The sequence below is a fragment of the Clinocottus analis genome, unplaced genomic scaffold, assembly GCF_023055335.1.
Source record: "Clinocottus analis isolate CAN_PGR_092001 unplaced genomic scaffold, fCliAna1.0.p SCAF_13, whole genome shotgun sequence".
NCBI lineage: Eukaryota > Metazoa > Chordata > Actinopteri > Perciformes > Cottidae > Clinocottus > Clinocottus analis.
In genome coordinates, this window is record NW_027175854.1 from 1,039,356 (window position 1) to 1,100,303 (window position 60,948).

The 60,948-nt window shown below is 43.8% G+C and overlaps 3 protein-coding genes across 3 annotated transcripts in view; 1 reads left to right on the forward strand and 2 right to left on the reverse strand.

Annotated features, from left to right (window-relative positions):
• The window catches only part of tmem38b (transmembrane protein 38B), an 8,070-nt gene extending 6,987 nt beyond the window's left edge, over nt 1–1,083 (reverse strand). The window contains exon 1 of the mRNA XM_068574135.1: nt 622–1,083. Within this exon, the coding sequence (XP_068430236.1) occupies nt 622–745 (124 nt within the window). The 5' untranslated portion in view covers nt 746–1,083. The remainder of the gene's footprint in view (nt 1–621) is intronic.
• A 32,855-nt stretch (nt 1,084–33,938) lies between these two features.
• Nucleotides 33,939–52,162, forward strand: LOC137784189 (inactive tyrosine-protein kinase PRAG1-like). Its single transcript, XM_068574681.1, has 6 exons — nt 33,939–34,138; nt 37,525–37,869; nt 37,953–39,700; nt 45,830–45,972; nt 47,440–48,206; nt 49,514–52,162. The coding sequence occupies exons 2-6, from the start codon at nt 37,600–37,602 to the stop codon at nt 50,666–50,668; spliced, it is 4,083 nt and encodes a 1,360-aa protein (XP_068430782.1). The 5' UTR covers nt 33,939–34,138; nt 37,525–37,599; the 3' UTR covers nt 50,669–52,162.
• A 3,554-nt stretch (nt 52,163–55,716) lies between these two features.
• edf1 (endothelial differentiation-related factor 1) lies at nt 55,717–58,620 on the reverse strand. The gene is made up of 5 exons (XM_068574787.1): nt 58,379–58,620; nt 57,431–57,482; nt 57,130–57,290; nt 56,743–56,836; nt 55,717–56,004 (listed from the first exon to the last, which is right to left on the reverse strand). The coding sequence occupies exons 1-5, from the start codon at nt 58,454–58,456 to the stop codon at nt 55,943–55,945; spliced, it is 447 nt and encodes a 148-aa protein (XP_068430888.1). The 5' UTR covers nt 58,457–58,620; the 3' UTR covers nt 55,717–55,942.
• Between the last annotated feature and the right edge of the window lie 2,328 nt (nt 58,621–60,948).

Consider the following 60,948-nt stretch of genomic DNA (forward strand, 5'->3'; position numbering starts at 1 on the left):
GTGGAAAGTCGACTCGCTGTGCAGTTAAAGTCCACCTGTCCCTGCAGACTTTATCTCAGTGACACAACACGTGGCTCTGCCGCTGCCTTTTGGTCTGAGCTGATAGAATCAACTGTTGCTTTGAAGATCCATCCATTTGATATTTATTGATTAACTATCAATCTATCTAATGTTCAGTGTGTGTGACCTTGTATAAAAGGGGGGTCATTTAACTTTTAGAGAAGTAGATGGAGTTGTTGCTGTTGAACTTTATTTCATTATTTGGAGAAGTGGTATGTATTATTTAGTCTCCTTCCTAGGGTGGTGATATAAAAATAGAAACAACTAGGATGCGAATAAACAAACTAATTAGCATTTAAACAGCTTCTAATAACACAAGATTAATACTATAAATGTCCTTATGACAAGAAAGAAGGGGTCGAGATCATTTTGCAGGAATAAAAACAGATATAGATGTGTTCATTTTTAAATTAAGCCTCCACGACCCACGACATTAAAATGTGTCACAACCTCCCGAGTGGCTGAAACAGCACAACGTCATGAGAGACATATTGTGGAAGTTTCACCAGGACAAACTCGTGCAAAACTACGCACAACAACTTGCTCTGCGCGTGCACTTACCTGGCTGCTCCCTCAGAGCCAGGATTGACACGATGTAGTGCGCCATGTCAAAGAAAGGAAACATTGACAAGTTTGCCAGTCCGTGGGACAACTCGTCCAAATGCAGCAACCCGAACAAATCCATGTTTTTTGTGTGTCCCTCCTTGTTTTTTTTTGTACAACTCTCCAGCAACAGGAAGCGTTAGTCTCGAGGAGTTCCGAAGTGGAGAGGAATAAGGCACCGGTCCAACTCTGAGCATCAGGGCTTCATCCAACGTCCGCAAAGTCTGACACCAGCTGGTGGCTCCAAAAAAAACAGCTGTGCGTGCGTGCGCGCCCCCGCGGGGACACTGACGCCAAGTTGCTCGAGAGCCGGGTTAGTTGGTCGCCGCTCGTCGCCGCGCAACAGATCCGTATCGCCAGAGTGTGGCCATCATCGGCGACGCTGTCATCGGCGCGTAGCCGGGATTCCTGCTCGGTTGTTCCGCCATGGCAGCGATGTGGCGGGCGGAGCCAGCGCGGCCCCGCGATTGGAGGAGCGGGAGCACGCGCCAGCCAATCACGTGTCGCACTGCGGCGATGCTCGCGAACCACGTGACGGACCAACACACAACTTTGTCGTGTTTAATTGTGTACACACAAGAAGCTTAACTAGGCCTAGCTTTAAAGAGGTAGAGCCCGCAGGTAGACACGACACTGCTGTTATGCATTGATGATATTCAGGTGATGCTGTATGATTATATGTTAGTTGTTTTCTTTACATTTACTGCAGGACACAGTAAATAGTTATCTTGTCATGTTTGGTCGGTGTGTCATGTTTATTTGGCTCTGAGGAAAACGTCTCTTCCCTCATTACAACATTGTAATTGACCTGCATTTCTGTATGAGGAAAGGCAGAGACATAAAAGCTCAAAAAAGCTGCAAAAATAGTGTAGATTATCACTAAAAACTAAATATATAGTAATGAACATTTAGTTTGTTGTCTCGGATTAGGTCATATTTTATTTTTTAATTAGTTTGAAGGCACAAAGAAAGTTAAAGGGAGCGTTGACAGAGCTATTAGCTCACCATTATTCATGTTTTGGAAGAACATGAGAGCGAACAAACAGATTGAATATTGTGTCGAGGAGGGTGCAGCTGGCTGATCCTTTTGTAAATTTGTCAAGTCACTGCAACATCAGTGTGTTCATGGAAAATTAAAGACCCATGGGTTTCCATAAACAAAAATATAGTACATTGACATAATTTGTATTTGATTGTGTTTTGTTGTGTGCATGAAAACAGTCTTTACAGGTGCAAATTAGTCAGCGAGTCTTCTGTCTTCTGGCCAGCGTGAGCGTGACACCTGGTGGTGGCTCCTTTCTAGTTTTTGTCTTTGACTTTTTAGAATCAAATTGGAATAGAAACCGATCTAATAATAATTGTTCTGTCCGTGTGGTTCCCTGGCACAACAGTAGCTCTGCTGGCTAACACCATCCATCCTCATTTTTGATTTTTAAAATTATTTTTGTACCAAGTGGCTTGACGTAGCAACTGAAATATGCACTTTTTCTTTCTGTTGTTATTTGCATACAACAAAGTAATGAACCTGTACAGACATAACATGGGATGCCCTCATAGGAGCTGGTGAAAGTAGCCACAGTCAGAAAATTGTGGTTATGACAAAGATCCCTTTTATAGCATGTCAGAGCATCAAGAATCAGATATCAAACTTGCTGCACAAATTCTTGTATTATTTTGAAGAAGCATCCTCAATCATACAACATCTTTCTGGTCATTGAAATCAGTTTCTCTTATGCGTCAAAAAAAGGTGCTTTTAAAAAGCTGTAATTTGGCGGTATGGCCACTAGATGGCAGTAATCAGCCATTTACTGCACATCTCACGGAATCTTACTGAAACATAATCATCCAAAGCAACAGTCAAATAATCCTTATTATGCGACTCATTTTATCTTTTCTTATTAAAAAAAACGACAAAATCGGCAAGTGAACGTGTGCAGAAGATTGGGATGCAAAAACAGTTGGTTAAAAATAGGTTGATGAAGATAATCATCAGTGAAAAAAGGTGGCGTTCACCTTTTAATGCCCTTTACACAAGCCATTGTGTTACTTGTTGAAGTGTGGGGGAAACTCCTGGGAGAGGTGACTGGATTCCAAAGCCATGATGAACATAGACTGATAGCATGAAGGAGGCACAATGCCTACCCTGGCCTGGCGATGACGTAACCTCGTATATAAAACCAACATCCGAGTGGAACTCCACCCCAGACCGCTCCTGTGTTTGTGTTGGTATCTGGCAGAGGGCTGAGATGTGTATCAGCTTGTTGAAGCCTCTGACTTGTGCACGATGTCGTCATAGGAAGAGCGGATCATTATTACCAGAGCCTGCGTTTAAGATATCGCCCGTATGGTGTGGCACCTTCCATAAATATATTATAGGACTGTGGGTCCATCAGGGTCAAGGCTCAGGGCTTGTCAATGCTTTGAACACACACACACACACACACACACACACACACACACACACACACACACACACACACACACACACACACACACGCACACACCCTCTGAGCACTTCTCATCAGTATTCTCCCAGCAGTGCAGGATTAAACTGCGTCTGCAGTGCTGACAGCACATAGGTGGCCTCTCCTTCCTCACATTTCTGCCTTTAGAGGCTAAACCTCAAGGATTAGAGGACAACTGGAATCTTAATTTAATTACGTCTGTGGCCGCCGAGCCTGTCGCCAGTGTGTTAGGTCGTACCTTAACTGTCAATCGTTGACATGGCTGATATGAATCTGGTTGTTTGTTTGTGTTCTCGCCATCACTGCAGTGGTTGCCGGCCAGCTGCTCACGGCATGCTGGGAAAGGCTTACGGCACAAACATGAACAGCATAACGCAGTTGGAAAGAATCGAGGAAACGCCACCTGAGTCCATCCATCTCGTGTTTTACCTGGATTATTTTCTGGATTAAACAACAACAATTCAGGGTTGACGTTGCGTTGACTCCTTTACTTTCTTGAGACAAGGATTTCTTCCCACCTGGTTTCTTCTCTGCCACTTGAGGGCAGCTCCACACAACATTAACATATTGTCACTCCACAAAGTTTTAATAGCAAATGTGTTAGCAAACAGTTGCCTAAACACACACCTGACCAATGTGCCCTCGAATGTTTTTCAGCACTGAGCAATTTTTTTTGTTTTCTGAGCGCATAATTCAGCACTGTGAGCAATTCGCAACCACGCGACCTGCTGAATATGAACACAAGCCTGCGTTAACCACAGGGATTCACAGAGATGACAGCAAATGCATCAACATGTATACAAGGTTGATATTTATTCAATATCCTTTATAATAACTTAATCCATAACCCATAACTGTCTTTGTCTAAAACAACTGTGCTTATGCATCCGTGAAACAGTCATAATTTTATATTAAAATGTATCAGGGCCATTTTACAGTAGACCAAGTTACTTCAAGTACATTTTACTGATGGCATGTTTATTGAAGTATCATTTGAATACTTTCTAAGTTCTCATGTTGTGATACTTTTGTGATAAGTTGAACATCGTGGTGAATTCTTCCACGGCTGTGATACAGTTGAGACCTTGGCTCTCTGACAGCCAGACCAAGATACATTTTTAAAGAGATTTGTTTCTGGCTTCTATTCCAGACCCGGTGACTCAGGCGCTTTCAAACATTCGTCCCCAGCAACACCGCCTGAAACAGAAACTAACCCGAAATTGCTCCGGAATAACCAGGAAACATTTCTGTGGTCGGCTAAATAAGTCAAGCAATCGTGACATGAAGTCATATCGGGTTCCAGCTGTTTGAAGGTAATGGACCTTTATCCAGTTGTGTTTGTTTCCACTGAACTTTCTTTGCACAAACACACAAGTGAGTCCTGTTGGGATCAACGTCCCAGAAGATGAATTGCGTTGGCACCAACACAAAGAGCTGCAACACGCCGTGATGGTGCTCAGTATATTCCAGCAGTGTGATGAACTCCTGAGGTTCATGGAGCTGCCATAAGACTCATGATCAAGCTAACACAAAGAAGTTGGTTCCACAAAGACTCGCCTGTCTGTATCCTCAACAATGTGTTTGTATGAAAACAGATGTGCTGCCTTCATGATGACTAAAAGGGTCAAAAGTTGTTCTGGATCAGTTCCTTTAAGTAATCCCACCCTTCCCCCACTTTGCAGGAGACATCCCGCTGAATTAAACCTCTGCAACTAGTTTCAATCAGACAATCAATATTGGCATTGATCTGGGACGAACGTGTAAATGAGCAAACACCATTCCTGAAGGAGAGCTACAAGGATATGAATATAATCCCTTCAATCTCTCACTCACTAATCAGACACAAACTTAAATAGTGTTTGTAAATGGTTCAACAGCACTGTAGCATATCTAGGCTTCTTTCATCTTTTTTTTAATAAAATCTCCTACATATGTGTATTTTTTGAAACAAATAAATATAAAGAGAATCTCTGCATTGCTCATTTGTATTTCAGACTTCCTTCATAATTATTTTGATGAGCGTTCTAGATTATAATAATGTGAGAATACCATCACGCTGTGTTTCAATCTCATCAGACGTCAACTCGATGCTTCTCTCTTGCTGTGTTGACAAAAGAAAAAAGAACATCCACTGGAGGCTGACTGCACGAACAGAAGGGCTGACTATGCATTATGCATTATGTATTTGTGTGCAAGAAAAACCTCGAGTGTGTACCGTGGACAGGCCGTGTGAATAGCCCATGTAGCAAAAATGTCTGAGGACACAGCAAAAAGGAGGCCAGTCCTGAAGGAAGAGAAGCTAAACCAGAAGTATCTTGTCATCGGCAGCGACGATAAATGTAAAATCATTTGTATGAAAACCACATGACATGCATGCACAACAGTGCTGCGTCGCCAACCAGCTATCTGACTGCATCGGGCTGCATCGGGCTGTGTGCGAATAAACATCAGGTTCAAGCTTTTGCGACCACACAAATACCAACTTCTGTTCCTTGAGACTTTTCTGTATTTCGGGTTTGCTTCTGTAACTGATCTTTTGTTTCCGTACTTCTGGTTAAAGCTGAAGGAATCAATATGTGACATGAAGAAAGGATCAAATGATTCTGTAATGTGACACTACAATACAGTATCTTCGACTATTACTATTATTATTACACCTTCGCCACGCTCGTCTGCATTGCGGCGGTTTTCAGAGCCGATGTTCTGCATGACTCCATGAAACATGACTCCAAGTGGATGCTAATGTTGCTCCATGGTGGGTAAAAAGACTTGTATGCTAACATCATTTTATGAAAATGAGAAAACTCCCGCACACTTCCTGTTGGAATATTAATTCATCCACGACATTGCTGACTTTGCTAAAATGATATCGTCATTTTTATTCAAATTGGGCTTTCACATTTAAGTTAAGTGACCAAAATAATGAATTAATTCTGCTTCAAAGCCACTTTGTGTAATTGTTTTGTAATTATAGCATCTTTTATATTGCTCGGATGCCTGAAGACAAACTGGATGTTAAGCGGCTAAGTCATCTAATTCAACAAAAAACTATATTTATGACCGTAAAATATCGCCATTGATCTGCTATAAGCTGTATAGATATGATCAGTGTGAATCACACACTCGTTCCCAATGCTGCAAATCACCTCACTGACACAAGTTTTACTTAGAAAGTGACGTTCCTGTCCGTCCCCAGTGACACACAGGACGACGTGGGCGACAGCACATTAAATGTACATCGAGGGTTAGTCAGTGAGTCAGATTGTGTTTTTTTACGCCTCAGGAAGCTAAATGTATGTGGGACGTTGGCTGCCTCTGGGTCTGGCTGGAAAAACCTCTCACCCTCGAGACCTTTCCACAGAGCTCTTAGCTGCCAATGACACAAACACACACACACACACACACACACACACACACAAGAACAACCTAAATGCACTGAAATCTCGGCCTCCTCACCCCAGTGTGTGCTGGTGTGTGTCAGCGCGACCACACAGCGATGCAGGCTGGCGTCACTCTGTGGTAAATTAGTAGACGTGTTATAAACAGAATATTTCAGTCTCTGATTACGTGCGTACCAAATGATGGCTTACTTTAAACACCAGTGACTCTGCCCCAGTGTCCTCTCTTTGATTACACACAAGGAGGTCTGCAAGATAATTATTATACTAGAGATAGTCGCACCGAATGAATTCCAAAATGGATAAAACTACATTATCAGTAAAATTCCCTCCAGGGGATCGTATTTGAGTGCATTAAGCGTTACAGCGTTAGCCATACAATTAAATATATTAATATTCCAATGAGAACAATGTGATATATCTTAGTCAAAGGGGCCATTTGACATAAAAAGTATGTTTAAGTCTGATAGTATACAGTGTTGTATTGGTACTGTTCCTTCAGTCAAAGGGCCTGATTACTTTTCCAGGATGAAAGTGATTTATAATTTATAGTTTATAGTCTTTCATAGTCTTAATCCGTCCTCTTTTAGACTCACATGTCTAAATGCTGAGGAGTTACAGTCATTTATTGATAGTTTAGTCCTTCATAGTCTTAATAGTTCCTAATTTATGTTGTCTATATGTTATATGTTGTTATTTTTAAACATTTTTAAACCGTTTTTTATAACGGCTTTCCGCTTGATGTCCTGAGTGCATCGTCAGGTTTTCTCAAGACTTCCCTTTCCATTTCCTTCTCCATCTTTCTCCGGATGCAGCCGCTGTTTCCGCATACAAGCAGGAAATGAGGAGCGCTGAAGCCTCCCGTGTAACACGCGTGTAACACCAGGGTGACGCTGAGCATCACGCAGGGGGCGGCTCAGTTTTTCTGTCGGTCATGCGCTGGGACACTGAGGGGGAAAAGGGTGGAGGGTGGAGGGTGGAACTACACCCTCTTTGCAAAACTCACCAACCTCGTCTCCCTCATAAACACACATGTGCACTTTGTCTTTGCCACCAGGCGACACCGTATCATTGTGGGGAGGCCAAATGTGGGTGTTGTCCGTTTCTGGTAAAAAAAAAAAACCAACCCCATGCGACAGAGCTGGTTAGAGAAACGGCTGTGGCAATACCTTGATAGGAAGACGGAGGGTTCAGTGGAAAGAGAAGCGGCGATTAGAAAAATTGGCACCAACCAAAATGACATGATTACATGCAGCTCCGCCGTCCTGCACTGGAGACATGGAGGACGTGTGGACCACAAGGTCACAAATAAAAGAGGAGGTTCAACCAGAGGACATGTGTCAGAGCGAAAGCTGACTTTAAACTCAGTCTGGCGTTATAAAGGTCAAGCCAGCCTTGACCTTTCACATTGGCCTTTAACTTGTTGACCACCAGTGACCCGCAGCATTGCACCCTGGGTATGTAGGCCACGTCATTCCCATCCATGACAGAACCAAGAAACGTCTGTTATATTTTTATCCTCACTAAGTTTTTCTCATCCTAAAATAGAGAGAATCTATGAAACTGAGTGTTTTCCTTAAGATGCAACAAACTCTTACTGACAACTCAGATGCAGGCGTTTGGTCTGTGGGCCTTTGTTTCTACCTACGACGCTCTCTGTGCCCCTCCAGCCTCAGTTTTGGACGTGGCAGAGACGCCGTCACAATTTACACTCGTCACATGCATATTAGTGTCTTTTCAAAACAAACTGCCTTCACAGGAAATTGTGTTTATGCAACAAAACCACTTAGTTGGGTTTAAGAAGAGCGCAATTGACAATGATGATGACGAATGACTGACGTGACAAAAGGTCAATGTTTACTCTCAGTTCTCAGCAGGATATGATTGGCGGTCTACTGGATGAAGGTCCTGTGTTTGTTTGACCCGTCCACCTCCCCTTCCTGCCCTATGGGCACTCTTTTCACTCTTTCTGTCTCCTTTAAAGTCAAATTAGGGACAGGTGTTGCTATTAACTTGTATTTAAGTTGACTAATCGGACAATATTGCAAAAAAAATAACTTTATTACTGCAGTGCGGCAACTTTATCTATGAGAAACAGTTAAATCCTCCTTCTGTCATCTAATAACAGATGCAGATGAACATGTAAATGAGAACTACTCGTATAAAATTGTCTATATTTAAACACAGTGGAAGAGATAGCGCTCAGGGTAACACTCGGTCGTCCCGCCTCTGATCAGACGCTGGTTGTGATGCAGTTTTGTTGAATGCAGCTGAAAAGAGAACGATGAAGACGAAAGAGAGCTGGAAGTCACTGAGTACATGCATTTAGTTTTCATGTGGACATTACCTTCTAAACATCACACGGCTTAGTGGAGATGCAGATTCATGCCGCCTCATTCTGTCTGCACTGGTTTTTTTTCCCACTTTGTGGCAAATCTTTGTGGTTAACTATTCAAACAGCTGCATGACAGTAAAAGCCAAGACCAATGTGTTCGACAATTTAATATAGTCACTGCAGTGAAATCTAATCAGATGCATATTAAACAATTAAACAAGTGGAAGGGTTGTACTGTGACGCATCTGCAGAAACTAAAGTATTTCGTCTGTTACTAGAACATAAGAACTTATATTTAACGTGTGGTTAGTTAGTTGGAGCAGTAGCTTTAGCGCTTGAGGAAAACAAAACTCTGCACACAAGATAGGCCATCTTCTGTTTAGCACTTCTTCAACTCTTCTCTCTCTCTCTCTGTCGCTCGCTCCCTCTCCTTCATTATCTGGCCTATTCATTTGGACTGCAGTGCAGTGATGAATCTCTCCTCTTTCTCCTTAAATCACCATTAACCAGGGTGTCAGACTGCAGGTCAATTAAACCCGCTAAACCCGCTGAGAGACTGCCAAAGGCTCGGCCTGCTCTCTGTTTGCTTCTCGCTGCTGAGGAAAAAGAAGTGTTTGTTTGCCAGCATGTGGAAGGATCCATGGTGGGAAAACTGGCAATGTTTTGCACTTAGTAAAAAGATATGGGCTTTGTGTATGAAACTCAAGGCCAAGTCCCAACATTGCATTGCAAAGCTAGCTGTCAAGCACACTGGATTAAGTATGGCTCCTTAATCCTGAGTGGCATACACGTGTTTATGATTGATTGCAAAATTAACAAATTGTTTTATTCTCTTCTTTTTTTTTTTTAAAGCTAATTTAAACAGGACCTCGTCTTCAACGTAATTTGAAGTTCAGCCTTTGAAAACAAACTTAATTCACTCTTTTTGCATCTCGAGTCCCACTGATTTCCCGTGCGGCTCCAGACAGACGTTAAGATTAATCAAGCCTGACTTGAGCGGTTGTCGTGCTGAGGAGGAATGCTCCTCTTGACTCTCTACGTGTTTGAGGATAATTGCCACTGATTACCGCCTCTTACTGTGTGTACTCACTGCTCACTGATGAGGAATGGCTCTAACACACAGATGCCCACACACACACACACACACACTTTTGTTGTCCCCAAAAGAACACACTCGCTGCATGCGCGCAGATACACACAGTTTCCCCCATTATCTGCTCCTGCACATACCTGTAGAGGAAGAGGCTTGTTTATTTGAGCCGCCGTGTCTCTTAAAGACATTCCAGTGTGGTTTTCCCACGCTGAGGGTGGTGCTGGTGGCTGGTGAGAGGGTGGAGGTGGTGGAGGTGGAGGAGGAGGGGCTTGGGGCGAATGGCTTCTTGGACTTTGTGTTGACAGTCAGTGCACGGACATCCAAAGAAGCCTTGTCTGTCCACCATAATACATAACGCACATTCCTCTGAGATGTGTCCAGACATGTTGGAAAAGACTATGCGAGGACACACACACACACTCTCTGTCTCTCTCTCTTTCTCTCTCTCTCTCTATTGCTGATGAGAGCTGTTTAGAAAAGGGAATGTGGGTATGTATGCATGCATGTACATGTGTGTAGGGGATTTCAGTGCTGCAGGATTACTGTTGTTTTTCCACTTTTGTGTCTCAAATCAACGCACTGCATCTCAACAAGAGTAAGCTTTGCAGTTTGAACAGAGGGCAGCAACTGTCCTGCTTTAAAAAATGTAAATAATAAAAAAAAAAAAGCCTGGATAATCCGGCTATCATTAGAGGCGCAGTTAAAGCGGAAAAGAAAAACACAAGTGGAGAGCGCCCCTGAACGTTGTGGCTCCAAAATAGATCTTATCAGCAAGGCTCCTGTTGCCAGACAACGCTGTTGAAAGAAAGCAGTTTACTGTCTGTTTATGCACATGCATGAGCACACACACACACACACACACACACAGACACACACAGTTCACAGTTACGGCCCGCTGCAGCATCCCCAAAGCGCCCATTGTCAATGTATATCAGCGGCGTTTTGGTGAAACCGGACTCCCCAGACATCACAGGGCCAGAGAAGAAGCCCCCCCTTCTTTCCTTCTCACCCCCAGCTGCCAGGGAGGGGCAGCGCTGTGCCCTGATTTATACCCTGCAGGTGTCTGTCATGTTCATGTGCATGCTCACTGAAGTCCATGCACGTGTAATGTCAGAACAAATTGGCCCCTTCAGTGTGTTTGACTATTTAGATAACCAGTAAAGTGAAACACTGAGATGCTGCACACTTTCAGCCCGCTCCATGAAGTCTGTCTGTGAACCTTTGCCTTTAAGAAGCTGTTTCTGCAACGGAGATGCAGACCTAGTACGTGCTTCTGGCCATCGCACAAAGCACTTTATAAATATTTTTGGCCAAATAGAAATAGACATCAACTGTTTTTTTTAATCAAAATTAAGAACAGCACTTCTTCATAATGTCTCTTGTAAAAAAGATAGTAGATAGTAGATAGTAAACATTAGAGCCATTGACGTTTTATTTGTGTAATCCATGACAATGGACAACTTTTTCCACTTTAAATGAAAAGTTACATATTTCTGACTTGCGTCTTGTCTGCTGTGAAGTACCTGTTTGCCTGCACGTCTGTGATGTTTACAGGAAGCACATATTTCATGCTCTGGGTCTGTTGACATATGCGAGCATGGTTGAACACACAGCAGGATTTTCATTTGTTGACAAGATTACGACTATCGGATTCAGAGAGAACACTTTCTACTTTCTATCAATGTAGGAAATAATTAATTGATTGCATTGTTCTTCATTTTTCAGCCATGCTTTGTTCCTCACAGCGGTTCTCTGCGTCTCAGTTACCGCTTAAACCAGCCCCTCCCTCCCTGAAACACAACCCGTCTCTTCTTTCACGTTCCCAGAGGGTTGGTCTTGATAAAGGGTATACTATTAGAAACGACGGAGGGAAAAGTGATGGGCTGATAAGGAAGAAAGGCAGTGGGGTGTTTGGAGGGATGGGGGGGGGGAGGTCAGGCCAGTGCAAAGTGCTGATTTAGCTCTTCCTAACAACCATCACAAGATCTATTCCAGAGTTTCCCCAGGGAGCAGTTACGTTCTCAGGGCTCCACGCTCTATATAACGGGAACATTCATTGGACTGACAGCATCTAGTGACAGAGATCACGTTACTGGGGCGAGGCGATACGTGGTCGAGAGGCTCCGTGTAACTTCTTGTGTGAGCAACAAAGAGTTGAAGCACGAGAGAAGACAAAGCCCGTGTGACTTTACATGTGAAGACGTGTGATAGCTGGTGAGTTTCCATGTGAGCGCCTGCGAGGTAGCTGCTGCTTTTAGCTGCGTCTCTCCCACGAGGACATGGTGAACTTAAGCCAGATCCTCCTGAATATAACGAAATGTCTTTCCAAGTCAAAACAGTACAGTTTAACCTCAGATTGAGCTCGCTCAGCGCCGCTCAGCTTTCAAACAGCAGATAAAATCCCTGGAGTGGGTCAAGGCCGCCGCAGACAGCTGAGCAGACCAAACCGCCGAGAAGCCGACGCTGCGCTACGTCGCAGACGGGGCCGCGCGTAATTGGCCGACAGGAAGGAAGCGAATGAATACCAGGAAGTGAGGTTCATTGAATCGAGCCATTGGCTGACGTGGCCTTGGTCGCTCGCGGCATGAAACGTACCGAATCTGCCTGCTGTTGCTCAGCAACCCTGATTAAGTTAAATCACTGAGAGACCTTTATCTGCTGGTGACTGCAGAGCATGGCCTGCCCTTTGGAGAGGTCACTCCGGATAGTGCGTGCACAGGCATGCAGATGTGTCTCTGCATCAGTGTATACTCTCATCTGATAGCATCCCATATTGATGAATCTGTTTATTGTCATATCCTCATGAAGTGTGTGGTGTAGTCTATGTTGTGGAAATCCCATTGGGAAGACAACTAATTTGAATTCTTCCATCTGATAGTTATAGGACAAGAATCCTGTGAAAGAGGTCTTAATTATCCACTTGATGAATATTGTGTCCGCGGTTTAAGCCGCGCGTCTCGAAAAGTCGAAAAGTCAATCGACTTCCTGTTGAAGAGGAGAGAAATTAATTGCAATGGGCTCAATCATCAGTCAGACCGGCTTCGGGGAACCTTTAAAAAGACTCAGACCTGGCACAAAGTTGTTCGACAAGCAAACATTAAGTATTCCTGCATGTTTAGTACCAGCGGCTACATGTTGGGTGTGCAGTAAAGCACAGAGCTCAGGACCTGGAGCGATGAGGAGCATGTGCCAAACCCTAACCAAGCATAATGCATCTGGGTTTTGTAGGTTGTGATACCAATATTTTGGCTTAGAATATCATATGAGCCAAAAATGAATGCAAAACTGAATGTTCACAAGCACTGAGAACACGTATTCCTACTCCCTCAGGCTGTGGTTTCATAATCCATTCATCAAAAAACACATTTATTAAGCCTGTCTACATCTCCACAATACATATCTCACGATCAACACTCCACCTCTTCCTCTCAGACTCTCCTTTATCTCTGTTCCCTCCTATCTCCTGTTCAATCTGCTGCCTCTTCCTCTGCCTCTCATGGTGTCTCGGCCTCACCTTTTTCCCTCAGTCTCATTCTCAGTCCTTTTATGGAAACGACAGGTTAAATATGTTCTCACAAAGTTGGCTGAACCGACAAAAGGAGAGAGAGAAAGAGAGAGAGAGAGAGCAGCCATGGTACTTATTGATGCCATACATGATTTAGTACAGGACTGAGATGTGTGCATTTCATATTTCTTTCCCACAGGGTATTACGTCATCTTGTACATTGCATGTAAAAGAACAAAGCAGATGCAGGGAAGGAAGGAGGGATTAAGAGTTTGTCTTAAACTTGTAAAGTAAAGTTACAATGCAGCCTTGTTCATGATGACCTCTGCCATGCACATGTACATAGCCTTGATATTTTACTGTACAGTTTTGGAGAAAAGTGACTTCAAAGTCAGCTTTAATGACATAATGATATTCATAATGTCACAAATTCGAATATTCAAAGGGCTATAAAAACAGATCCTTAAACTTGTAAAGTGAAATAACAGCGCATCCTTGTTCACGAACTCACAGACACATCCTGTGTAAAAAAAAAAAAGAATAAAAAAAAACTGAACAAGAAGAGACAGCGTCCAAAACCCCTGCGTTTATTAATCAAACCGCTGATACAAGGAGACAGATGGCCGGATGGCCGGATGCGCGTCTGCGATGAGACAGCTGTGGCTGTCACACCTCTTTGACGTAGAGCCGCCCAGGTGTTGCCTCCTGGCCTCGTGGGCATCGTGGGCACTGCATTCTTCTGTGTGTGCGTCTGCATGTGCGTCTGTCTGAGGGGGAAACCGACGCTTCCACCGGAGTGTTTCTCTGCAGTCAGGTTTCGGTGGCAGTCGGCAAGTGTACGTGTCATGTCATGCCTTTGTCAAAGTCAGTGTTTGCAGTCAATCTCACGCTGGGCCTCAAAGCAGTCGGCGGCGAGAGAGACAAAGGGAATTTCCTTGAAGCCGAAGCGGTTCTCACGTGTGCATTCCTCTCGTACCAAACGCCAGCCAACGCCAAGATAAAACAAAAGAAAGATATCTTTTACAGGTTGTATTTTTACTCAGGATGTCCCATTGTGACGGGAGCTCATGAGACAGCAGAGAAAAATCAAATCAATGATGCAATAAAAGAGACACTTTAAAGATGCTTTAGAAAATGTGTATATTCGCATAAACGCTCGCTCACTTACTGATGATAGAAATACTCAAACAGTGCAGCTCACTGCTTCTTTACGATGATGTTTCTCTGCTTGCGGTTGGTATGCAGATGTGTGCATTGAAAAAGTACCAATTTAGCAAAGCACTCAATCATCGTGTGACTAAGAACAGTTGAGCAAAAGAGGATCAAAATAGATGCAGCAGAACAAGAAATATTGGGTTTTTCGATTGACACATTCTTGTTAAAACCTGGCGCCTGCATGATAATGAAGTGACTTCACTTGATGCAGAGTTCCTCTTCATTTCCTGACAAACAGCATAACCACAATGCCCACAGTCAGAAGTCCTGCATACAGCTATTTACCCTCAACATGTGTTTGGAAACAAATTCAATCTAAAATGCAAACTCAACTGGTAGTCATCTGACTTTGACGAGTCATGCATGCAACCCATGAGCAAAAGTCTGCGCTCACGTGAGTCACTTCAGCTCATGAAACCAAAAGGTGTCTGAGTCTGCCATGCCATGTATTTGAATTTCTGTCATCATCACATTCTGGTAAATGGTTGATCACGAACAAACACTTCAACGATGAGGTACGTGTGTGTGTGTGTGTGTGTGTGTGTGTGTGTGTGTTTGACTCCAGACTTTAGGTTCCTGTGGGTTTGATCTGACCGGACCTCAAAGAGAAGTAGCTGTCACTCGCTGGCATCACAAGGACAGGAAGCAGATCACTGACTGATCTGGTTTCAGTTCCCCCGGCAGCTCAAAAGCAGGAAGCCAGACAGATAAGCGAGAATAGCCACAGACAATGAACACCTGAAAAATATCAGTGAAGAGGACCACATACCAAAACACTCATGCCGGTACACAGTTTTATACGCGGCACATGGCGAGCCTGGGACTGTAAGCACGATGTTTGACCCCATCATGTTCTGTACTGAACTGCTTCATCGCTGGTGAAATAATGACGCACACATTTGGAAAACGCAGCGGCCTAAAAAAAAGATAAAACAGTAAATTGTTGGGAAAAGAGAGGCACTAATCTTGGTACTGGAGTATTTTTACACAATGGGAGACTCTTCCTGTCTTCCTGTTGCATTCCTGAGCTGGCACGCCGTTCAGGATGTCCTGACGATCCTTCCTGAAGGAAAGGAGATGGAAGGTCAGCGTGCGGTGTTTTTTTGAGCGGCGGGGATGGAAAGTCAGTGTAATTTGCATTGCTGTGTGTTTTTCAACACTTCTGGGTGCCACGCGGAAGGAGGTTTAAATTTAACGTTTAATAAACTCCGCCCCTAAACAGTGATTATCCAATCATAGCTTAGCAACCACAGGCAGGCGTGTCCAGCTTTGGATTTCTCCAGAAGATGAACCCTTGTTCCTCGGTGGTGAGAGTCAGACTGGACGGCTGAAGATTGGAAGATGTTTCCAAAACCAAAACTACAATAGCATTTATGTAAAGAATGGATTAAATAGGTCTGTGCGGCTCCTTATTGGACTCGTTTAGTTTAACGATAGCAACTTCTGCCAAAATGACCTGAGACAGCATCACATTCATGTCTTTCTCTTTGTCCTAAAAGTCTTCAACTGGATCGTTTAAAAGTCAAAATATACTGTTTGATCATATGTTTTTCTTGATTATATTATGTAAATATTCAGACAAAAAGTGAAGCTAATGCAAAAGTATTTGAATTTCTTCAAAGGCCAAACTTGAGGCTTCAAAATGGCAGTCCACAAACTAATGTGTGACATCACAGAGGTCAACGTATCATTTCTGGTTATTTCAATATTCAGACAGACAGTAAAACGACAGTTGTCGTTGTGCAAAAGTGACGTTCGGCAACTAGAAGTGAAAAACACGCTTTGAGACACTGTTAAAAAAAAATCACTCAAAATTCCAAGTGGTAAATCTGCCACGCTTCATAGTGTAAAAATGCGCTGTGCTGAAAAGTGTGTGTGTGCATGAATGTGTGCGTTGACAACTATTGTTGTGCGTCTCAAGTTCGAGGATTTCTAAGTGATCCAAATAGTTGTGCAGCCGCAACCAGCATTCTGCAGAATGACAAGTCTAATGACTAATCCAGTGGTCATCCCTCTGCCCAAACGCTCTTTCTTTCACTCTCTCTTACACACACACACACACACACACACACACACACACACACACACACACACACACACACACACACATTCCCCTCCACACCACAAACAGAGCATAGCCAATTAAGTAAGATGAGCAGCAAAGCTTGGGGTTACTGGAAGCACACAAAGGGCTTTTGTAGAGCTGCCCCAAACTGACATACACTGGTTGAATATATGGGAAAAGATTAACCATGCATACATTACGATGTGGCCAACATCCATTAATGGACTCGTGAGATTCACACACACACGCCTCCTTTCTGTATCTTCACATTGCTTTACAGTAAAGTCTCCCTCCCAGAGGCCGAGGTGTCCATTTTTAATCAAATGCCTGGTTTTGACAAACTTTTAAATGTTTCTTTTCCTCAATTTAAAAAGTCGTGAAAGGTGAAGAGAAAACGTAGGAGACGAGGAAGCGTGGGGTTTTAATAGTGGGAGAAAGGTCCGGACAAAGACCGACCGCTCACCCCCTCCCCCCTCCTCGAAAAAAAAATCATTGTTCAAGCAGAAAAGAATCATTGTTAAATGAGACAAAGAAGAGGAAAAGAAAAGGAAAACAGAAAGAAAAGAGACAGGACAGAGGAGCTGCCATGTCTGGAATGACACGCTGTCTAACCCGCTAATAATTCAACATGTTGGATTTCATTCATACAATATTTCTAAATCAATATAGCCATGGTGGAATGTAAATAGTTAATATACAATATCAGTTGTGTATACTATAAATAAGTAGCTCCTTTGGGGAAATGGATCTACTTTCATTCAGTTAAGATTTACCCATCCTGACACTTAATGAGCTATTTTATCTTTTCTCCTGATGCCTCCCAGCTCTCGAAATACATACATGCATGCAAACAGATGCTGATGTGCATGCAAATGAAGACAGTTGTTTTGATTCCTCCATACACACACACACACACATTCAATATCATGCTTCAATCTGCACAGGACAGTATGCATTTTGAATAATTCAGCAACACACACACACTCAGTCAATGACTCCATGCCTTCATGCCGTCCTCAAGGGCAAACCATCACTATTTGATGAAGACTTCAAGAGATTTATTATTTTAAAACTGTAATACGGCTCAAAGGCTCACTCACATTTCAAGGAAAATAGTTTACTTTCTGAGTATGAAGTAAACGAAGAGATCGTTTAGCCATTCAGCTAAACGTTTAAAGGCTGGAACCTGGAAACCAGACTTTCTGCTGAACGTTAGAAGAAATGAAACATCTCACAACGGACCGCTCATCAAACACTCGGCAAGAAAGAAAATATGCCTCCCAAAATGTTGAAAAAAAGGGAAAGTGGGTTTTATATTTTATCCCTTTGTTTACTTCTTTGGCATGCCACATGTTATGGATCCTATGTGTGTAATTATCACACACACAGTGTAAAACACAACAACACAAACATCTGTCATTAATTACCAATCAAAAGTTTAAATATTTTGTCTCTCATACATTTTTAACGCGACGCCTTGAGGCTCCTGGTCTCAGTGTGAACTCCTGTCCATCGACACACACTAGACTACACACACAGAGCAGAGACACACACATTGTGGAACACATCCCCGATATAAAGCCATGAGAAACACAATCAGTGTGAAAAGTTCCTCCAGATGCCCTCTGTGATTTATCTGGCATTTACTGGGAAATGTTCCATCTTTGCCCTTGAGGGATATTTTAGTGCCACCAGGATGAAGGTGGAAGGAGGGTTGTAACCTCCAGGATCGGAGGTTCGCTCCGTGTCTCTTCTTTGATGGTGAAATGCAGATCGACACCTTTGGGAGGAATTGTGAAAGACAAAGTAGTCATTACACTTTCCACTTTCCTTCGCTTGAAGTAGTTTTCAGAGAGAGAGAGAAAGAGCTCTGGGCTAAAAACCGAATATGCAAATGAGGGGCTCGTCGTCTTTCAGTTGGAGGCTTTTCCTGTAAATGTTTTACTAATTAGGGTGCTGCTTTTCCAAAGTGCCTGAAAGGTCGTTCACATTATGGCTTAAGTGGAAGGTAATCTAAAAACACCCGATTGATAGCGTTTATTAAAATACATGTTTTTAGTAAATACAATGACCATGAGAGGGTGGTTGAACAGAACTTAGTGGCTGAGTACAAATTGTGTCATGCGTTTCCTTGTTTTCCTTCTCAAGTTGGTCACAATGGGTTTCTTTATTTTGATGAATTGGCTTTACTTAAGACCGAAAGTCATTTGAACAGTAAAGAAACGTTGACTTCTCGGTCCACACCTTGCACAAATAGCCTGGTTCAAAAGGCAGTTTTTAGTTTGACCCATTCCCCTCTTTCCCGCCCGCCCTGTGTAGGTTTTAGGTTTAATTACGAAAGCTGTACGAGGACAGCCTGAGGCCGGGGCCACTTCTTTGTGGGCGGCAGGTTTGGTCTTCTACGTGGATCATCAACTTGAAAGATGCTGATGGGCAACGTCCTCGGTCTCCTGCAGCACACAGTAACATCAAAGCCATCAAGTGCACATTTAAACCTCTTTACAGGGTGCTTGTTTTGAAAATAAATCAGCATCAAACATTAAAAAGTCATCGTTGGGCTGCGCGTGAAGCTAACTTTAGCTCAGTTAGCTAACTTCAGATGATGAAATACAACAGAGGCAGTTGTCATTTTAGCCGACAACGTGGACGGTCTCTAAAAATGAAGGACCTTTGTTTTTTCAAAGACATGTTTCTGAATTTGAGCGCTCCATCTGCCACTGTTATCGTCGAGCACTGCAGATGCACTGCGAGAAAATCCTGAGAGGTGGAGCAACACAAGAACGCTGAGCATCGATCTCGTCACTTTGTATCACGGCAAAAATGTTGATAACTCAAAGTTCTTCTATTGCAAAGCTAACATTGCTGAATAATTGAGAGTATTGTTCCTCTGTTTGAGCTGGAGGGTTAAAAAAAAAAGATTTGTTTGTACATTTGGAAGCTAAGCCAAGACTCACAGGCAGTTACTCAGGTCATAGACAGCTAATACATGACTTATGGCCTCGCTAAGAAATAAATAATGGAAACGTCAATATGTTTACTCATCCATGGGTTGTTAAAACAATTAAGGAGAGTTTTTTTTCCCCTTTTCCAAACGGCAGACTCAGAGCCTCTTTGTCTTTGGATCTTCTGTTGTTGCTGGAGGCCGGTGTAATTGCACAGAGCACCAATTTTCTGATTCAGCACTTCCACAGTGTTAGAAAAGCAATCAGGATTGTCCCGCAGCGATTCGCTTTATTGCTCCATTCGCTCCGTCTTATTTCAGATAATGTGGAGTGAAACACAGAACAATGTTCAGTTATGCTCCGAGGCCAAATCAGGCCTGAAGTTTTTCTCCATCTTGTCCAATCATTGTGTGTGTGTGTGTGTGTGTGTGTGTGTGTGTGTGTGTGTGTGTGTGTGTGTGTGTGTGTGTGTGTGTGTGAACTCTCCTTCTGCAGGGGAGATTCTCGCTGCTGAGGTTTGCACAACAGGAAGATCTTGTCTATTGTCTCATCCCTCTGCATTTTCTTCTCTTCTCCTTTTCCTCCTCTCCACTGCAGCATTCTGCTCTGCTCTTCGATTCATTCATTAATTTGTCCCTAGCTGTTTATTCATCAACATATCCAATTAATTGGAAGAACGGAGTACCCACAAAACAGCTTCAAACTAAGCTTGTAGAGTCTTATAGTCGACACAGAATCTGTTCCAGTGTGAACACATCAATATTGCATTAATTAAATACCCACTAGAAATGTATTCCATCGTATTTGGGAGATTTATTGGGCGCGTCTGATACAGTTGGCTCATGTTATTGATTGTGTCTGGCGCATTTGAGCAAATCCAGCTCCAGAATCCAGTTCTGTTTCAGCTCACAACCAAAGCAAACAGATTGGTGAAAGGGGTTTCTATGAATATGTCTCTCCAGTATACACAAGCTCTGCAGATGAGCACCAAGGCCAAAAAATGGCCCTGTGAACATTTGTAGTCATACATTTCACGACCCTCGGTCGGTGAGTTTAACCACTAACATGGCAGCTGTCGCTGTTCAAGAGCAATATTTTTCCAAGATCATTTTTGTTTGAATCTTTTGGCTGTTTACTCCCCTCTGGCTTTCAATAAAGACATGCTAACTGTCAGCTAACTGTTAGCTGGCGAGCTAGTGTGGTTGCTAACAGGGACAATGAGTTCCCACAGTCTATTTCAGACGTACTGTATTCTTATTATTGACTTCTGTCTTCTCCGGTCATCTTTTGTAAAACAGTTTATACTTTGAACTTGCGAATTAGTAAACTGCTCAAATTCTCACTGCAACTTTACGCAAAAAAAAAAATGTTTTAACAGCGTAGGACATTTGTAGAAGCTTCATCTTACTCAAGAGTGTCCTCATTTAATCAAATCAACAGTCCTGTACTTCACCTTTTTAATTCAATCTTAAGCCTTAAAGACTCTGCAGACACAAAAACCAGCACCACCACGTCTCTGTCGATTTCTGGTGTTTATCTCCGTCGTCTATGACTCCACCGTGGCTGTGCATCCAAAGCCAGCATATTTTGACAAGCGAAATGGAGCAGAAAGGAAACCTGCACCTGTAGCCGTTCTGTCAGCAAATGACAAGCCGTCAGTGACCTCCGTTGGGATCGGGCTTAGCAGACACACGCAGAAACACACACAGAAACACACACAGAAACACACACACAGAAACACACACACACAGAAACCAGACAGGAATTTCTGGCCTCCCCCAGACAGGTGCTTATTAAGACAGCAAAGTCCTTCTTTTCTTCTTCTTCCGGTGCCCTACTTGGCTGGAGGTCAAGAGAATGAATATGAGAGGAAAAAGCGAGATAGAATGAGAGATGAAGATTTCTTCCAGACCACCCACGCCCATCCTCTTCCTCTTCTTGTCTCGCATAATAATCAGAAAAAGGGGGACATGTTGCCAAGTTCTCCCCGAACTCACCAACTGTTGTTACTGCAAACGCTGCGTGCAGCTCTGTTTGGGATAAATAAGCAATGCGTGTAGTTTACTATTTACTGCCAGACAACGGATAACACCAGGGCTTTGTCAAGTCTCAAAGTTTTCCTGGGAAGCTGTTTTGGAATTCCCAGACAGATGGAAGGAAATCCAAATAATTCAAAGAGCCTTTGAAACCAGCTTAGAGGATCTAAAAATGTTATTTTTTTAAAATATTTTACATCCCCTATCCTCTTTTAAATGAAGCTGCATTTGACACTTTTTCAAATCTCTTTAAAAAAGTTGTTTTCCCAACATTTCGTGAGCAAACAAATTTCCTCCCATTCCCAGTGGACAGACTTCTGCTGAGCGCAGCAGTCTGACACTCGCTCTGCTTTTAATACGCTCGCTATTGTTGTGGCTTTCCTCGCCCCGTTGCTAATCTGGAAAGTTGTTTGATATGTGACGCCAAAGTGCTCTGGGGTTTCTGGTGGAGGTTATTGATGGAGAATGGTATGTTCTTTAAGATTGAAAAGATCAGTGAGCTTGTGTGGGAGCAAGGACAGCACTTCCTCTGAGGGAAGACGGGTTGTTTCTGCTCCTTATTTATTCAGTTTTTCCCCTCCTCGCTGGAGCAGCATGACTTGCGTAAGGATGGATCTGTCATGACAGCTGCCACAATAACCAAACTAATGTTGGGTTTTTGATATTTTACATGTTATATTGTGTGTGTGTGTGAGCACCGCCTCATGGCTTGCATGCTTCAGAGGACAGCGTGTGTGTCTTTGGTACAGTACGCACAGCACTCATTAAGCTTGGTTGGATGGTGAGTGTAACTCATTAAAAGCTAGCTTTAGCGCACGGCCCAGTGAGTGTGTATGGACCCATGGAGCGCTACGGTTTACGCTGCACACACTTAGAAGATGAGGAGTGAACAGGAGGAGGATAATACAATAAATCTAGTTATGGTTCGACATTTTTCAGGAATTTTGGGCATTACACATTTGCATTTTCTTCAGCCCATCGACTTTCTTTTTTCTCATACCTTCCTATTAACAAAAAGCATCCAGCGAAACTAAACACTGTGAAACATGTTCTATATGAGGGATTGGTTTGTTTGTACGTTTTATTATCATCATCATCATCATCATCATCATCATCACAAGTGGTATTGTTGCACATTATACTGGTCGTAGTCGTAGCAGTGCTGGTTGTAGATTTTGTCAATATTCACAGTGTATGAAATTGTGATTATTATTATGCCTCATTCCTCCTATAAGAGCTTAATCTCACTCCCTTTGCCACTCATAATTATTAATCACCACATTTGAATTTAGCACCGTGGACCTTCTTTCTGTGTCTGGCAGTAATTATGAGAGTGAGCAGGTGCTCTCATCATCCTAATGCACTGGCTGGTAATGCGATCTTCTGGGTAGACGGCTTGTAAGCGAGCGGCTTTTCTCCCCCCGCCATCTCTCCAAATCCCATGAGGCAAAAATTACGAACATCTGAATTATTAAAATGGACATAAGTCTGAACGATTCATCATCAGGAGATTTCTTTTTCTCGTTTTACCTCAGATTACCTGTTTGTTTCAAGTCTGTGAGGAGAAACTTCACCTCCCCCCCGGCCCAACGTGACTAACACGCTGCTGAAACCACAAACCGCCGTCAGCGTTGACGCGCCGCTCCGCCTCCTGCTCTGCAGCTCTCATGGCTGAAACAAAACACGGCAGATAAGAAGGCCTCTTATCTGCCGCCTCTTGTGTCCAGGTCCACAGGACGATGCGTCCGTGTGGTCAACCATCGGTGGTATAATGGCAGTGAGTGCCAGATGTGCCCCTGTTACATTATAGATGATCGTGGCCAACATAAGGTCTGCGTTGGGTTTCCACCTCAATGTCCCCGTCCGTCTCCAAGAGCTGCTTCATCTCAGCGGCTATTTTAATGCATTTCATGTTCATTCATCAATGCTTTGCATTTTCTAATTGATGTATGTCAACAGGATGTGTTTTAAAAAAAGAAACGATGTGTATATTTTGAATGCCTTTCATGTAATTTAAGAAAAAGGTCTCAGCAGCTGGAGGGGCTTCTTGTTGTTTGATTGCCGTGAGCTGAGCCACAGCAGGAGAGCGAGAGACAAAGTGAACAGACTTCCTCTGTGTTGCCAGGACAGAGAAAGAGGTGCTGAGCTGTGTGTTCATGTTTGTAAGTTAGATGATATGGGGCTGTCCTTCAAAGTCTGTGTCTCATGTGTCTCGTCGCAGGCGGCAGGCTGGCTGTTCGTCCGTGTGACTAACAACGCTTTCTGTTTTTTTTACTTCTTCTTCTTCTCAAAAAAGCACAAAGAACATGTGACATACAGACCAGATATGGATGCTGCAGCAGACACACAAAAAGAGCTGACGCTCTCTTCTTCTCCTCTCCCTCATCCCTTCGTCTCCTCCTGCCCTCTCTCTCTTTTTAAATTGGTGGGGCAGGTGTTTGGGTGCAGGAGAGGTTAATGCATCATTCTTCCATCTCCTCTGAGACCCGTGTCCACAGCCCTGTTTCATACCATTAACAAGTAATTGGGACTCACACACACACACTCACACACACACACACATGCCGTTATACAATATTAAGCAATATCATCATCCATTTAATTAAACTATAAGAGGAACATGTTCGTTCGCAATATTAAATATGATCTCTTTTACTCATTACATAATGTTTTTAGATCCAATTTAAAAAAAGATCCTTTCCTTTCTCCTCATCGTGTTGATCCTTCAGGCGTAACTTCCATAACATGAACTATTCATTCAAGAACAGCAAAGACGCACCTTTTTGAAATATAAGCAGTTTAAAGAACGATGTCTGTGGTGACGAGTAATTGTTTGAGTGGCTTAAAGCTTCCCAAAAAGGCCTCGGGGTTATTGTATGAAGGTATCTTTCATATCTCTGACTCAGTTGTTTGAGTATGAGGAAGAGGATCAGATGAATCCAGCATGGCAATTGGAGAGTGCAGGAGACAGAATACACGTATACATCTATTTAATTAGAAAAATAGTTTCCAGAGCAGCGCATATGCAATGTTGGTGATGGTATATCAATCATTATAATGATGATCATTACAGCAATCGTGATATTGCTCTCACAGCTGCTCGTCGTAAGCAAGATGCAGGAAGAAACCACGGCTGATTTGAATGCAGATGAGAACCTACTGAGAGAGAGAGAGAGAGAGAGAGAGAGAGAGAGAGAGAGAGAGAGAGAGAGAGAGAGAGAGAGAGAGAGAGAGAGAGAGAGAGAGGAAGGCTGGACGCTTCTCTCTGTGTGAAACTCGGAAATGCAAATCACACTCGACAATCATGACGGGATTAGCAGGAGGAAGCACAGCCTCCTTTCCTCTGACGCTTCATTAACCGAATATTAACCGTATGTATTCGGCTTCACGCTGAACATATTCATTTTGATTGCTTTCTGGTCAGAAATAGAACGATTTTGCGCCACGCTGCTGCATTGTAATAACCCTCAAATATTGATTTCCTTTGAATGTATTTAATATTAATACCTTTGGGTCTGTGTTTACCTCACACGGGCTGCACTTTAAGCAGCAGTGTAGTTCTGCAATAAAGCAAATTATAGCAGTAAATGCTGCTGATCATTCCCTTCAGGTGGGGTTGCACTGGCTCTACAATCATTTACTGCATTTTTTGGTGCATATTAATCTAATTTCCATTTCATTCTCCATGCAGTCGCATGTTTGATGTGAAGTAAATCCCACAGTCGTGCTACTTGTTTTCTGTGTAGTTGACTACACCTGGTTTCCTGGGTTCAACACTGACGCTATTGTTCCTAAAAAAGAGGCTTGTAAACAAGGACTCTGGTGAGGAGCCTCGTGCACGCTTCACTAAACTCGGCCTCTTTGTCTCTGGTTCTGCTTCAACACACAAATGGAAGTGAGCGAGGAATCACTGGACTGACAGCTTCTCTGCAACTCGAGCCGGCTTCGCCTAAACCCGCGAGGAACCTCAAGGTTTAATGATTGCCGAGTGGCATTCGAGAGGCTGACGAGATATGAAATATTGCACGTTTCTCAGATTTATCTCATAAGTAGAATATAGAAGAATCTGATGCAACGCAAGTAATATCAGAGCGTTAATGGGAGAGGACTGTTTTATGTTGTGAGAATCATTTTAGCAACTTAGCAATGTCCAAAACTTTATGGAAGCCCATTTCCGCCACAAAAAAAATAGTTTAAAATTAGGACCAAAAAAAAGAAAAGAAAATTAGGACCAAAAAATAAAAATACAATAATTTAATTTAATATATATATTTTCTTTTGTCATGATTTTTTTTTGTCATATTTTTTTTTTATTTGTCATATTTTTTCATTTTGGTAATTATTATGTTATAGTATTATTATTATTTTGTGTCCAAAAGTTTGTTTTTTTTTGTCCGAATTTATTTAATTTATTTTTTTGGTCCTAATTTTTTTTTTTTTTTTGTGGCGGAAATGGGCTTCCATACAAAACTCTCTGCCCAAAGATACAAATTCTAAGTGCACGTTCATTTTCATGCAACACAGTCAGTCCTATTCGCATTAGTGTCAGAGTCCATGTAGCGTGTCACAGTGAGGAAGAAACAAGACTCTGCTGAACTTAGAACAACCACCAGAGTCAATGTCTGCTGCAGATATAAAGTGGTATAAACTCAGCTCTCGACTGCAGCCGCTGAACAAAATGAGAAGTGAAGCCGACCAAATCTGACGTTTTCATCTCTGTTCCCCAGACGGACTAAAGTTATTTCTGAAAACATGACTTGCTATTTTTACATGCAGAAAATGTCATCGGCTTGTTTACTGAGTGTCTGTCCCACTTCGCGGCACACCCTCCCCTCGCTCGTTCTGTTTCTCTATCCCACTCAGTCTGTGTGCTTCAAACCACGGATTTAACAAGCAAAGACCGAGCAGATTACACCCATTTTCTGACTTCATACGATGTGTGTTTTTCACATCTGCTGTTAATTACACAGCAATCTGCAATCTGCATCTACTCCCACCAACTGTTCTCTCTCTTTTTTTTTTTAAAGTTCCCGTCAATTTTTAATCTTTCTTTGTGTTAATCACCCAACTTGCTTTTTTGTCGCCATTCACATTCTCCAAAAGGTCTGTTGCCTCGTGCTATCTCCCAAACAAATGGGGAAATATAACCATAACCTAGGTGGAGGGGAATTTAACGTCGTGAGAATCATGATCATGTTCACACAATCATCACAGATAGATAGATAGATAGATAGATAGATAGATAGATAGATAGATAGATAGATAGATAGATAGATAGATAGATAGATAGATAGATAGATAGATAGATAGATAGATAGATAGATAGATAGATAGATAGATACTAGCAGTGCCACACACTTTACAGACACCAAATGTAATAAAGTAAATAAACTAGACACAGAAAATAGAATATATATACACAAAAGAATATAACCATAACTATGCATAAATACACAATATGACCCTGACCCCAGCTTCCTGCTCACAGTGTCTGGATGGCTCATGTGTACAAATGGCTGCTGCACCAAACATGATGTAACGTTTGCATTAAGACTGCTGAACATGTGAACACTTGTTTTCTGACTAAATATTGCGGCAACACTTTCTTTCATGGAGCACTCACGTCTTTGGTGTTAGACATGAAATAAAGACATGTGACCTCCAGGAGGTCATCAGACGGTGGAGGGATGTAACAAACAGGAGGGGGGGGGGGAGTCTGGAGTGAACATGCATGCGTCTGGGAACCAAGTGTGATTCACACGCTGCTCATCACCATCAGCTCTGTTCTGCAGAGCCCCGGGCACTTCATTGATAGGGGGCTTTGTTAGGACTCCTCTGGGTGTTTGTGAGGGAGAGTTGTAAAGAGCGCCTGTGAATCAACAACTGTACATGTCATGTGTGCATCTGACTAATCCAGGGTTCATCGCTCACCCACTTACTCTTTTGTTTGGGACCTAACGGCAACAAGTCAAGGAGGAGTCAGCTGGTCAGCAGGAAGCAGGAAGCAGGAAGCAGCGCTGCACGGCTTCAGCTTTCCCTCTGCAACTGATTTCATCTCACAGAAGCCAGTGCACGGTTAGTGTTGTTGGCTTGTGATGTCACACCACACATGTGGCCGTGAGTGAAACAAGATGAGGAGGGTTGTTATTATCCACGAAAGAGCCAATTAGAGCACGGGGTACTCAACCTCTTTGTTGAGGACCTGAAAGTGACAACAGAGTGGTCACAAGTCCATGCCAACTGCATCATTTACACTCACAAGTCCTTGTTTCATGTGAGCCTGTTCAACAACATCAAGCTCATAAACAAGTCCCACAAGAGGCTGTGATGAGTTAGAAAGACAGAAATAAGAACAGCTGTGCATCGAGGGCTCAGATTGAGGCAGAAGGATTGATTCCTCTCTTCTTTGTGTAGAAATGAGTGTGTTGAAGTTAAAGATACCTTATGGAAGTCTCAACTTGATGTGTCCATTGGCACACACCTCACAGCATTTGAGTTACAAAGCAATATGAAGCATGGACACTCTGGAGTATGTCCGTAGCGTCTGCTATGGTCCGTGTTATTGCTCAAACTGTTATCTCACAGTTTACCTTGCGCTCTATTGTGTTTTCTCTGTCTTTCTTTCTGTTTTCTTTTGTTCAGTTGCATTGTTTTATTTTAATTAAAGTTAGCTTGTTATCTCTCTAAAGTCAAGTCATCTGACATGATTTTGTCCTGGAGCTGTCGACATAAACGTGATGCATTTTAGGAAACTCACTGACTTTATATATGTTTATATGAGTGTGTGTAAAACCTACACAATCACATCTGTGTGTGACATAACAAATGATGTATGAGCATCATCTGTGCCTTTTGAAGTGACACTTCATAACAAAAGAAGTAACAGGAGTTATAATGTACTATAATCTTAGGTGAGGTGCACAAAACTCTAACAAGAGATTCATTACGGGAACCACAAGAGAGAAGCTCATACAAAGGCCTCGCACTAGTAAAGAAAAATATACTCGGCCTCTCTGTGTGTGTGATAGAAAGAAGCTCAGGTAAGAACGGAGGGTTTCAGGTGACTTTTCAAGATGATCTGAACCCCCGTAAAGCCATGAACGCACACACTGCCAGTGCTCTGCTACGACAGTCTGACCCGGGCATCTGTAGAGGGCTAATGCATCTGGCAGATGGCTCTGTGTGTGTGTGTTTGTGTGCGTGCGTGTGTGTGTGTGTGCATCTGTGAAACTATGCTAACATTCCTGTTTGTGTTTATGTGTGTTAAGTATTCCAGCAGGGCAGCAGCCCCATCCCAAGACACACAGGTCAACAGGAGGTATTAGCTGGTTTGGGTGTGAGCCAGAGGATCAACAAACCACCAGCTGACCAGCTGGTGTGTGTTTGTGTCGCTGCCTGACAGACATATCCGTCCAATAGCACACAATCCGACTGTAATGACATTTTGCCGTCTCACTGAATAAGTCATGTTGGTCTGACTCTGTTTAACGGCTGCAGGAGATAACCTGTTGAAGCTGCTCCACAGGTGAGACACCTCAATAGCTCTGGTCTGGAGTCTAACTATGTGCATAATTATCATTATTATATACTTTCCATTATTATACTTGCTGTGTCCAAACACCCGAAAGCCCACCAGTAAACACTTTATATCTCATTTATTCAGAAACAGAACTGTACGAATGACTAAATGTGGATTTACTGGATGTTACTATACAGCCAAACTATTTCTTATCAAACAGAAAGTCACTGCACCTGACAGCTATTTGCCACATTAAGCTAATTGCCTCCTGCCTCCAGCTCCGTGCTTAACACACCAACCATAGAGGAACCGGCTCATCTAACTCAGTAATGAAGCAAATAAACCAATATCCCAAAACGCCATAGTTATTTTGTTTTAACTTGTTAGTGTCATGTCCTTCCAAGCCTTGAAACTCTAAAATAGACCGTACTTTTAAATTAAAGCCGTCTATAAAAGCTCTATTAAATGGCAGAGAACCATAGCAGCAATACTTATTCTTCACACTGTATTATATTAGTAAACTATTACAGTACATTAACCCTAACCATGGAAAAATAGAGAATAATTCTGGAGGTGAGGTTCATAGAGAAAATAATGGATTACCGACTCCTTTTTTAAAGTTTTGAAATACCAGAGCTCTTCATCTAACTTGAGTAATCTGGGTTAATTCACGTAAAATCACATTAGAAAAGCCCTCAATCTCTGCAAGCAAATTGCGTGCCGTATTGATGGCGTCGTTTTGTGTGCGTTTGGTAATCGGAGGGCGATGTAAGCCTGTAGGGACAAGCACAAGAATGCCAGGACGGAGGCAGCGGAGCAATGCCGTCATCGGACGCCGCGTGCGGGATGAGAACCATCCAGGGTGGGTTCATGTGAGCGTCGCTCGACTCTGCATGCGAGTGCTCTTTGCCTTATCTTTGCATTCTTAGCTATACACCAACTGCACTGCATGGCAACCCAAAAGGGGGAAAGGCTCTAAATCTGACACCCCCTCCCCCTCCCACACACACACACAATTAATTCCTGGTGCCTGGCTCTCAGAGGCGTACAGTTACACGAGCGGGGGAACGTTTGAATGTTCAGGTTTTAAAAGAGACGGCCTGTGGAGGAGGAAGTGAGTCCTGAGGGAGCTGAGGTGCTTTCTGTTTGTAGTGTTTCCAACCAGCAGTAAACAGGCCGACTGCAAACATCAGTTCCTTCCGTCTTTCATCTTTTATTTCAAACACCTGTGGAAAATGGTCAAATTTCACTTGAACTTTGAGTTGAGCTTTTTTTTTTTTACCTCTCAACCGAGGAGAATCTCAGAGAAGCATTGAGTTTCAAAAGTGACGTCTAATGTCTCCAGTGACCGACTAAAGAGTATATAATTCTTCACATGCAGGCCACATGCAAACAAAGACCTTTTGGTGTTGTGACAGGATATCCTTTCATGGGGCCTCCTGCGGTAACAGGAAGTGACACGCAGAACAGACAGAAACCTGAGCGGCACGATAAATGGTTTGTCAATTAGCCGCAATATAAACTCTTAACTTCTTCTGCGTTAGAGATACACAGAATAAAGCTCATGTAAAATGGCAACAACGAAAAAAAAAGAGGCATCTCAGTCGGTCCACATGAGCATGTCATTAGAAATGAAGTTATAGGAAGCAAAATGGCAACGCAGAGGATCTGTGGAGAGCTGGAAAACATCCAAATTAAACTCTACTACGTCAAAACCTTCTCATGAAAAGTCATGCACAAGTGAGAGTAAAGTATAATAACACAGAAATAAATTCATAGTGTACGACGGCAATAAAAACTGTAAACAAAACCAAAATATGATATGGCATGAACAAAATAAATTACAACATAAAAATATCAGAAAAGGCCGTAAAAATGTAAAGTACGTTATAAAAGATTGTCAAAGAAAAATTGCATTATAAAGTACGTAAAAAAAGTGTCAAAATCATACGTCATAAAATAATTATTTGGACTGACTATGACTTTCTTTCATGACATATTTTACGATACTTTTTATGACCTTTTCACATACCATACGATGGCTTCTCTGACATTTTAGTGACAAACTATTATATCAAACATGAAGCGTTCTAATATTGTATTTCTTGTGTGATAGTGATCCTGGTGCAGAGGTGCATGAGCGTCACTCGTCACACAGAGTTGTCACAGCGTTGCTCGCATCCCAGCATCCTCGTGTCGTATCTGGGATCCCGGCGGTTCAAGTCCGGCTTCACTCCATCAGCGTGTTCACGTTGCGGTGGAAAGAGCACAGAGTGGTCGCCGCTATTCCAGCCTCTCAAACACAAATTCATGCCGACAAACTGCAGATTCATCAGTGTTCCTGTAGTGTGGCAGAGCCTCTCACGGCCGGATTCAAATTAAGTAGCTCCGACTCTCTCCATAATTCAAGAAAGTGGTATAAATGATGAGCAACTCCAAATGTTTTATGGGACAAGCTGTACACAGACTGACAACTTCAGCCTCAACGTGTGTGTCATGCACGCACGCTAACGGCATCTATAATTCATCAGTAGTATTTTTATGGATAATACCGCAAGTGGGTTGGTGGATATTGCATGTACATCTCAGATTTTTTTTTACTGTTTTCATCACCAAATTCATCACGTCTTGTGTTTTTTCTCCCGGTTCAACTTTCCGCTGCAGCGTCAACACGTGATTCCACCTCCCTGCTGCGCTCCTCTAATTCGGATGTTCCCACAACATCTCAGCACTAAAATCTCAGCTTGCGACGGAAGATTTACCCCAGCGTGTCTCAGGAAACAGTTTTATATGACAACCTTTCCTGCAAGCATGCGGTGTGACACCCCGTATAGTTAACAACACTATTTTTAGCACAGATACACATGAATAATAAAAACCGGATGTACCACTTCCTGTGTGAATTTGATGTGCTGACAATCATTTGCAGGCCAAGTCAAAATAACATTGGTACACAGGCGGTTCCATGTTTTGAGGCAAAGCACAAGCTATTTGAAACATCCCATCAGGAGAATTGTTTCATGAAATAGACACAATGCAATAGACTTCTAATCCTCTCCAGAGGATTGTGACTCTAACTTCAACTGGTGGTCTTGTAAAAGATATCACTTTTCTTGGATCCAGGCTCTGCTCTGCCACTTCTGCTGATTGTCTGAGCTGTGCTATAAATCCTACAGCGTGAGGTTCAGGGAACCGCCGGGTTCTGTGTCCAATCGATTCGCGTACATGGACGTTTCCTTTCACAGGAAGCAGACCAGCGGATTGGGAACCTTTTGAGTAAAGGGAAGTTGATTTCGGGGTGAACAGATGTTTTTTCTGCCATTATCCATCTCTTCAGGGCCTCGTCTGTGTTGCCTCTTCCTATTGCACCGAAGAAGCCCAAAAGGAAATGAAAAGAGCACAAACAAGATCAGATTCTGGTTCTGAGTAAGCGAGTCAAAAAGCCATCAGATTACAGCTCGTTCCAGCGTTATTCCTCAATAAGACATAAGAGGAGACGCTCAGTTCAAAGGTTAATCTCTATGGAGAACCGTCTTCATCCAACACAGCGGCTGTGTTTGTCACTCTGTGAGCTTTGCTTCTCCTTTTGCTGCCGTAATGGAAACCAGCAGGGGGTCCAGCAGTGTTGTTCTATCACGCTGTCACCCCCCGGCCATGATGAACAGAAGCAGGAGCAGTCCAGGGGGTGGCAGGAGAGAAGGGCCAGCAAAACCCAGAGAACCTGGTTTACATCCAACGTCCATCAAAGGCTTCTGATCAAGATGGATAGAAGAAACCTGCAGCGCCGAAGTTTAGCTGCTTTTGAGAGTCCTTCCTTGCATTCTTTGCCCCAAGTTGCAACTTTCAGGGTGTGTGTGTGTGTGTGTGTGTGTCAAACTGTACTAAATATTTTGTCATTACGAATCACCTGTTTGAAGAAAGGAAGGAATTGTAAGTATGGAAGGAAGGAAGGAAGAAAGGAAGGAAGGACAGATGGATTGATGGATGGACCATGGTGGTGAGGGGGTGTGCGTGTGTGTGTGTGTGCGTGCATGTGCGTGTGTCTGTCTGTGTGTGTCAAACTGTACTAAATAATAGCTCATATGAATCACCTGTATAAGGAAGGAAGGAAGAAAGGAAGGAAAAGGAAGGAATTGTATGTATGGAAGGAAGGAAGGATTTAAGGAAGGAATTGTAAGTATGGAAGGAAGGAAGGATTTAAGGAAGGAATTGTAAGTATGGAAGGAAGGAAGGAAGGAAGGATTCATAGAACGTGGGGGGGCGTGTGTGCGTAAGTGAGTAAGTGAGTGTGTGTGTGTGTGTGTGTGTGTGTGTGTGTGTGTGTGTGTGTGTGTGTGTGTGCCCTTTATGGTATACATTGATACTTTATTGTGTAATTTCCTGCAAATAAAATGGCAGCTGGGTTGTAAATGACACAACAACAGAAAATCCCTTATGACAGCTGATAGAACAAAGCTGTAATGAGAATCTGTGACCGGGCTGCACGTGCGCTGTGGAGCTCCTCCCACCTCCTTGTGCTCTCCACGCTGCTGCAGAGGACTCCTGCTCCGCCTCAGCGCTCCACCTCTGCACAGTGCAACAGCAGCAGCAGCAGCAGCAGCAGCAGTAGCAAAGAGAGAGAGAGGGGAGAGAGAGAGAGAGAGAGAGCGAGAGAGAGAGAGGGAGAGAGAGAGAGAGAGAGAGAGAGAGAGAGAGAGAGAGAGAGAGAGAGAGAGCAGCCTGCAGCCGCACACGGTCTCCCGGGTCATATACCTGTCGCTTGTGGGATACCTGAAGACAGCGGATATCGGCTTCTGCGGGATTTAGAAACACATGCGAGCAGTTGTGTTGTCTCTTTTTTTTTGGTGTGTTTTTTAAGGGGCCAGAGCATTTGTGTTGCCAGGGAAGAGAAAGTCCAAGCAGGTAAGCAGCCAGTCAATACGCACGAGATAACCTTGGCTACTTTGGCATGGTTATGTCATAGATTTTCATTGTATACACCTAATGTGTTGGTACACGATGGAGGTTGAGCCAAGACATTTCCTCTTTATATATTCTATTAAAGCAGATAATGAAAACAGCCATTTTCTCCTCGCCAGTTCACTCACTGCACGAGGGAGAACATTACGGATGTTACAGCCTCCTGCTGTAAGCTGGGTTCAGCTCCAGGGGAGACAAGTGTTAGTCCACGTTTTCATTTATCACATCTAAAAAAGGGAGGCTCGGACCGAGGCACGTGGGATGTGTTGTGTTGTGTTGTGTGTGCCGAGTGTGTGTTCACTAAACATGCGAGGAAAACATCCAAAACCCTCAATGAGGAAGTTAGGAGATATTTGCTCAAAAGTTCACAAGTTTTGGCGGAAATCTCTTCCGAGTATCGAGAAAACAGGTTGCCCCCCCCCCCCCTCATACATAAATGAATGGCTGTGTGAGTGAGGCAGGCGTGACTCGTGAAAGCATTTGTTTAAAGTGGGTGATAGACGCTGATGTGACCTGCTTATCGGACCGTAATCTGGACTATAGCTTGTCTTCATTATTCTGATGGTGAGAGACTGTTATTCTGCAGACATCATTCATTAAAATCTCTTGGCTTTTTTGTTTTTGTTTGTTGGCAAGGCACATCCACGCATTAGAAAGCCACCAATAGGATAACGAAGCAAATTATGATACAGTAACCCGAGATTAGCATAATAGCCATCAAATGACCTGACGTTATACTTCATTAAGGCTGTCCCATTACGCGCAGGCGCGCTCGTGCTGGTGTGTCTAGGGGGGGTCAAATGTGTCTGCAGCTGGTGCCTGCTTGCTTGCAGCTGCAGGAGGATTCAGATAAAGTCCAGTTCTACCAGTAGTTGAGTGTCGATAAGCCTTCTCACCTTTACCTTAGTCGCTCCTCTTGATCACCGTGTCTCTGGGCTATTTAAACTGTTGCCATCCAGGCTAACGGTGCACCATGACCGCATTCCTCAGCGCATCCCAGCCTGTGGGCTCTTAAGCACATGCAGAGTTGTGTGTTTTCATGGGAAACTGACAGACTATGAATATATAATGGTCGTAGTCCCTCAGAGTAGTGTAGCACTTGGATGTGTTTTTGAGACATCTAGTGGTCACGCGACTGGGGGTCATGAGTGCATGTGGCTTGTGTCTTCAAGGCTCTTAGTGTCTGTATTAAGTGACCCCGAAAACTATAAATTCCACACCAGACCACATCCAACCACACTCATTTTTCCTTGCAGTCATCTTATTCTTTGTAACATGCACTTGAGAGATTTTTTTTTTACTGAAGGCAGGCCTTGAGTTTTGTTTTCTTGCGGTTGTGCCTTGTGCGTGTGTGTTTTTACAAGGGGAAGTGAGAAATATTGGACCTTGAGCTTGAGAAGGTGTGTGGAATGTAGACAGCAGGGTCGACCTCTGTTCAAACAAGCAGGACGAACGTGGAAACAAGAGGGAGATTAACCCAAACCGAGGTGCAGTTTGTGGGGAAATTCAAATCAAATTCCCCACGCGTCCACTTCTGTTGTTTCCTTTGATTACCAACAGTGAAAATAGAACAACATAGATTAAATTGTCCCTGTTTCATCTTAACTTACACGGTGCTCTGTCCGTCTATGCGTTGTAATCGCCTGATCGTCCCAGGACATCCCATGGACATGTTCCCGATTGGCAGTCAGGTCGTTCTCAGCAGCAGGACTTGTGGCCTAATGATCCGTCATCGCTTCGCATGACTCACGCACAATGCCATGAGATGTAAGGCAAGGCTCTGTTTCCTCTGTTGTCGCAGGAACGGTAAAACAAACAGCTCGTGGGTGCTTTCCTGCCCAAACTGAGTCAGACAGAACAAAGTACAATGTAAACATGCATTATCTTTACCAACAGGAAATCTCTTCATTTGAATCTTCACATTCATAGACGGCGAGGTTGTAAAACTCAAGCCATGAATTACCAGGCGTCTTAAGAAGTCGAGGCATTCTTCATCATGTGATCTGGTATTTTCTGTCAATGAACACTTGTAGAAATCGAGAATCACTGCGGCTTAAAGAATGTCAAAAATAACGCCCTAAAACGCTCCTTTCATTGTTTGAGAGGAGTAAGTGTTCATCCTCTTGCTTCCTCTATTCTTTTCATATAATGGATAATGAGTCTTGATGGTGGGCTAATGCCGTTGTGTATCATCGCAGCACCTTGTTGAGAGGCAATTAAAGCTGTGTAAAGAGGGGCACCCACATGCAAGGCAACAAATGATCTCTCTGAAATGGTGTTGATCTGCTCACTGTCAACCCTGTTTAACAGGACACACACAGGAGAGGGAGAGGAAGGGTGTGTGTGTGTGTGTGTGGGTCAGTTTGTTTGTGCCAGAAGGAGAACACACATGTTGAGTGGGAGGTGTGTGTGTGTGTCTGTGGAAGGGGGGTGGGAGGTTGTCGCGGGTGTGAGATTCACCCTGGTGAGACTTTAGACATTCCTGGCATTCCGACCTTCAGGATGCTTGAGGCTCCTCCGCCGTCTTGCAGCGTGTCGGGGGCTGCAGAGGATCCTGCAGGGCTTTTATGTCGTCGGGCTCACACCGGCAGTCCCTTTGGTTGAGCAGAAACCACATACCCTCTAATTTAGGAGACCATGGGAACAAGTAGCACAGCACACATCAGGTCGTCTTAAGTTACATCGGCGGATGACACTTAAATCCTAACGGGGGTTTCTTGAGCCCTGAGACACTTGTCAGCCTGAACTTCCTCATCACCGTCTTTAGCATTTCAAAAACGAGTTTAGGCTTTTTCAATTTACTTTTCTCTCTTTTGTAAAAAAAATAAAAAAGCGGGCTTCTTGATTCCTAAAATTATACATCGCAAGTTAAAGAAATTAAGGCAAAATGTCGGATTTTCTGTCCTCTACTCAGAGTTTGTCAAGTCTGTTTTTTTATTCAAATGTTTTAATTTTTTGACAAAAAAAACCCCAACATTCTCACATAAGCAAATAAACTATACTTATTTATTCGGTCGATCATGTCACAGCCCAAAGCCCAATCTGCTTTAAAAGGTCGCATGTCACATTTGGTGCATCCCTCGACAGAATAAGTAGTGAAAATCAGAATAATTCTGTTAGTTACATGTGTTGTGATGGGATAATGTGGATTTTTAGAAAGTTCTTATGTAATACAAGCTACTTACTGTGTGATAAAGACATGTGGGATTCTGATTCTGACACAATCTACGGGCAAAAAAGTGATAACCATCATGACTTCATTCATTCTTTTAACAATGTACGTCATTCTTCTCTCTCTTCTTCTGATGTTGCAACCCTCTGTGGGCCAGCCATGATGGTTCATCCGGCGTCCGCCACGTCACTCAACAGCAACTTCTGACCAAACCTGATTTAGCAAACCAAAGATGTCAGCGTGCAGCGACTTTGCAGAACACGTGTGGAAACCCGGCTCTTGCAAGAACTGCTTCCACCCACTTAGTGCACACCACAAGACTGCCGGCGGCCTGGATGGCAGTGGGCCAGCCGCTTGTTTGAAGAGCATCCTGGGAGGCGATGAAGAATCTGGAGTGATAGCGCCTTCACCCTACAGCAAGCCAACCATCGCTGTCAAACCCACTATGATGAGCCTCGACACCAACGAGCCAATGACCGACGTCAACATGAACATAGAGCAGGTGATTCTCTTAAATGTCGAGTTTATTACTGCCCAGAGTTATGTACCTGTTTATTAACATGTGCTCATGTTTATGTGTGACAGGAGAACACAAAGAGCCCGGTTGAGCGTATGGGCTTGAAGAAACTGTTGGACCTGTCGTCTCTTTACATAGACAGTAACGGCTGCAACAAGGCCCATAGAGAGGCCGTTCTTCAAAGTCCTGAAACCAAGATGGACTACAACAACTGCTTCTCCCTGGCTTCATTACCCCCCAACATCCTGCCTAAAGACTCCATGATCATCAGCAATATCTTCGTCACCCAGGAGGAGGGTAGAAGTTCTCAGAGTTTGAAGAATAACGCCAATGGAGACATCTGTAGGGAGCAGAATACAACAGCCTCAAGAACCAAGAGCACTTATAATGGAAGTAGTGTGACTGCCAGGGCAAATTGTCAGGAGTCCCACCTGTCATCTGTGGAGATACCTTTTTCTGTGGATACTGTCACTTCCAGCCAGACTACAGTTCATAGCAATGGCATCAGCAGTGGGAATACCGCTGCTGTTACAACTAAGACGTCTAGCACTTCTACTACTTTCCACACCACGGCCTTCAGTGTGGACACCATTAGTCACAACCCTCCCCCATCCCTCCACTCTCCTCCCGTTCTGTCTGAACAGACCAGTCTATCAGACTCCTCTTGTTCTTATCGAAGTAGTACAGATTCACTTCCTGGGGCGGAGGGGTCTGGAGGAAGACAAGTTAAGTCAGGGAGCCCTCAAAGCCCAACGGCCATGGGTAGCTTCCAGTCCGCTCCCAGCTCTCCGAATGAACAAGACTCAGAACCCATCTACGCACAGAGCACCAAGAAAAAGCGCAGTCCAGAAGGAAATGGGGTGCAATCCCATCTTGTGTCTCCAAACCAGAGTAAGAACTCATTCAAGGGCTCTGAGCTGTCAGGTGAGAGTCAACGGGCCACCATCACAGTAATGGCCGCTCACACGGAGGAGAACAAGACTTTCTACCTGAGGAGTCCGGATTCAGCCATCAGTACCCAATCCCACTTCAGCCCCACAGCACGTAAAGACCCCAGCAGCCCGGCTTTCCGCTGGCCCAGCCCCAGCCACAGCGCACCCTTTTTGGCCACAGAAGCCAGCCTTAGCCCAACCCTTCACCCCAAGCCCCAGTCCAGCCCACCCATTCCCCCGAAAAGGACCACCCGTTCCCCAAAACTGGGCGCCTCCAGCCTTTCGCCGCCTTTCTCCTCTCCCGTGCCTCTCCCTGATCTCCCCAGACTGAGCACCTCCAGCCTCTCGCCGTCCATCTCTTCTCCCGTCCCTCTACCTGAACTCCCCATGCTTTTTCTCGTCTCCGCTCGAGAGGGCCACTTCAAGGTCCATACAGAAAACCACAGCGCAGCAGTGTCTGAACGCTGGCACAAGCCCCACCACAATCCTGGCTGGAACTGTCGCATAGAGGAAGAAGAGGAGGAGGATGTGAGAGAGCCGAAAGAGGGGCAGAAGAAGAAGTTGGCCGCCAAGCTAGGGCCAACCTCTCGGGTGGCATGCTTGGTAAATGGCGCTGCTGTCTGGAAGGAGGCCAGGGACTCGAAGGCCCACAGCGGCCCCCCTCCAGTGACAGAGCCAGGCACGGCCCCCCCAGCTTCCCCCAACAATGGTGCCTGTCAGGGGGAGACCGCGAGCACCGGTGCGGAGGAGGAAGGCAAGCATAGCGGGAGCATGCCGTCGAAGCAACGGTTGCATGGCGGCTCATCCGAGCTGCTGGCGGCAGGAAAGGGAGCTGCCAACACGGAGTCCAACCCACCACCTCCCCCACCCAAGAAACTGCACAGGTAAGAATAACAGAGAACTTTTTGTCTGGCTTTTATACGTTCAATTAATAACCCTCAAATGGGTTCGGAGACTACCTCCTGTATTCGGGGAGGACTGTGTTTCCATCCCAGACCAAATATACGATTTCATTCATGTTTTTCAGTCAAATGTTATGAAGTTATGACAATTAGACGTTAGCGGAGGTCTGAGGCCTCAAGACTGTCGGCTAAGTTTGACGAATAGACACAAATTGTCGAGGTATTTAATGTAAAATATGAAGCAATGAAAGGTAATTTTTTTTCTCCAGATTCAGCTGCAATCTTTTTTATACCGTTTATTTTTTCTAAACTTTCTTAAGAGCAGCTGAAAAGATTCATCAGCGTAAAACGTTTGTTCGCATATAACTTCCTACATATTACCTATTTATAAGTTCTCATGACATTCTTCATATTAATTAATGGCACAGTAAAAAGATCAGGAATCTCAAGAAAGGGTTGATCTTAAATATTGTTTATAATATGGCAGCTATGCCAAAGAAACATTCTAATAGAGGTTTAATTACACCCTAGTACACTAAACACTTGCTGGAAGATGAATGCTATGCATTTCACAAAACTTGAACTGCCCATTATAGCACATATCTGCGTGCCTGTCCTTCAGTTTTACTTTTGACTTGCATGAGAACTAATGGGACTGTAATTTAGCTATGACACTAAATTCTATAATTTAGTACTTTCAACATGCACTTAGTCTAAATGCATAACTGCACATGTCTCTCTGCACATGTCTCTCTGAAGGGACCGTATATGTATAGAGTGTGAGTGGCGCTGATGGATTATAAGCTACTGTATACTTCATTGCTTGTGACTGGGCACATGCATGCATCTCACTGCAGTCGTCTGTGTGAATCTCCCGGTGCCTTCCCCTTTCATAGCATCATTATTCAGCCTTGAATCAGCCTCCATTCTTGCAGCTTGTGATCATTCAAACTGTTCCGGCACATTTCTCAATGCGTGCCTTGTTCTATTCAGGCTAGTAATGTGACTTTTTCAATTCTAATTAACAGACAAAATGGGTCTGTTAAATAGTCCTCTGCTCTGTCATGTTGCTGTAAATTAGTTTTGGCTGCAGCACAATAACAGTAAAACAGGCCTTGATATAAAGGGACAAAGCTGTCAATTGCAGGCGTTCAGACGCATCTTTGGGCCCAAAAGAAATCTCACATGTGCACTGTTTGCATGTGATATTTCTATTATATTATATTTGATTTAATGCTTAGTAAAAACATTGAATTACATCACTCACAGGAAGTGCAGAATCATGCATTTTTGCCCTTATTTAAGACCTGCACCCTTGTGACCTACTCTACTCCGGGCTCCAAGCCGACACAGTCGTTTATTAGCAGTAACATTTGCACATGTGCTTTAGTCCGCATGAGGCTAAGAATACACGCCGCTGTCTGAGTCAGCTACACCGAAGCAGAAACAGAGGAGAGGCCCTGTGTTGTTTCAGTTATTAGAGCATCAAATAATCTCAAAATAAAAGCGGCTTCGTCTGGGACGACATGATGAGGTGTAACACACGGCCGTGACTTCCTCAGGACAAACAGATGTTCTGCCATCTTGAGCTGCTCGAGTCAGCAAAAGCTGAGTGGGAGTGTTTTACTGTCGAAAACACAGATTGCCGATCACATTTCAAGGGCCCTTATGTTTGTGGTAATTCTAGGAAGGACCTATCTCTCTCTCTTGTTATGGCATTGCGGACATTCTGCACTGATAAAAATACACCTTGTTGTGACACATTTGGAACGCGCCTCGAGCCAGCCAGCGACAGTTGTGACTTTCCAAGTTTATCAGCGGGTTTAGTGTATTTAATCGACAAGTGTGACAAAGTGCTGCAGAGAAGGAGAACGTCTGCACACAGATTTATTATCGAGACTTTGGGAGAATCTTGTGTGTGTGTGTGTGTGTGTGTGTGTGTGTGTGTCGTAAACGGAAAATGTAACGGAACCCCGCGAAGCAGCATTTTGATGTGCTGAATCATTTAAAAGCCACAGATGGTTGGGAAAAAAAAATCTGCCTCCCAGAGCCTTTGATCCCGTTGAAAAGCACCAAATGTCCACTCTTTGATTCCTCGTCACGGGTCAACCTGCGTGTACCACGGTGGGTCAGCCGAAGAGGTGTTGGTGCACGTACTGTACCTAAGTCATGCACATGTGTCAGCACAGGGGAAGGCATGCCCACGCCACTGATCATTGAAGGTTGCCAAAGGGAGGGGCTTGAGTGAACAGATTGTCGCCCCTGGCTACTCCCAAACTGTCCCTATCTGGAAGTCGGTTGCCATCAATAGAAATAGAATTCATAGATCGGCCGTGTGGATTCAAGTCCACTGACTTTGACTTGGGTTTGAATTGCCTTTTGCTCTCTGAGCAGTCGTTCCTCGCTCCACAGAGCCGCCCCGATCCCTTCTGATAGCATCTTGTTGCCGCCTGAAGTGAACCGCTAGGTCAATGAGTGAATGCTATATATGATATATGGGCGCTTAAATTTTTCACATCTAATGGGCGCTGTGGCTTTTCCTGCCGAGAGGGACTTTAAATACACGTATGACTCGTGTGGAGCCAGGCTTGTGTTACTACGCTCGGCGGGGCTTTAGAGAGCCACCAGTCTGATCCGGGGGCATTTCCAGCCGGCCAGACCGACGAGGTCCAGCATGAGGTAGGCAACCCGATGGCGTCCTTTTCTCATCCGTGTAGGTATTGACGACGCATCTTTCACTGGACTTGTGAAGAGAAGAGAAGTGGTTTGTGTTTTCTAGTCCTGCGGTGAAATTGACTCTGAGTTTTGATGCGTTGCACGAAGAAACCTCAGAGGCTTTTATTCACACCTCCATCAGGAGCTCGGCACGCAGAACTCAGAGGTTGCTTTGAGAGGCACAGTGGTAGAGGATATGTGAACAACTTTTTGCTCATTTTTTCACCCGCCAAACATCTTTCACACCCTGACTTATGCTTTTTCTCATCTGTTCAAATCCTATTTGGCCTAAATGATGTCATTGTTTGAGTGTCAAGACTGCAATAGGTGTAAGATGAAGACGGTTGAAATTAAAATGGTGCAGAAGTGTGTTACTTTCAGTGATGCGGGGCAAACAAATGAAAGTGGCTTGTATAACAAGGGAAAGAGATAACTGGTAGTGAAGAAGATAACAAGTTGTCAACCATTAATGACAAAGCCTTTGGTTTATATGGCTATAAAGCCATGGCAACTATCCTACAATCGTGGCAAAGGAACCGTGCATGTCATTCTTCGCTGCACTGAGGCTGCAATTTAACACAAAAACACATGCCCGATATAACGCAATCCAATATAAGCAACAATGCTATAAACACCTTTTGTCAGTTTGTAGAAAACAAAAGGAACAGGGAAGATTATTTCACAATACGACAGCACCACAAACACACTTCAATCCGTGTCTGTCTGTCTCGGCAGAAACATTGTCGGCCTCTTAAAGGTTGTGTAGCTGTTGTAGAGGATTAGATGACCTGACTCATCTCATTTAACCAAACCCTTGTGGGTCAACATTGTGTCGGCTGTTTTATGGGTTGTAGTGTTTGTTTAATCTCATCTCTCTCAATGCTCTATAACCATCTTAGAGTTTGACTTTCACAAAAAAATAAAATCGCCCTGGGGAGATAATGTGTGGATGTAACAACATCCAGTGCTTTTTCACCGTTTTATATATTTACAACAGAGAAAAGCCAGGAAGTGGAAGCAGAAGCGTGAACCTGATCCACAACAACAGCACAGCTTAGTTTGGCTCTCACAGCGTCACACTGCTATCTGTGGCTAGTTAGCTGTAACTCCAATCCGATCCCTTTTTAAAGAACTGTCCAGGACGCCTTCACACAGCTTTATTAATACCACACATGCACACACGTCAGGATAACATTAGTGTCAACGGATCCAGTGTGTTAGTAACCCAGATTTAGAGCGTAAACAGTCAAGCTGCAGTGCGTGTTGTTGCTGGGCTGATTGCAGCGCGTGGGACCGCTTTACTGCTTTACTGCTTTACTGCTTTACTGGGAAGAGCACGAGAGCTCACGTATGCTTTGTGTGCAAAGGAAGTGATGAGATCTATTCTGAGGAAATGAGCAATTAAGATGTTTATTAATAGACGTTTAGACTCAAACTGAGCCTTCCCGGTACAGCGATGAATGGTGCTGTTGTTATGTCGTGGCGGCATTTTTTCCATTTTGATTCAGTCTCCATCAGGTTACTGATGAGTGAGTTTAGAGCGAAAATGATGAGTCAATTAGTCCGTCAACAGAAAATGAATTGCAAATCTTATGGTAATTGATTCATTTATTCCTTGTCTGACATCACAATGAAGAGAATATATTTGGGTTTTAAACATTTGGGTTCATGAAGATTTCATCGTATGCAGGCTGACGGGCATTTCCCTCTCTTTTCTGAACAAACAAGAAAATAATCCTCAGATTATATGAAGAAAATAACTGACTAAATGTCTATTCGTACACGCGGTTCTAATCTGATCCAAGGTCTTTTTTGCGTGCCCTTGCTCAGAAGGCTCATTCATCCTCGCCCGTCCTCCCACAGGACATGAGCGACGGCATCATTTCACCGCGGAAAATCTCTTGTTTTGGACACAAATCTGAGCGATCTGCAGGGAAACGAGCACAGGCGCATAGTTCCAGTGACCATCAGCGTTTCCCCTCTGCCTCAGCGTTTCCACTGCCTTTCACCGCCGTTCTTTTGTCTGTCAAATGATAGCAGGTTTCTTTCAGAGAGTACCCAACCCTGTGTCTCCCCCCTGTGCTGCTCTCCCTTTCTCCTCCTCAGCTGTTTGTTCTGATGATTTATGCTGGAATTGAAGTCGGGGGTCCAGCAGATAAATGGAGAGAGGAGTATTTATTTTTTTTGATAGATAGATGAAGGGACGGGACGGGCACCCGGCTTCCCTGAGTTATAATGAGACAAGCGACTGGCTGTCACTCGGCCTAATTGGTCACCTTGATGAGGAAGTCTTCTCATGCACACATTGGTATTAGAAGTGTCTGTCACGCTCCTCAATCAAACTGAACAAGAAGAATGCAAAGCTTCTTTCTAGCGAGTGAAAAAAAAGAAAGCACGCAAGGTTGTGTAACTTTTAAAATGTAGAAATAACACAATCTTTGACTTTCCAATTTGAACCACCATTAAAACTGTGGTTGTGTTTGATTACCGCCGCTGTGTTTCAAGAGAGAGAACGCGTGCAGCTTAACTTTGTAATAAAACATGTTATGCCCTTTTAAAACCCGACGCCTGGATGACTCACAGTAAAACTCAAGCGCTGACAGTTTGGTTGGGCGTGTTGGGCTAGTAGTGGCTAATGTAGCTAGCCCTAAGCGCAGGTGAGGAGCATAAAGCTTTTAAAGTCCACTCCCACACACAGATTTTCTTTTTAATTTTCATGAAACAATTTCTCAGCAATCAAAAAGCTGTATACAACTTTTTCCATCCGTGCAGAAGTGATCTGTAAACAGACGTTGACGCGTGAATTGTTTGAGTTTCCCTTTTTTAAAGCGACCGATTCAAAGGAATCTTGGGAAATGTGTCAGATATGAAATGCGTCATTGTCCTGCAACTGTGTCCTCAGTGTTTGGAGACTTTTTGGATATAATACCAATATAATGCTGTTTACTGTGTCCAAGAGAGGACACCAATGTCAGAAACAAGCAAAATGACTGAACCTGTGAGACTAATATTGATTTTATTAAGGCTGATTTGTTGCAGTTCTAAATCAACACAAAATCAAGAAGTGTTCGTCGTGAATTAGGAAGTGAAACTACTCCTGATGCTCAGAGTTCGTCATTTAAAAAGAGGCAGTGTGCTCTTTTACGTGGACGCGTGGTGCAGATAAGAACACATCAAGGGGAAGTGGAGTGGTTCCACATTTATGAACAGATGCACACAAGTAAAGTGTTATATTTCAGCAGAAAACCTTCTGACTCAACTACCAGTGGATGCTATATTTGGCGAGTCTTATGTTGCGCAATGATGTCAGCAATGCAGACACACAAACTAGATTTTTTAGTCGAACCTTTTGTATCTGGTTTGTCATATCGTCGTTTCTCCTGTTTTCTCCGTCAGAGTTAGTAGTAAGATGAGTGGCAGCAACATGGAGCTGGATCGCTGCAGCCAACACGGGTCGGTCGAGAGCCCTACTTCCTCTCTCCGGGGCTTGGGCTCCAGCCTCTCCATCGCTTCCACCGACAACCTGACTGGGGACACTGGTAAGTAACACACACATACTATTACATTTTTGCAAAAGGTCCCTTAGCTCCAATAGAAACATGCACTTGGAGTCCAAAGACCATACATGTCTGAAACCGTGTCTTGAAGCAAACAGTTGTAGTGCATTGAGCGGGTGAGGTGCTTCCTCCACAGCTGTGTCTGCACGTCAGCCGCCTCGCAGTTCAGATGCTGCTTCCTGACGTCCGACTACGAAAATGCACTTCCACACAATGAAAAGAGGAAAAGGAGCGTCGCGAGGTTCAATAACAGCGGCAGTCTGTCGGCTTATCGCTCCTCTTCCTCTTTCGTGGAGTTTGTTTTGACGCCCGCGGTTCGTTTTCGGTGACGCGAGTTCAAGATTTCTGCAATCATCAAACCTGCGAAGTGGCGCAGAATCCAGAGTCCTCGGTTTTGCAACGATCAACCTTCACATATCCTCTGTGGCACAGACAGTTGTAATTGCTGTAACTTCCTGGGCAACGCTGTTTGAAGAGATAATTATGGACTCCGATAACGAGGGAAAAAGGGCTTGGCTACATCCTACAGACTACTTTTTTTTTCTGTACAGTCGCCCCCCTCTGTGAAAGCAGTTATTGAAGACAGCGCCACACAATTATCTCAGTATCTGTCTCCTTCGGTGTGATGTCGAGTTCTTACTTTAAGTCTTTAATTGACAAATGGATCATAATTGGATGGAAGATGTTTTGAGTGTCGGCTTGAACCCCGGATTGTGGAAATTTCCAGCTGTTTTGAGGCAACGAGGTATGTGTTTGTGCTCCGGCTGAGCAGTAGGCAGTGACAGAAGGAGGTGTAGTAAATACCTCACGTTTTACAACCGCCGCCGAGGAACATGAGAGTCTGTCGGCACTGTAAGGTTACAGGAACTTCACTCACAAGCTCACTAATAAGTGGAGGGTGTAGTGTGTCAGTGAATGGTCATTGGTGTTTATGTGTGCCGATGTTACATTTCAACATATGTTAGTTGATCCCATTCAAGCGATGGTTCAAGAAATACACTTATTTGTGTTTTTAAGATGAAAATATCAACGTCGCTCTCTTATCTGTCTGTTCAATATGCTTAGCTCAGCATAAAGAGTAGGAAGAGGGTGAAACAGTGAGCATGGCTCTGGTCAAAGGTAGTGAAGTCTTTAACAGCACCTCCACGATTACTAAATAACACCGAAGTTTGTTTTGATCAAATTGAACATAAAAAAGGTGGTATTTTGTTATCTTTGAAGCTGTTTCGTAGCTTCATATTCGGTGTACAAACATGTACAAATACTATTTAACTCCCAGTAAGAAAGCTAGTAAGCACTTTTTTCCCAAATTGTTGAACTATTTCACAATTGATCTACCCGCTAGCTTGAGAAGTACAAAACACAAACTTAGCACTTAGCTGATCAGGAGCTAACGCATACTTTAATTTGAAGCAGCCCCGCTGACGTCATTTATTTTTCCCTCCTCAGGTTATCGGGATGCTACGCGGCTCTCTTGTTCCTCTCCATTCTCCAGAAGTCCGGCGGCCTCCGCCCCGGGGTCTCCGCACCAGCCGTCCTTTGCCGGCTTCAGCAACCAGCCGCCGCCGCTCCCGGAGAAGAAACTGGTCAACCGCACCGTGTCGGCGCCCGACAGCGCCGCCGGAAGACCCTTCGTCCGAGCGTACCCGCGGCTCCCGTTCACGGGCTCGGAGAGCAACGTGTGTCGCCCCGCCGATGTCGGCTGCCGCTCCAGTTTACCGTCCAGTCCCGTCGACCCGCGGCCCATGTTCTCCTCCAGCGAGTCTCTGGAGCGCTGCCACGCCCCGCTGAGCCGACCCTCCAGGTCCCGGACGCTGGACGAGCCGCTGAAGGCTCCGGGGCGCCTGGGAGTCCACTGCCGGAGCAGCATCACCTGCTCCTCCTCCCCACAGCTCAGCGCGCCCTTCTCGTCCTCGGAACCGGGTTCGACGCCAAACTTGGGCTCCAGCCTGCAGCTCCAGACGCTTCTGAGTAACATCGACAGCAGGGAAGGAGTGTACTCCAAGCTGGGAGGCCTGTACGCGGAGTCTCTGCGGCGCTTGGCTCTCAAGTGTGAGGATCACTTCACTCGCTCGCAGAGGAACCCGCTCCGGTTTGAGGAGAGCAACTGGTCTCTGTTCAGGCTCACCTCCAACAAGCCGAGCTGCAACTCAGGAGATGCTGTGTACTACTCTGCCGCCTGCGCCTCGGACCCCAGCAACTCCTACGCTGTGAAGGTAAACACTCTGATAGTTTGACAAGTAGTGGATATCAGGCTTTTGTAAAATATGTGTTTGGTTTAACCACGTTCACTTCCAGAATACCTCGAAGTTGTAATCTTTCATAGTTTGGTGCTGATTCATTTGGCGTAACCTTTGATTGGGTGTAACAACTAATGCAGTGTTGTAGTACATGTTGTACTACGAGGGTAACACAATGATGTCCATATTTTCACATCACCAGTGAGCAGTTTAAATGTTCAAAAAGTGGAGAAGACGATCAGCAGAAGATTTGCAACAAGAGAAGGTTTTCTGGGTTTGGCTGTTGGTTGCTGGGAAGTGTTTTTGTAATACACAGATCTGTTTTTCTGTCCGGTCAGAGGTCGTCAAAAGAGCAACTCTCAGCCTGCTTAAGATCATCTTGACTGTTTTTAAAAAGATCATTTAAAAAAAATCCTTTTAAGCTTGATTTAAATTGGGCCGTGGTCTCGCAGATGGGACGACCCGACCACAGCACGAACCTTCAGGCCGCGCAGTGTAAACAACGAGAAAGAAGGGTGTGGATTCACACTCTTTAACCTTTGTCCCAAAGACATTAGTGTCGTACAAAGCAGCAGCTGTTTGTACAGTGTGTGTGTGTGTGTGTGTGTGTGTGTGTTGTGCCCACAGTCTTGCTTAATATCTCCAGGCCCAATTAATCTTGACATTCCAGGAAGGATTTACAGTCAGACAAACCCCTGTTGTCAAGGCCGGCACACGCACAAAATCCAATACGCAACACTTAGAACGAGCCCATCCGGCACGAGGACAGGTGATCATGTCGGAAATCAGCATTGAACGGGGTTATTGTGTAGCAAGTGTTTGTGTAACTCTATTAATTGTTCGTCGATGTGGCTGACTGAAAGTGGGGTTTTCTCCACTTAATCACTAAGAAGAGCTTATATTTATAAACCTGACCCCGACACACAATGAGATTTGGAACATTTGTAGGTCTGTTTCAGATTTTAAGTGTTAACTTTTCACACCCACTTAAGGTGGTAGTTTACGTCAACACAAACTTTACCTTTTGGAAGATTCTCAGTGGAGGATTTGGGGTTCGAATCTGCACCACAGACATGGATTTGTCTTGAATGAGAGCAGGCGCTGAGTTGACGTTGACCTTGAATCCTCACTAACAAGAATTCCTTTCTTATGTTTCTTGGCTCCGCTCCCTTCCCGTCTCCGTGTGAGGAATTCTCCTCTCCCCCCTCTTCTTCCCCTTTTTCTTTTCTTCTCCTTTACTTAGTCCTTCCCTCCCACTGATCTTTGTGTTTCTATCTCTCCAGATCTGCAAGAGTCCATCCATGGAGGCCAAACAGGGCCATCTCTACGGTCTGTCGGTGCAGCAGAGCATGCCGCCCCACTTCAACCTGCAGCAGGACTGTGGCCACTTCCTGGCCTGCGTCCCCCAGAGCATGCTGCCTTCCGACGAAGTCTCTGTGCCCAGCACGCCTGCGTCACCGCTGCCTCAGCCCTGCATGCCTGCGCCCGTTCAACAGGTAGAACGAGAGCGGGTGGTGGTCATCGCCTCCGAGATCCCTCGGCAGACGGCGGCCGACTTCGTCCGGGAGTGGGCCGCGTTCCACAAAACTCAGCCGGAGATCTACGAGCGTCGCGTGTGTTTCCTCCTCCTGCAGCTCTGCCACGGCCTGGAGCACCTGAAGGAGCACGGGGTCACGCACCGCGACCTGTGCCTGGAAAACCTGCTGCTGGTGCCTCATCTACGCAGGGCGTCCAAGTTCCCCCAGCAAACCGCCACCGACAACGGCACCGGTAACGGCTCCAGCGGCGGAGACACTCAGCGGCATCTTCCCCGGCTCCTCATCAGCAACTTTGCGAAGGCCAAGCGTCGCTCCCCCGAAGACGCCGCCTCAACCAGCGTGGACCCTCGCATCAAACGGGACCACGCCAGACTGGCGCCCGAGATCCTCTCGGCAGCCCAGTACCGTAAATTTGACGAGTTCCAGACGGGCATCTTGATCTACGAGCTCCTCCACCAAGCCAACCCCTTTGAGGTGAGTCCAGCTCTGAAGGAGCAGGACTACCGCTGCGAAGAGCTGCCGCCGATCCCGTCCGTCTCCCTTTACTCCGCCGGCCTCCAGAGGCTGGCCCGGCTCCTGCTCCAACCGGACCCCATCAAGCGTATCCATATCCAGGAGGCCAAGCGCATCCTGCAGAGCCTGCTCTGGGGCCCCAGGAAGGACCTGATGGAGCAGCAGCGGGAGCGCCAGGGGGTCGGCTTCGTGGACGGAGGCCGACACGAGGGCCTCCTGAACTGGCTGGACGTGAAGCGGGCCCTGCTGATGATGAAGTTCGCAGAGCGTTCGCTGGAGCCCGAGAGGAACGCGGAGCTGGAGGACTGGTTGTGCTGTCAGTACTTTTCCTCGGCTCACCCTCTGTCGCTCTGCCACACCGCCGAGCTGCTCTACTCGCTCAAGTGACGGCTTCCCCTTTTTTCCTCGGGTTTCAAAATGTTGTGTGAGTGGAGCTGAAGTTCTGCGTGAATGAGTGAACGAGAGAGACCAATAATTTCAGTTAAGTTAATGTCCAGACACTACGGATGGGAGACACTGTGAACCTAAACCCTTCTGTTAGCGCTATCGCTGCGTGCATGAGCGCCGTGCATCAAGCTAACCGTCCACATCGCTAGCTTTTACACCAACAGCATCCTGCTGCAGACTGTCCACTGAGCAAATGCATAACCTGTGAAAATGTAGCTGTTTCTACATGTTTTAATGAAAAGATTAATTTAGCAACTGGAAACACTTTGTGCCAGTGACTAGTACATCTGTAAAAAAAAAAAAAAAAAAAAAGGAAGAATATGAATAGTTTTCATAATCCGATAATACACTTACCAAAGTTTCATGTATGACACTCTTTTGTGTGTATTTATTAAAAAAATCAATTATGGCATTTTACCCACTGAGAAGAGGCTAATAATTCATAAACGTGTTCTGCTAGCTTGTTAGCTTTGCAGATAATGCAGCGTCGTAGCTACGTAAATGTGCAGCTAACTTTTCATTTTAATATAAGTATGAGGTCACTAGCAGACTGACACTGTTGCACCTTTTCCGTCGTGTTTATTCATGGACTCATAGCGCTGTACTCTATACTTTGTTCAGGAAATGACATAATAATGTCTCTTCCCCAGTGAATACTGGTGCACCAGTTGCACCATCCCATCCCAGTTCTTGTGCGACAGCATTGCGTAATAAAGACTTATGGACTGTATGAATTAATTATAAGCCAAACTGTCTAACAACTAAATATTAATTTGATTGACAAAACAATTGGCAACGTTAGAGATTGCTTCTACTGAATGGATGCCCAGTTTTTCCTTATGCTTGTTTTTTAGTATATATTTAAATGTTTTTACATTTGTAACAGTGCCTTTTGTTCTTTGTATATGTTACAGTGACACAGAAGCCAAATGTAAATATTACTGACCATTCGTCCTTTGTGAAACTGGCCTTTCACCGAATGTTCTAGAAACACCTTTGTACAGTAATTTGTATGATATTCGAAGAAAAATGAGCCCAAGCAGGTCTTAAAAAGCCATGAATATGAGCAGGAGTTAAAAAATATTTATGATACAATTTGCTATCCTGTAGTAGTCACTGGAATTTCTCTGTTTATTTTCATATGTGGATTATCAAGTTATTTGGGTTTTTTTTTGGCGCAGCAGCAGCTGAGCCTGTTTTTTTGCTTCCAGTAAGCTTCAAATTTATGAGAATTTTATCTCCAACAAAGGAATTCTTAATAAAGTCCAGAATTTAACCGCCTTCCCCAGGTTTTAGTCCATGACTGACTAATGTTTCTAATGTTGCAGAGGAAAGAAAACATGGTCGGATCTCACCACTATACATTTTTTATTTTTTATTTTGTGTGTGCCTCACCTATTTGCAACTATCAATAAACTGTGCATATATTTTCTCACAGTACGAGCTGGTGTTTGGGTCGTTATTGGATGGATCCGCTTCATTGATTGGGCCATTAAGGGCTATAGTTGTTATGCTAAGCTACATTACCAACAGCCTCTGCTGTAAAACTAATGAATCTAAGCAACATTATTTTATTTGCTACCTGAAATAGACATTCAACAGGAAACGAGGGTTTGAATGAATTCAATTACATACAAAACAACATATTCTTTATGTTTATCGCACAATATTTAGCCATTTAAAATTCACTTTTGCTCCTAAGTACTTTATGCAAAGCAGCACCGTGTCTATTGCAGTTGAAGACTGACAAACATTAACAACTGTGAAATAAACAAACTACAGCACTTAATGCTGTAGCGCCAGGATTAAAGCAATTTAAGCACATTTTCAAACAGAAAGAAATAGAAACGCACACAAAAGCAACAACAGAAGAAACTTAAAGAGCAGCCGAGCGCCTCGCACGGATCAACACAACAGGTTGGACGTGGACTCGCATCTCAATTTGAGTTTGGAGCCTCAGGCCGACAACTCGACCCCAGACGTCCAACCCCTCCACATGAAGCTTTCTGCTTCACATCACTCCTTCAAAACCACCGGCTGCTCCCTTGTCATAGGTGGAACTATGTTGCTATGGTGCTTTGACCAATGGAATGGCATTTCCAGGAACGCAGTCAGTCTCCTGTCTCCCTCTCTCTCCCAGACACACACACACACACACACACACACACACACACACACACACACACACACACACACACAGGGTAAAGCAGCCTGTTGAGCAAGAATCCAAAGACCCCCCTGGTAACAACAGCAAGGCTCTCCTTTGTTTGTCCAGTGAACACCGGTCAGGAGGTTGCATACTTTATTTGAACAAATATGCATCCCTGCACACTGTCTTCAGCACCGGACCGGAGAAGACAAATAAACACAACTTACCCAAACATCCCACAACTAGAGAATGAATGTGGTGCGAATGCTACTGCTGTGCAACACAAGACAGTTAAAGATCAAAGCCAACTTACCAGTTATTAGTGCCACACCGGCCGGCCATTACCAGGGATGGACGGACAATCATAGATGAAGAGACACCTTAAGTACACAAACTATTTTGCATCCAGCCATAATTCATGAATGATTATGACTATTACTTATTTCCACAATGAGTATTGCCATCTCCTGCTATTGCTATCCATCATAAAAAGTGTGCCTTAAATGACTGTGAATGGTGCTCAAGCAGGAAGAACACATTTAACCTCTCCTTATCCATTCACCCAGCTAACAGTTTGGATATTGTGGGCAGAGGAAAGCGACGTAGAAAGTTACCAGCCAGGACCTTTCCATTCTCATAATTAAAAGCCCAGCTAGCCGCTGCATTGACAGCAGCAGCCCGGAGTGCTACTGCTCCGTCAGGTTAACATAACTAGCCATTAGTGCGCTCACTTCACACTGGGGACATTTTCCAGATGAAGTTCAATGGACATGTGGGGCAGCTAGCTTTGTCCCCTGTCAGTCTCCCAGCTGTGCTGCTTCCACGTTTGACCTCATGGCCTGTTGGTTCCTGCTCAATGCTGTTTGCAACTACTGTTGTGCTGCATGAACCCAACAGCATGCCTCTGACTTCTCCTGTGTGTTTAGACTATGGGTTAGTCCCTTTGCCACAAAACAAAGCTCAAACGCTAAAGCCCGAGGCCTTGTTCACAGACGATATTTGTGTTGTGTATATTATTGTATGTCACAATAATGAAGTTTCATTTAGCTGCTTCAGTTTCGGTAAAGTGCATGCTGGCTCACAGCTGCACTTAACTATCTCAGAGCCACAAAGTGCTTCATGGATGACGCATTTTTGCAGACCAACCCTGAAGTTAGCGTTGCGCTGATTCCCTTGACAAAAAGCCGATGGGATTTTCCATTGGGTTTCATTGCACAATTTGTTCAGCACAATAATCTTCACAATTGAGCACCACTTTAATAATAAACGCTATAAATAAACTACTCATTTACGGATATTTTTTTCATATCGTAGGATAAAACATTAAAAACACTTAAACTGGTGTTAACCACTAACTTTATTTCAGGCATCTAACCAGAAAACCTGACTTTAAGATTAAGGGACCGGAAGCGCAAAAATGCAAACTCATGTCCAAGTTTTCAGACTTTTTCCTGCAACATTCTGTTGTTGTATGTTATGTTATATGTCAAAAATGTCTGATGTCAAAAAGGCCGATTAGGAAAACAAACATCAGAGCATTTCTTTCCAATTAAAAATAAACCAGCATGTTTTCCAGCATCCCATGAGACTATCTTCCTAATACAAGCAGACCATGTATATTCACACATGCACGTTTTTTTTGGGGTTCTGCTGCCTGTTATATTTGTTTGGTAATATCTTCTATTAATGACCACATTGATTTACTTATCTTACAACCCAGGTTTTTGCACTTCAGGGCTCGATAGTGGCCAATCAGGAACAGACGACTTAAGGGTTTGTATTTCTTGTCTGGCCTTCTTTTTTCCTTTGTTTATTAATCAGTGTATGAATGTGTTGTCCCACTTGCACTTCCCCTTACCATGCTGCTTTTGTGATTCTGCAACAATAAGGTCCATTAATCTTTAATAAAACAGAAAGCAGCCTTTCCAGGAGTAGAAGTAAGAATTTCTCAAAATAACCCATGGTGGAAGTGGAACAATGTAGAGAAAGTCCTGCTTCATTTAGGCGGTTGTTTTAGTGTTTGAAGGGGGCTGACATGTCTCAGAGAACATTTTTTAAGTCTCTTAATTAACAATACACGCCAGAACATTTCAATACAGCTACAAAAGTTCCTAACTTCTTAACACTCACTATTAGTAGTTTTAAACATTTTAAATTACAGGGCAATTTGTCATTTTTTGAAGTGTTTAATTCAGTATTTGGACAGTGGAACAGACCCAATGTATCGCTGGTAGTATTCTGACATCTGGTGGATCAATTCAGTACTACATTCTGATTTCAAGAGGTTGCAGCACTTTCTCTTAATAAGTGATTTGAATTAACTTTTGATTAAAAAAAAAAATGTGGTTTGGATTCTAAACTCTTGCCATATAACAAAAGTCATGAAATAATGTATTATTCAGAAGTTGTGTACATTAAAAACTGGTTGTGGTTAAATGAATGCCTTTGTCATGACATTGAATTATTTGCCAGCTTTTGCAAATAATAAACTTGAATAAAACCTTTATAAAAAGGACTGTTTGATAAAATGTTTTGTTGTGAAATCCTGTTCTACAGTGGTTACAAATGCACATCCAGAAAGGTCATGCATGACCCGCTAAACTTTATTTTTGTAGATCAAAACAAAGAACAGTATTAAAAACATTTCAACACTGTTATGACATCCATCCAGTGTGAAAAAAAAAGATGGATTCAAGCACTTTTGGCTTAACATCATGCTCAGAATTAGTCATGAAACATAATTCTACTTTTTAAATGAGTTTCCATTACTATCAAAAAGTTGAATTGATCATGCCAAAGCAGACATAGTAGGTGAAAAGAAGATTCACAGAACTTCAAGTTTGTGACGTTCAATCATTCGTTTGATAATGTATTTCAATATGCAGCCTGAAAATGCAGTGGAGCACAAGGTCCTCAGGCAGGACGCAGGTGAGATCAGCCCAGGTAGAGGGAGGGAGGGAGGCGAGCTTTTGAGGGTTCTTGGAAGTAGGGGGTTGGGAAAAGGGTTCATGTTTCAGAAACAGGGAAAGATGGGATTTAGGAGGGCTGATTTCGAGGCTTTGTTTTCATTTCTTCTTGGGTTTTGCCTCCAGGGGTTGGCCAATATCCTTCCCACGCAGTTTCAGCCCTGTTCATGAGAGAAGATGAGCAATAGTTAAATATTGCACCACCAGATTCTATGAGTATAGGCGTAGTCCTCTAGGAGCAGCCCAGTACAATTGCAAAGTAATGAAGATTATTTTCACGCCCTGCACGGACCTGTTACGTACGCACTTCTGACCACAGTTCTGCTGCTCCGGCAGAAGTAGGTGGAGCCAGAGGGGCCCACAGTTTAGAAAGCTACACCTATACTAATGGAATCAGGGGTTACGCTACGTAACTGACATTATATATTGTACCAGGCTTCTTCGTCTACGAGCTGCCGCTTTTGGGTTGAGGGCGAAGCTGATGCAGTCTATGCCCCACTGAAACTCCAAGGTCACGAGCACACATTAAACTAAAGAGAAAGTACACAAAATGTGCAATTGCCACGTGTAATGAGGCTGGGAGGCGCCGACTGTGCCACGGTTAACAGTGCGGTGAGCATTAAACCGATCATGAGGGTACTGCGGTGTGGGTTACGCCTGCTGGCATCGCAAAATCTCTCAGATCTGGTGCCCAGCAGATCCCGAACCAGTGGCTTAGCGGCAGGCAAATGACACAGAGGAGGCCGAGAATATAGAGCGTTGTATCACTCATCCTTAACAGCCTCAAGTGAACCCGGAGGGTAGAGGGGAGAGCCAAATAAGGACCCGCTATGGAAGCACTGAGTGCAGGACACATGGATAAAAAATAAATAAATCTCAATCGAGAAGCATATTCTTACCGATCGCTCTCTCTACCTTGCCCAGGACCTGGTTGTTGGGAATTGCTTTTCCGCACTCGTAGTCTGCAATGACCTGAGGCTTCTCATTGATTTTCTGAGGAAAAGATTTGCATTAAACAATTTAGAATTTTGTTATAAGCCCAGCTAGGAAAAACACTGTTGCTGGATATATAATTACAGGCTGCATTCGTTTACACAATAACATTCAAACCAATAATTGATTAGCTTAATTTCCTGCTTTTAGGTTTCTTCTACTGTATGTTTGTTTATCAGATATATCAACATATGTAAAAAATGTAAAGAAGGTTTTTCAAATCCTGACCAAGGCATCCGTTTAAGCAGTACCACCAACTTATACATGTTACATGTCAACAACTGTATACTCACAGTGGCCAGGTCTTTCTGGGTCATTCCTTTTTCCTGTCTGCCTTGCTGAATGTACTTTCCCACCTCATGGGGAACCCTGTCATGGTGAAGCTCCTCTGTCTCACGGTCCAATTTGGATGTGTTCTTTGTCACAAGATGCTGCTTGTTCTGTCCTGCAGACCCTGTGGGACAAGCAGCGGATCAAAGTAATGTTGGGGCATCATCCAGGGCGGTAGACATGAAATATCACAGCTCAAGCACGAGCAGAGGTGCTTGGGTAATTACTTGGGAAATTACACGTGTACAGAAAGTATGGATTTACATTTTTTGGATGTCTCAACTTCCTGTCCGTGTCTCTGAGCAGCTGCTATTGCCTAGAAAAAAGATGGACATGTTCAAAATCTAACATTTCAAAAGTCACACTACATATAGCTAATGCTTTTTATCCAAAGGCACTACTCCATATTCATTGACTATAGGTTGTATTATGACCAAGCTGTATTCAGCTTAGTATTATAAAACATGAAACCAACTGTTAGTTAATAAGCAACGAAACTGCGTATCTGATTATGACGCATCGATCAAACAGAAGGCCTCAAGCACAGCGACAACTTTAGAGGCCGTTGCTCCTCTTCCTGTTAACATTATTTACCCAGGACTAACCGAAAACATATTCATACTGTACCATATTCAGATATTACATTAGAGCAAATATTAAAGTAAAGCTGGGTGTATGATGTATACATAGATATATCTCACATAAAAACATAAATGTGTTTCTGGTGTAGTTATGAGCAACGTTAGCTATAGCCATGTATATTTGCAGGTTAGCGTGCTAACGACAGCTAGCTAGTGGCTATTTGATGACCGTCAACTATTAAAACAGTTAAGTTAACGTCGCTAACTAACTTGGCGTCAACCACCCACTTGAATAACGTGTATAAGGTTCATGTGAGGTTTAGTTTTGCCGAAGAGATTCTTAAGTTAATGATAATGTGTAACTAACGCTCCATGTTCATTGTTGTTATTGTTAAATTAGCCAGTAGCTAGCTAGCTAGCTAAAGTGAACCAGGGCGCATGAGGAGCGTGTGTCGCGTGAGTCTGTAACACCACGTGTAGAAATTAACGCTTTAACAAATGCACTCTGCATAAAGCCATTTACTCAGTGTGACTGTGAGCTGAAACCAGCATAGTTCAGAGGATCCACAGTTGAAGGTTTGCTCGGAAACAAGTTGCAAACGCACAGACAAAGTCGGACGCTCGTGCTAACCTGCTTGGATTTGGACTGAGAAGTAGTCGGCCCCTTCTTCCTCAAGACAGTCACGGTGTCCCAGTCACTCTCTGCCATGTTGCTAGGGGTTCACTCGTTACCCAAACTATGTAATATAGATATAAAAATAAGTACAACGCGGTGTGTTTAAAAGTACCCTTGTTTTCTTTTAGAGCAGGTAGTGTTGCTACAGCTAATTTGACGCTGCGTTCAGAACGAACCCCCCACGCGATCTGCCAAAGCTTTATTTACAACAGACACACGGACAGTAACACGATGGAGTTTCAGCAGCAGCGACCTGTGCTGGTGAAGCACGCACACCTGCATCCGCATCACAGGTTACAGCAAGTACAGCCCGATTGCACTTGTTTATATACACTGCGGCCTAGTAGCCCAGTTAGAACAGATCAGTTCAGCAAAGTACACGAACTTCCAAAAGTTGATGCTTCAATAGTACAACTACTGGTAACAAATTGTCATTCGAAATTAATTTAGACATCATTCTGAATAATGAGTTGCTGATTGCACTAATTGTATGTTTTGTGTATAATGTTTTTTTTCTAAGCAAAATGTAAAAGGGAATTTCACTAACTTTACACAATGGTAGCATAGTAATACACAATCAACACACTGAATGATAGGATTATGATTATCTATGATTTTATTTTTAAAAAAAAGCCAATTTATGAAGGGGATAGAACAATATTAAAGACTGCATGTACCACTTTAAAACTAATATAATGATTGAAGATTAGCCAATAAAAAAAAGTAGTCTTTGATCATCAATTTGGTGAAAGTGAGCTGTACAATATTATGCACTGACTGCAACCTCAGCTGGTCTGTAGACCACAGTTCACCAGTTACAGGACATTTCAGAGGCAGCGTCGCTGTTTCGTCTCGTGCGGATGGGGGACCAGCCGAACTCTGACTGGGCATCGTCCGCCTGGTGGAGACGTCCTAAGCGGTAGCCATGTTTGGAACTCTGTTTCCCTGCCCACACGCGAGACTTGGGATTCATCTGGAAATAGATAAAGCAGAAATTAGTGCCGGACACTTTGCACTGATGTGTTTAAAGGTCTCAGAAACAGTCCAACAAATAGAAAACAGGAAATATTTGGTTTCCCCGATTAAAAAAACATTATGATAATCCAAAACGTTAGTTAGTGCTGTACTATGCTCTGTACTAGACTCATACTAGAATATTCACAGTGCTGATTAAAAAATATACAGTACAGGATTACTGACAGTTTTTTCTTTGTACATTATCTAGATGCCATCAGAAACTATTTGTTTCTCACCTGAACAAAAACAGCTGTGTTCATGTGAAGAGTCTCAACTCGCTCTGACAAGTGATTCAACCACTCCAGGTGGTCAGCAATAGACTGGGTGAGATCGCTGTTGCTCTGTTTTAGAAAAAGAAAAAAAAAACAAGTCAAAATAGGAGAAATTAGTTTTGATGAAACAGTTGATTACTATTATTTTCAGGACCGATGGGGATTTCTGGCATGCCGGACCTAACCGCAGACATGTTGTCCTTCAGTTCAACAGCGCCAAGCCGAACATGCTCCAGTTTGTCGATCTGCTCCTTCAGCCGGTCGTCGAGCTCCTGCATCATCATCAGGCCTTCATCGGGCCGGACGCCCCGCTTGGTCGCCATCCTGGTTCACAGAAAAAAAACACCTGTTATCCTAGTATACTTTTTTTTTTTTTTAACAAAGTCCTGATACTCACTTAGTGGGCACCTTTTTAGAAACGGTTTGCTTTGAGCTCAACTTATTAAAGTTGTATTTGCAGACAACTGAAGGGTTTCTTCACTGAGTTTTAGGTGCAACCACCAGAGGGCGACACCGCTTTGACTCCACGTACATCCTCTTTTCAAACGTCCGACAGGGAACCCTTCTGTACTGCAGTGCAACAACCCTGCTGCAGTCTTTGCAGACACATTTTACAAATATCACCGTTTAAAAAGATCCCCGGTGTCTGAACCACATCCCCGATCATGAGAAACTAAAAAGGTTGTGCGTGTTTGCCAGGATCCCAAATATCACTTGCAACTGGATGAAAACACCCACAGTGGACAAATCTGGATTCAATGTTCAACTTCGAAACAGTCTTCCACAAAGACACACCGTGTTTTCAGGACTTTCGAGGACATTGACTTGCATTCATTTCTAGGAGACTTTCCCCAACAGAAAGCCTAATCCCACCTCTTACCAAACCATAAAACAAGTATTCACCCTAAAATGTAAAATATGATGTTATTAGGACGTATTAGGACGTTCGTCCCCCGTTACATATGTCCACAGAAGGCGAGTAAAACACAACCAACCCACCTTTTAGCTAAAATCTGATTTAAAGAGACATTGCAGACTAGCTACGTAGCTAAATAATAATTTAGCCACGTTAAAAAATCAAAGCTGTTCTGCTTCATCAGATCATATCGCCTCCCAACAACTTCCATCCCCACTAGAAAGAAAGCATTGTTACATTTCAGGGCTCGTCCCTCACGATGTTTTTCTTCGTGTTAACAAAAACAGAACGAGTCAACATCACACATGCAGACGGCCTCG

Coding starts and splice junctions, on each gene's coding strand:
- edf1 (XM_068574787.1), bottom strand. CDS start 58,456: ATGGCAGAGAGTGACTGGGACACCGTGACTGTCTTGAGGAAGAAGGGG. Junction 56,837..57,129: donor CCCAGAAAGACCTGGCCACT/GTGAGTATACAG, acceptor TCTTTTCCTCAG/AAAATCAATGAGAAGCCTCA. Junction 56,005..56,742: donor CAAGGTAGAGAGAGCGATCG/GTAAGAATATGC, acceptor TCTCATGAACAG/GGCTGAAACTGCGTGGGAAG.
- LOC137784189 (XM_068574681.1), top strand. CDS start 37,600: ATGTCAGCGTGCAGCGACTTTGCAGAACACGTGTGGAAACCCGGCTCT. Junction 39,701..45,829: donor CCACCCAAGAAACTGCACAG/GTAAGAATAACA, acceptor TTTCTCCGTCAG/AGTTAGTAGTAAGATGAGTG. Junction 48,207..49,513: donor GCAACTCCTACGCTGTGAAG/GTAAACACTCTG, acceptor CTATCTCTCCAG/ATCTGCAAGAGTCCATCCAT.